The sequence below is a fragment of the Lotus japonicus genome, chromosome 1 (genome assembly GCF_012489685.1).
Source record: "Lotus japonicus ecotype B-129 chromosome 1, LjGifu_v1.2".
NCBI lineage: Eukaryota > Viridiplantae > Streptophyta > Magnoliopsida > Fabales > Fabaceae > Lotus > Lotus japonicus.
The window spans coordinates 121,943,823-122,011,000 of record NC_080041.1 but is presented as its reverse complement, the minus strand read 5'-3'; the positions used below and the strand labels follow the sequence as shown (position 1 = coordinate 122,011,000).

General features: G+C 36.6%; 5 protein-coding genes across 8 annotated transcripts; 4 read left to right on the top strand and 1 right to left on the bottom strand.

Moving 5' to 3' along the window:
• The first annotated feature begins 16,957 nt into the window (after positions 1-16,957).
• Positions 16,958-26,523, top strand: LOC130730046 (stomatal closure-related actin-binding protein 3-like). Of its 3 annotated transcripts, none has more exons than XM_057581925.1 (13): positions 16,958-17,207; positions 18,689-18,991; positions 19,225-19,353; positions 19,585-19,677; positions 20,216-20,356; positions 20,682-20,750; positions 21,339-21,422; positions 22,437-22,617; positions 24,722-24,835; positions 24,954-25,012; positions 25,189-25,323; positions 25,714-25,863; positions 26,265-26,523. In XM_057581925.1, the coding sequence occupies exons 2-13, from the start codon at positions 18,707-18,709 to the stop codon at positions 26,295-26,297; spliced, it is 1,473 nt and encodes a 490-aa protein (XP_057437908.1). In that variant the 5' UTR covers positions 16,958-17,207; positions 18,689-18,706; the 3' UTR covers positions 26,298-26,523. The 3 variants fall into 3 exon arrangements, with proteins under 3 accessions (XP_057437908.1, XP_057437909.1, XP_057437907.1); XM_057581926.1 differs by lacking the exon at positions 16,958-17,207 and adding an exon at positions 17,721-17,859; XM_057581924.1 differs by lacking the exon at positions 16,958-17,207 and adding an exon at positions 17,929-18,182.
• A 3,742-nt stretch (positions 26,524-30,265) lies between these two features.
• On the top strand, positions 30,266-33,093 carry LOC130730045 (G2/mitotic-specific cyclin S13-7-like). Of its 2 annotated transcripts, XM_057581922.1 has the most exons (8): positions 30,266-30,422; positions 30,803-30,944; positions 31,024-31,084; positions 31,227-31,466; positions 31,557-31,682; positions 31,804-32,052; positions 32,233-32,570; positions 32,693-33,093. In XM_057581922.1, exons 1-8 carry the CDS (start codon positions 30,386-30,388, stop codon positions 32,841-32,843), a joined length of 1,344 nt encoding a protein of 447 aa, XP_057437905.1. In that variant the 5' UTR covers positions 30,266-30,385; the 3' UTR covers positions 32,844-33,093. The 2 variants fall into 2 exon arrangements, with proteins under 2 accessions (XP_057437905.1, XP_057437906.1); XM_057581923.1 differs by lacking the exon at positions 32,693-33,093 and having other exon boundaries at positions 32,137-32,250.
• A 1,030-nt stretch (positions 33,094-34,123) lies between these two features.
• Positions 34,124-41,369, top strand: LOC130730044 (calmodulin-interacting protein 111). Its single transcript, XM_057581920.1, has 11 exons — positions 34,124-34,512; positions 34,596-34,760; positions 35,629-36,509; positions 36,741-36,945; positions 37,572-37,779; positions 38,438-38,892; positions 39,491-39,917; positions 40,059-40,139; positions 40,265-40,455; positions 40,538-40,785; positions 40,957-41,369. The coding sequence occupies exons 1-11, from the start codon at positions 34,231-34,233 to the stop codon at positions 40,985-40,987; spliced, it is 3,174 nt and encodes a 1,057-aa protein (XP_057437903.1). The 5' UTR covers positions 34,124-34,230; the 3' UTR covers positions 40,988-41,369.
• A 5,377-nt stretch (positions 41,370-46,746) lies between these two features.
• On the top strand, positions 46,747-49,063 carry LOC130730043 (transcription factor MYBC1-like). The gene has a single exon (XM_057581919.1). The coding sequence runs from the start codon at positions 47,146-47,148 to the stop codon at positions 48,076-48,078; it is 933 nt and encodes a 310-aa protein (XP_057437902.1). The 5' UTR covers positions 46,747-47,145; the 3' UTR covers positions 48,079-49,063.
• Positions 49,064-56,184: 7,121 nt separating this feature from the next.
• Positions 56,185-60,614, bottom strand: LOC130730042 (uncharacterized). Its single transcript, XM_057581918.1, has 4 exons — positions 60,099-60,614; positions 58,459-59,080; positions 57,803-58,085; positions 56,185-56,501 (listed from the first exon to the last, which is right to left on the bottom strand). The coding sequence occupies exons 1-4, from the start codon at positions 60,235-60,237 to the stop codon at positions 56,451-56,453; spliced, it is 1,095 nt and encodes a 364-aa protein (XP_057437901.1). The 5' UTR covers positions 60,238-60,614; the 3' UTR covers positions 56,185-56,450.
• Positions 60,615-67,178: the final 6,564 nt, after the last annotated feature.

Sequence of the window (67,178 nt, the reverse complement as noted above, 5' to 3'; positions counted from 1 at the left end):
GGTCAATGAGCCCCGTAAGCTCTTCAGCCAAAGGAAGGAAAGAGTGCAACTCCCAGAATAAGTCTTGATCAAAAGCCAAGTTCCGGATCTGGTTGAGAACACGACGGCTAACCATGGCTGAAGGGATTTATGAAAGCAGGAAAAGAGTTCTGGAAAAGAAACAAGGGAGAGTTTGGAGAAGTTACTGAAAAGAAGTAACAAAAAACGCTTTATTTATAGGGTAACAACCAAGGAATGCATTAATTAATGGCAATCAGTTGCCAACTCTTCATCTTATGGTTATAGGCCATGCAGATTACCACCCCCATCGTGAATAGCTTTGGCTTTTAATGAACAAAGACTTGCATTGAATCAAGAAAACGTGGTATAAGATTGCAATAAATTGGTTCATTCCCCAGAAACAAAGCGACGACTATGTAAGGGGGTGCAAGGAAGTTTGAACGGTGCAACAGTAAATGAATAGCCGTTAAAATAAATGCGTAGTGGAAACTGAAAAGACTTGGCAAATTAAACGTCAAATTATATGGCTTAGGTGCCAAAACCATTGTCGAAATATTACACGCAAATTGGCATCGAAAGCCATGGTTAGAATAGTGCCATCATTACATATTAATAAAAGAAAGTCCTACAACAGGGTTTTAAAAGAGTTCAAACAATCAGCAAAGGTGGCAATCTTGGCATCGAGATCCTTCTTCACAGCCTGATCAATCTCCAATTCCTTGATAACCTCTTTTGTCGAGATGATCAGAGCCTTGGAGTCCTTAGTAAGCACATCCAACTGATCCTTCACAGCAGGGCCTTCCTCGACCAAATCAGCTCGCTTTTTCTCCAGTTTGGTAATCTCTCGATGCAGCTCTTCAAGTTTGATGTCGACTTCAGAGATTTCATCTGCGATCAAAACCTTCCTAGCAGTGAACTTCTTGAAGTCCTCTTTCATTGCTGCAACTTGAGCTTTACCAGCAGAGACTTTTGCTTCCTTAAAGCTGACAGCTTGACCAACGTCCTTGACTTGATGAAAGGTGGCTGAAGCATCCACTAAAAAAGATTGAAGGTTGGCCAAAGCAGCAGCCTGTTGAGAATCGAGTTTTTGGCCAAGAAGGAAGACAAGCAATTCCTTAGCAGCATGGCTCGCTTGAGGATCAGCTTGGATCTGGTCGAGAAACCCACTGGCGAAGACAATAGCCTTCAGCCGACCCATACTCTCCTCGATCTGCTGAGAATTGGCTACCCCACTAGATTGAGCAGTCTCAGCAGTGGCATCAGCTTGACGGGGTGGAGAGTCCCATTCCAAGGTGCCATCGAGAAAGCCATCCAAAGCTTCCAGCGGGTCCTCCTCAAATAAAGTGTCGAGCTTTTCACTAGACACATGAGATGAAGAGCCACCCTTGGTTTGAGGCGAAGGTTGCACAGTGGCAGTCGATTTTGGAGGAGGCATAGGGTTGTCATCCTTGCCTGGAAGAGGCTCTGTTTCGCGGATGGGAGAAGTTGCACCCTGAGTTTCCTGCAAGAAAAACCTCTTTAATGCCCTTTCGATAAAGTAAAACGCATATTAGAGGAGTCAACAAAACATGAAAAGTATAAAGATACCTGGCAAGCAGATTCCTTAGAAGGGCTCGAGTTGGTGGAGCTTCTGGAACGGCGAGGAGACTTATGACTAGATTTGCTCCTGACCTTCCTCCTTCCCTCAGATGTGGAGGTCTTTTTAGCTGAGGATGCGGCCTTGGGAGGTTTCTCGACACCTTCAGCTTTGGATTTTGCAGGAATGGGAGCTGGGGAATTCTCACGGGATGGAGGATTGGAAGTAGAGTGCTCATGAATATCAGTCTAAAGGAAACAAAACAAACAAGAGATGACTCAGATTAGGAAACCACGGGTTAAAAATGTCACAAGGTACCCTCGAGAATGGAGAACATACCTGAATGGCGGCGCCGCCACCACCCTCTTTGTCATCGACTTCTGTTTGAGCATCAGATGCCAACTTAGAAGCCCCACTAGGGGTGGAAACACCAACCCCCTTGGCCCTCTTCTGACTGGCCGAAGCAACAGGCTTAGGTTTCCGTTTTCGACTCTGTCGAAAAATACGTCAGCCCATAATCCAAGGAAATCGAAAAGGAAAAGGTAAAAGCATGAGGAAAGTACCTTGAGCTTGTCAGCAAGACTGACATCATCATCCTCATCATCATCATCATCATCCTCAATCACGACTGGCTTGCCCTTGGAGGAATGAGCCACTGGGGAAATAACTTGAGGAGCTGGTCGAATAATGACTTCAGCTGCAAACAAAAGAAAAATTAAGAAGTAAAACAGGAAAACCAAGGCCAAGTCGAAGTATTACCTTGACCAATACGCATGTTCAGCGATATGTGGTTGAAGATTTCGACGGGCACATGATACGGAAAGTTCCATAGGTGGTACTTAGTCCAAGTCACTCGCTTTCGAGGAGGTAGAGCTTGATTGGCCAACACATTTATGTTTACATGGTCAACCCATTTAGGCAAGACCGGTGGAAAAGCCAATGCAAACTTACTCGTAGGCAAAGACGGGAACCTAAAGCCAGTTTTTCGAATAACAAAAGATAGACCTTCCTCACCAGGAGGAACCACTAACTTGGATTTCTTGGCTTTAAGTTCCCATTTTTGCCTTAATACTTGGGCTACTTTCGCAACTGTATCTCGAAGGCGAAGAGTTGGGTAATATACCACACCAAAGAACTCTTGAAAAGATCGAATTTCTGCCAGGTGCATACCTTTGGTCTTCTTCGGATCCTGCTTCTGCAAAAGAAAAGCATCTGTCATGCATTGCAGACAATCGACGAGGGGCTTCGAAATTTGAGCCCAATACTCAGACCACCAGGCTTTGAAAGCATTAGTGGCATAATATGAAGGAGCGTAAGTGAAGGGGCTCAGGTTGAGGAGTCTCTTGTTATAAAACTGAACAGTCGTGTCGAAAACAGAAGCCCTCTTAATAGCTCCGGGGTACAGGACTAGACTCTTGTCAAATAAAGTGTTGGGTAGAACTTGGCTAAGCCCAAACTGTCGAGAAACCAATTGAGGGTTGTAGCCACATAGAGTGTAGTCACTGCTAGCAAAGCCCACAGTTAAAACCCTAGGAGATAAGAGGGTCCTCCAAAGTGTGATGTGGTGCTCCTTGGGCAATGAAGAATCAGAAGCATTAGGATAAGAATTCCTCAGCCAGAAAGGGCCACGAACATCCTTGCTGTAAGGAGAGAAACTGGAACGGTAGTGCTTCAGCTCGAGAAACATGGTAAAGTACTTCCTGAAATCAGCTTCGAAACTCGACGCATCATAAGCAGGGGTAAGGGTCTCGAGCCTATGAGCATCAATCCTGGTGTTAGAAACAGTTGGAGGATTATCTTGTACCGGCAGAAGAGATTCGAGGACTGCATTCAACCAAAGTTGAAACAGCCAAAGTGGTCCAGCCGCATTCAGAGAGACGGTCTTAGTATTCCGGATATCCTCGACAGCTTCATTCAGCATTTGATACAGGTTGCCAAGGACGAGCCTAGCCATAGCAAGTTGTCGACCCTCGTGAAGCAGATTGGCTAAAGGCAAAAGCTTGGCAGGTATGCGCAAAGATTTGGTGCAAAAGACATAAGCAGACAGCCAATACAGCAAGAAAGCGACATGTTCAGCATCAGACACCTCACCACTCTCGACATAATGGTCCTTAATGAATCGACTAAAAGAAATGTTGTCAGTAGGAATCGAGATGGGTTTAACAGGAGCAGGTGCAGAGTGATAATCATCACCAATGGGCCACAATCCGGTGATAGCAGCAACATCCAAGAGGGTGGGGGTGATCATACCAAAGGGAACATGAAGGCAATTAGTGGACCTCTCCCAGAAATAAAGTGCACTCAACAGCATAGCAGGGTTATACGAGATTGGAGATCTCGACAGCTGAATCAAGTCGAGAATCCCTACATCCTTCCAGTGTTGTCTCTTATCTTCCTCAACCCTATCTAACCATTTCAGGTAGGCCTTGTCGTTAGCAGAAGGGTTAGGAGGGGCTGAACGAAAGGCTCGTTTTGGGTCAGAAAGAAATGGCATACGGTAAGAGGGTTGAAATGCCAAAATGAGCTCCTCTCCCCTAACGCTAGGGTGAAATGATTCATGTTCTTCAGGGAGACTATTGGGCCTATCATGCTTCACTACTTTCAAAGGACCCAAAATGGCGCGTAAAGTACCATTAACAGAGAAAGGAATAAGTACCTGGGATTTCCAGATAGCTCTCTTCTCTGCTTCGTTGGGAGGCTCTGGGATTGCCACGCGCTTGGACTCATCCAGCTTAAGCTCAGTGGCCAACGGAATGGTTTGCTCAGGATTGGAAGCCATTGAAAGACGCAGTAAGTATTTCAGAGAAGACGGAAGAAGATGAAGTGATGAAGTCTGGAAGAATAAGTTGAAGGTTGGAGGAAAGAGTAAAGCTTGAACAAGGAATACCAAGAGGGTATTTATAAACAGAAGGGAAAACGGAACCCAAGCCGCATTGAGCAGCAATTTATAAAAATTTGGGGTCCAAGCGATTATTTTATTAGTTAATTCATGTCACCTCTCAGCTTTTTGGCATAGGTGAAATCATGGCCCTAAAAAGGCTATAACTGTCAGCTAGTGGAGAAGTCATCAGACGTTATGGCTGCTGATTGGACTTGAAGATCGAATGGTCGAGAGCACAAAGCATTTGAATCGTTGGAATCGAACGGCTGCGATAAAAAATGCTTGGTGTCTTCGAGCTAAAGCAGTCGACAACCAACATTCTTGGGGGGCAACTGTTAAGCCAAAATTACAAGTACTACAATTCTCGACACCATGGTGTAAAAGTGGTTTCTCGACAGAAAGGGTTTGGCGAAGCCGGAAACTCAGCACACGATGTCCCTCAAAGACAAGTTAGTAAAAGCCATAACTCGACACACTCAGAAGATGAAGAAATCTCGATCATCTTAATGGAAGAGGCAGTTACCGAGTAACAAGCAACTACAAGCACGTGCGTACACCCACGATGCCACGAATAGCAACGGTTGCCCACGACTCAGAACCATCCACGTGGCAATAGAGTCACGTGCGCGAAGACCATCGGCTAAACGTGGGGTATGGCGCCAAAATTCAAAGACCACGAAGCCATCGTGCATCCAAGAAAAACCGCCAAGAACATGGGCAGAAAGAACACTATAAATAGAGGAAGCAGCAGCAGAAGAAGTGGTTCCCAACTAAAAACTCTGAAAATTCACCAAAAGCTCTAAACGTCCGCATCAATGAGACTTCGAGAGCAAAACGTGATGATGGAGGAGTATGTTGCAGAACCAACGCTTTAGTTTCCCTGCATTTCAGTTTGTTGATTTCCAGTTCTTGTGTGTAGCTTGTTTTGTCGAAATTTGCTTTCATGTTATTTTAGTTTGCTTGACTGTTTTGTAATCGACTCATATTCAATAAAGTCCAGTTTCGTTTGAGTTGTTTATTGTTGTCGAGAATACATTCGTTCACACACTACACTTTGGCAAAGCGTTTTCTCAAAAGGACCCCGAATCTAAACTTCCTTTAGTCGAACTAAGAGGATATTTGTTTACCAAAAATCCGTGTAAACACATACGTGTTTAGCTAGCGTGATATTTTAGTTAGCTATTTCCAAACGCACTTTTTTAATGGTATAAAATTCCTAGTGAAGGTGTGTTATATGTTTTTTTTTTTGTATATTTTGATTGTATGTCCATATTTTTGTATGTTCAATAATTAATATTGTTTATACAAAGCAACGAACTTAAGGGCCCGTTTGGTGCGAAGTATAGTATAAGGCCTGATAGTATAAGACCTGATAGTATAAGTCATGATAACTTTCTTATACTATCCAGCGTTTGGTCATACTCTGTATAATTTACCGTATCGTTTAAATTAATGCAATTTTATGTTTAGTGAAGTATTGCATAATGGTTTATAATAAAAATCAAATATGGAGGTGATTATAACGGTGGTGGCGGTGGTGATGGAAGTGGTGGTAGGTTGGTAGTGGTGGTGGAAATGGTGGTAGGTTGGTGTTGGTGGCGGTGGTGGTGACAGTGGAGATAGGTTGGTGGTGGTGGTGGCAGCGATGGTGGTTGTTGTGGTGGCGATGATAGGGTGGTGGTGGTGGTGGTAAGGCAGTGGTGGTGGCGGCTGCGGTAGGGTGGCGGCTACGGTGGAGGGTGGAGGCAATGGTGGTGGTGGTGGCGATAGGGTGGTGGTTGTGGTGGCGGTGGTGGCGATAGGGTGGTGGTTGTAGGGTCGGTGGTGACGGTAGGGCGGCGGTGGTGGTGGTGGCGATAACATCGGTGGTGGTGGCGGTGACGGTGGTGGTGATCGGGTGGTGACGGTGGTGGCAGCAATGATGGTTGTGGTGTTGGCGACGATAGGGTGGTTGTGGTAAGGCGGTGGCAGCTGCAGTAGAGTGGCAGCGACGGTGGAGGGTGGAGGCAATGGTGGTGGTGGTGGTTGTGGTGTTGGTGGTGGCAATAGAGTGGTGGCGACGATTATGGTGGTGGTGGCGATAAGGTGGTGGTTGTGGTGTCGGTTGTGGCGGTAGGGTGGTGGTGGTGGTGGTGGCGGCAACACCAATGGTGACGGTAGGGCGGTGGTGATCGGGTGGTGGCGGTGGTGGTGCCAATGGTGGTGTAAGTTGGCAGCAATGGAGGGTGGTGGTGATGGTGACTTATACATAACAACCTTATCATGTCTTATCCATCACTCACATGATGGATTAAATAATACATCATTTTAACGTATAAGGAGACTTTGATGGATAAGCTTATACAATACAATGTCATCACCAAACAATGGATAAACTCAAAATGTATTGTATAAGCTTATACTATCATGCCTAATACGGCGTGTCAAACGAGCCCTAAGGGAATTGTTATTCAGACCCCTATAGCTATTTAAACCCGTGAAAAAGTGTAAAAATACTAAAATACCATTAATAAAAAAAAAACCCACCCACCCCATCCTCACATTCTCTCTCCTCACTCCTAACCTCTTTCCTCTTTCTTCAACCCACCACCACTGCCGCACCCACGGCGCCGCCGCCATCACCACAACCTACATCTTCTGTCGTTTTTTGAAAATTTTCAACTGTAGGGAGTTGTTTCTATCGCTTTTAATTTTTTTATGCAAATAAACGCACTTCTAAAGTGAGTCATTCACACACTTTAAAAGTGCACGCACTTAAAGCGTGCGTCGTTAACGCACTTATAAAGTGCGAAAGAAACGCACTTTTAAAGGGCAAATTGCTGCAAATTTGTACATAACTGATGTCAGATGATTTTTAAAAATTATGAGACTCCAAAATAAATCAAGTTAGAATATTTGGAGATTTATGGTGGAATAAAAAAACTTCAAAATTCAAAATAAAATACCAGATGAAGGAATTTGGCTAAATTACACAAATCTTAGAAGCTTCAAAGAAGGTGCTAAGTTACAGTCGTTTGATTTTTCTCTTCAACTTTGCAGTTAGTCGCCTGAGCATCTGATACAAAAAACTGTCAACTTTTCCAAACCGCACCCCTCCTGATTGTGAAGCGACTACTAGAAGGTGTAGGAATTTGGAGATTCTGACTGCATATTTGAGCTCAGAATGGTCCTGTTACCTTAACGAAAAAAGTGTTAATCCCAAATTCCTTCCAAAAACTAAACAGGAAAAAAAGGAAATTTGTGCGTTCCGCTCGCACTGTGAAAGTGCGACCAAGACGCATGTTGAAAGTGCGTAATGGACGCACTTTGCAAGCGCGTTTGGTTGCACATTCAAAGTGCGAGCGATTTTTTTTATAAAGGGCTTTTTCGGATTTTACGAATTTAACAGGGTCTAAATAACTGTCGGGGGGTCTGAGTAACAATCCCCTGAACTTAATTTGTACTTTTAATCCCTATATAATATATCACATGATTGTGTGATTTGATCACAAATATTTAATACAAGGTATTTTTGTCTATGAAATTTTAGTTTGTGGAAATTAGGTATGACCTACAATTTGTCATCTAATTTTTAACGAAACGTCTTCTATGTGGACCTCGTTAATTATTGACATGTTTCTAACGAACTCACTTGAGTTTAATTTCAGACGAAAATTAAAATCAAATATTTCTCTAATCGCATGGAATAAAATGAGTGATTGTTGTTGTGCACCAGGACCATTGGTGGACCACATATAACTTTTTTTTACAATTTTTTTATCCAACATTGGATTTAATATTAAATAAAATTGAGTGATTCACATAATCTCAAATTATATTATAGATTCCAAAAGGAAAAAGATTAAATTAGATAAAAACTTGATATTAGTGTAATAGCTTTTACAATTACTTTGTGTTAGACTTGACCTTCCACTTTATCTGCCCCCTCTCCTTTGTCATGGTGTTGTCATCATCATCACCACCATGACCAACCACTATTTCATCACTCAGTCTATCTATGACATTGCCACTTCATTCGTCTCCCTTCCCCAACAAAACATTCCCCACATAAAGGAATCCCCTAATTTTGTCAATTGTTTGTGTGTTCTTATGCATTTAATCATCCTCTATTGTCGAAGAATCCACCTCTTTCTTCCTCGCTTCTTAAAAAAAGTCTCCTTGCCGCCATAACCACCGTCTTCAGTCATCAGCCTCTACCAAAGCTACCACCTTCATAAGTACAATGAAGCTATCCAGCCTCTAATTGCCAAAAAACACAAACCCCAACTAAATTTCAGAATCCTCATTCTATTCTCTCTCACTGACTCTCACTCTCTTCTTAGAAATTCCCAAATCAATTTTGCATTGCCTGAAAGTTGAAACTGAAAAAGGAAAACCGAAGCAACCTTAAGAGCAAGAACGAATTGAAGATAAAAAAAAAGAGGAAGCACGGAGAATCTGATGAACCGGATCATGGAATTAGAATTCACGTCAAAGCCACTACAGGAAAAACCGAGGAAGTGTGAGAAGCAAGAGAAATTAGAGAAGCTGAAGGTGAAAAGCACCACCGAGAAGGGAAACATGGGCAACATTCACATCTACGACGAGAACACCATCCGCAAGCACACCGAGCAGATGAACTACCTCCACCCCTCCTTGTACCTCGACGACGTTGGGGGGGGGGGGGTGCACTAGAGAAGGAATGAAGGAGGAAAGATTGAAGGAAGTGGTGGACAAACATTTTCTCTGGTGCAATTGTGAGGTTCGGTGGTGGTGTCAACTACATGACGACATGATGCATGGTTCCGATGAAATTATAAAAGAGTGGAAGGGGGATACTTCTATATTTGAGATAATTTTTACTTTAACCAACTTAATTAAGTGGTCCTTGGGTGGACCATTATTTCAGCTGGTCCATCCTAGATTGCGCCCCGTAAAAGGCAACTATACTCTAACAAGAAAACAAAATCAATACTCGCTACATTTATTTAGAGCATATCCATCCCTAGAACTTTAGGTTTGAGTTCTTAACATTGTTCATGTGTGCTCAAAGTGTCACAAAGGATCTAAGCAACTTATAAGTAATTAATGTAGATTTCGCTCCAATGACAAGTTCTTATTTAAGAATTCAAAAAGCAAAACACCTTGTGGAAGGGGCTGGATCTTAACTTAAGATCTAAGATCTCCTCATTAGCCTGCTCCAATGGGTGAAAACCCTAAGATCTAGTTCTTAGCTTAAGAACCTGGAATGGGCGGCCCCTCCATAAATTTAGGGTTCCTGCCCAGGAGGCGATCTGGTCCATAAGCCCGGGATGGTAAGCTTAGGTGGGGCAATAATTCTCAAAGTGGCTATGGCTACAACGAAGAAGAAGTCTTGAAAAGGCAGACTAGAGGGTGTGATTACACTCATTTAGGCGTGATTGAGAGTCATTTGAAGAACGAAAAACACCTCTTCATTTTAACCAGCGAGGGTACTTGAATGTCAGACTGAAGGAACATTGTAAGGACACTAGTGTTGAGCGTTATAAGGCCCAAAGTCCATTAGGCCATAGAATATATGGTTAAAATCTACCCACTATAAAAGGGAGATCTTGTAAAAGGGGCTGGTTGATTTTTATCTAAAAAACGGCTCGATTATTAAAAGATTTTACTTCCGTTAGAGTTTTAGATCTAGATGTTCTTATCGCTCACCATGCTTGAACTGGTATATTTTTCCCTGCGATGTCAGCAATTTGCCTATATTATTCACGGATTGCTTAATTACCTAACTACTAGGCGGAAATTTGGTGGAGGATCAAAGATTCCAGGCCCACGGCGTGTTTAAAGTGGTTTCGGCAGAAAGAAGATAATAAATTATCTCAACTGAGCAAATGAAATAAATAAAATTAGTTCATTTATTTTTATGAATTAGAAAGTTTCAGATCCTGTTAGTATATATGGGCATTTTTTTTTTAAATATGGACATTGTTAAATACTTAAATACTTTTATATAGATCTTCAAATGATAGCTTAAGGGGTAAGAGTTAAGCGACATATTGACTAGAGAAAAAAATATCCAAAGATCAATCCTTAAAATGTGTAATTTATCTTTCCAATTTACCAAAAAAATACATTTATATAAACATCTAATCACATTACATACATCACTACATTATCGTTTCAGTTTTTCTTTTTTACGAGAGGAAGGCTTTTAAAGTTTAGTTTAATTATGATGCAACAAAATAATAAAACCGGCTAATTAAGTATTTATGTAAAATTTATCAGCGGCAGTTCGCGCGCGCCATTTTGTGGCAGTTTGCAGCGATTTCTGTCTATTTATAATTTGCGGCGCTAAAAAACCATTACAAATACAAGTGTTGCTGGTGTTGTTAAAAATAGTCTACGCAAATTATTTTTAAAAATTTATTTACAATTCGAATGTCTAATTATTAAACTCAATTTACCGGCTATTAAATTAGTAGGAGGAGAACTATATATGTTAATTGAATTTGCTGGGGCAACTTAAAGTACAAGGTTAAGTGTGCCTTAGCTAGTGCCATTAGTTGTGGGTTGCAAAAGGCCCTAATAACAATAATTAAGGACAATAACTAAGTTAATTGTTGCCTACCAAATCCTCCCCCACCATAAACAAAAGCAAATGAAAGAAAGTGGGACAGAAATCCCAGCAAACACATAGAATTAGTAAAGGTATGGGGGCATTTTGGAAAAAGCCTAAGTCCAAAATGGCTGTTATGATTATAACCAGTGTATTATATGTCTAACACTACCATCATTTCAATGATTCCTTCCTCTAGACGCGGATATAGATTATGTTAAAAGTGTATACATTAAATGGATATATTTAAGAAGTGCACATATATTATAATGTATATAAAAGATGATCAATTTGATGTGTGTTGAGATCTATATCTTTGATGGAACGAACGACCAGATCAATCATCATCACTTCCAAGGCTGTTGGTGAGTTTGATGCCAAAACGGCATGTGGGGTATGCCAGATAGAATAGTTGACACCATAAGCCATATTTTGAGTCTTCTTGTTACTCCACTAAACTATATTATTAGTTTGGGGTAATTGCTTCCAGAACACTACCCTCCATCTTGTGCATTATACGATCGAGGAGTACCTAAGCTTTTCAGTGAAGAAACTTCCTTAACATATATTTTAATTGAATGGCAACGTCAGCCATGGACGCCCATGGCATAAAAACGAAAACGGGCAGAGAAAAACATTTTTCATAAACTTAAGTACATAGGGCGGTTTCGAAGAGTTTATTTATCACATAACATTTTTTTTATAGGCAAATGTTAGTGGTTAGTTGTTAGTAAGTTAGAAAATTCATTCAAAGTTCCCTTCCAGAATTCGAACCCTGGACCTTTCCCTCCCCACCCTTATGTCTCATAGCTCTTACCATTTGAGCTAACCCTCGGGGACAAGAAAGACTCACTACAAGAAAGGGTGATTTCAGAATTAAAAAATGAGTTTAATTTTGATGCACCGACGGTGTAAAGTTTTTTTACACCGTCAACCAATCAGATTTTAAGGATGTGACATGTCAATTAAAGAAATTAAATGAAAAGAGAGATTTTCTCACATTCTTGAAATCTGATTGGTTGACGGTGTAAAAAAACTTTACACCGTTACACCGTCGGTGCATCAAACTTTTTCTCTTAAAAAATTAGTGTCATCCTTGACATATATTGATATTAATTTTCGCCCTTATGCGTGGGCTAAACTTATGCGTGGGCTAAACTGATGCGATGCATCAATTTTAAATTTTAACTCAGTTAACTACAATGTTCGCTAATTGTCAATTATTGTCAACTTCAAGTGACTACGCTAATACCATAGGCCAATGTGGCGTACGTCCGCGTTTATTAGCTGGGTTCATCACTAACATTAATTTCACGGCCAACCTAGCATGACTAACGCTAATATGAAGTAGATCTGCTTCATCTCTTAGGCGGTGGCAAAAGCATAAATTTGAGAATAAGTGGGTCAAGATCAAAGAGGTGAGCAAATGACATAATGTGACATATATATATGCCTACAATAATTTCTACAACTCATATACATATGTATGATATGTAAAAAAGTAAAATTGAAAAGTTTGGGGACGGGGCATGACAACATCATGTCCCCCACCCTCCGCCCCTGCTCTTAGGCCCATAGGTTAGCTTCAGCTACCTTCAGCGGTTACTCCGTTTGGTCATCCTTATAAGCATCACACTCTCCCTCCTCAAACCATCACACTCCCACATCTTCACAGCCGCCCCATCTCATTGACGCTCTTCCACTACCCAACCTCTCCTCATGTCGCCGCCCCAACCTTCAACTCCCCACCTCTCCCCGCCCCTACCCCTCCTCCCCTCAAACCCTCACTCCCACATCTGCACTGCCACCCTCACCGCTCTACCACCCCACCGTTGTCGTTGCTACTACCATCGTCGTCGCTGGGACGACCCTTGTTGGTTCTGTCACCTACGCTCCCAAATCCTAACGAACTATATGTTAGGCAGCTAGTTGATAAAGTTAGATTTTCAATTCTTCTAATTGCATATACTGAAATAAAAATTCAGATTCTTCTAACATTCATTTTAGGACCCCATACGGAATACACAATCATCTTGTACATCATCGTTGAACTTCATAATCGAAAAATGTGCATAGGAAGTTTTCTAGTAGCTAGAAAGACCATCAATACTCTAGGAAGATGCATGAGGGGAGATAGTTTTCTCGAAATTACGTTCTTGATTTGTTTATCTTATACTTCACTTGAATTGTTGTAGTGAAATGCCTATTTAAAGGTATTGTGATTTGAATTGTTATTTTAGGACACGATAACGGATGGCGTCTGATGACATGTGAGACAAGCAACACAACTACTACTGGAGAAGCTTTTAATTACTTATGTTTGTCAATTTGAAAGACCTATAATTATAATTGCTTCTGTCAACATATAATTCTTTATAGTGTCAAGTTGCAGTTATTTGTAATATTTGAACTTTGAACTTGTGGTGATTAATTTGTTTGAGATTGAAATCTTCTGTTGGCTCAATATATTGATATGACGCTTTATTATGACAGGTGCAATATGTTCTTATATGCTTGATGCTATGTGCATTACCTTTAGCTTGCAAACTTTGTGATGGTTACTTACATTATTTGCTAGTATTTAATTTGAAGGTCTATAAATTGGCTCTCTCGTGTAGGCCGAATTGTATGCCTAACTTGAAGGTACTAAGCACATTTACTTTACTCTTAACTTGGAGTTACTATGTAAAATACTTTCAAGTTAGAGGTATAGTTTGGTCTAGTTGAGAGCGACCTCTTTATGAGCCTGCAAAATGTGAGCTCATCATCAATTTGGCATTGACAGTGTTTATTAATGTTGGTTGGCCATAGCCCACACAAACTTTTTTGTATTTTCACACCAGCAATAGTGGGATTGGTGACGGTAGCGAGAGTTTTCTATATATACGATTGACACTAATTGGCATGAATTTGTGAGGGGCATTGTTCCCAGAAAGTTGTGTCGAAAGTCGGCCAAACCGACGCTAGCCAACCGACATGAAGTGTTAGCTTCAAGCCGTTTAACGTAAGTCCCGACGTTAACATTGAGCCGATGCTAAATCGGTTATAGCGTTGCTTTTGGCTTTTTAGCGTTGGCCATGAGCGTTTTTCTTGTAGTGACTTATCTAAATGTTTGACAGAACTTATATATAAATAACTTGTGATATATTTATAAGCCGTTTTAAACTTATTTTCATAAACTGTTCTAATTAACTGATGAATAAATACTTTACACCTACCTATAATATGCCTTATTGCTACAAAGGCGTAACTAAAATATTTACTCAATCACATCTTAAGTCATTGTTTGCAAATTTTACCACATATAAGCTTACGGCTTTCCTATTTGCCTTCCCTTGGATAATTGATTCATTCACATGATTTTATATATCCAATTACTTTTAACATATGTTTTCAAGAAGTGTACTAGCTAGTTTTTAACCTATGATTAGGATACTAAGTCTATATTTTAAAAAAAAGTATTATTAAAAGTATAAATAAAAAATGCATTTTAGCTCTGCATTATATATAAAATTTATTTTGGCCAAATCTCTCTTCTTGGTTAAGTAGACTATTATTGAGTCCACATGATCCCTTTTTCCCATAACTTGATATACATTACGTAATGGTCATCAATCTATTATTAATTCACACCTATAAACTACAGCCTTTAGACACAGCCGTTGAGCTTTCAACATCAAAACAAGTCACAAAGAAAGAAAACTTTGGATCATTTTATAATACAACAACAACCTATTATAATCGAATCCCAGTACTAATTAATCACAGAATTTAAAGGCTATAAAATGTTGAAAAGCAGACAAATCAACCATGCGCAGCTATAGACCCGTGATAGTGATCGCACTTTTTCAAAAACTACTTCAATGAATATATAGAGCTCTCATCATCTTAACACTAGGATGGTGTTAATTAATGCACTAAATTCACGATTTATTGTATACTTAACTATTTTATATATAGAGACACAATCAAAGACGGTGCACGTGATCCTACATGATTTCATGACATCTCTTAGTACCGTTTAATTTTCATGTCAATCACCCTTTAATTTTTATCTAGTTACTTGTATATTGGTTATAAAAGCTAATCATATTAGAGTTCTGAACATTCATATTAGTGCATTGTTAACTTTCAAAATTAAGGCATTAGTGAAGAACATTCACAGCTTATTTCGTTGGGCTTGCACTTGCAGTTTGTCCACTGGATATGATCTCTACCCCTTGTCGAGCTTGGTCATCTTTTTATTTTTGATCGGCGGCGTTGTCCTTGTTTTTTTTTTTTGTAATATGTTTTTTTTCACTTTCATTGTGTAAAAAATGTTAGTATACATTGCAAATAGGTGAGCTAAAATTCCTTTTCATACCAACATTTGCTTGTTTACCAGAAAAATGACCCCATGTTTGAGGTTCAACTATAAATTTTACCACCTCGAAAAAAAATAATATACATTCTACAATAAGAACTTGCGCTCATTTACTTTTGAATTTTTTTGATTTAGACTAGAGTATCTCTTAGCTTGTTCCCCCTCTTTTATTGTAATTTTCTTGGCCTATACATAATTATTTTTGATAAGGTCTTAAACTATCTCAATTTCATGGTTGGCTAACTAGAAAAAACCCAAACGAACTCTTTGTCTTTGTTCCCCTTTTGTATTTTTCCCTTTCCCAACAATAATTCCACGTCCATCGTCTACAGTTGTCTATTCATACGCATGTTTATGTATCTATCACATAATTTTTAGAGGAAACTAAGTTGTTTACGTCTTACTTCAAAATCGAATAGATCAATTCCAAATAGAAATAGAAAGGAGACAAAAGGAAAAAAAATATAATAGACAATGTAGCAAGAAAATAGTTGATGAAAACTAGATCAAACAAAAAGCAACAAAGAATTATACACCTCATGAGTATAAATGATTAGAGATACATAAAAAAGGAGAGATACATAACATAGTTATACGTAGTTTGTGATGTGGTGTGATTAAAAAAATAGAGAAAAAAATATCTAAAGGTGTATATGCAGATGATTTTCTTTTTTTTTAGCTAACCTAATTGTTTTTGAAAAAGATTAGTGAACACATGTACAGTGCAGCTAATTTTCCGATGTAAAAAAAAAACATAAACAGTGCAGCTAGCGCACTACTAGACACTCATATCTTGTGATGATTTTTTACTGTTTTGAAGTGTTTTGACTGTCAGAAACCATCACAAAAGTGAATATCTAAAATTGGTTTACTTTATGTATTAGGATTCAATTGTTTTAATATCTGAGAAATCCGAACTCTTTATTTAATCCAACCGTCGGAACCCATCGTTGAAGATTTTTTTGTGTGAAAAAAAATAGCTTACATGGTGATTTAAGGGAAATGAATGAATTTACAGGGTGAAGGGTCAAAATTTAAACCATGACGATTAAACTAATTTACTAACAATGAATAACTAATATTTTGCCTATAAAAAAAATCAGGACAAACAATAATAAAAATCAAGTAAAGTTATTTCTATACACCATATTTTTATGTCTAAAGTAATTTTAGCCTGTACAGCCAAACATGTATCAACATCATAATCTAGTTAGTGATGATGGTGGCATTTTTGTAATTAAAGCAAAACCGAGGGCCATTGTGGGGAAAAGGACAGGTCAAAAGAAAGACACCCCGCCAAACACAGTCCTCGCTGTAATAGAATCATGACAAGGAAAAAAAACTACCTCGGTACGTTACGATGATTTACCAACCGCACGCTCGCGTCTGCGTGTCACGTAAGCACAGTTAGCCGTAGATTACATGGGCCCCATGACAAACAATGTGGGGACAGCGCGTGAGTACTGGCGAGTGGGCCCTAGAGGGTTTAACAAATTGGTAGCAAATTAGCAATGATGTGGTTAAGGGAAAAAAACCAATTGATTTTCAAGTCGTTGAGTGAGGAGACAAATGAGTCAGGTTTACATACAAGCTTTTTTTCTTTTTCTTTTTCTTTTTTCTTAACCTTTTCAAAAAGCAACTCTAATGGCCACCCTTTAGATTCTTCTTCTTATTCATCTTCTTCTTCTTCAACTTCAATCCTGTCTTGTTCCTTTTTGTACCTGGAACCAGCTTAAGCTGTGGTGGTGGTTCTATCTCTATGTTTTGATTAATCATCACCCCATTGTGCTCTGCTCACTCTCTTTGTTTTTCTGTAAGTTTTTTCATCTCTTTCTCTACTACATTTCCCATTTTGATTGCAGTTTGCATGCAAGTATCTCTCTCACTAACTTTACTCTTTAGCTCTCTGATTAGTGTTTTTTTTATTTTTTTATTTTTTATCCCCTACCCTTTTGCTACTTTGGCCTCAAGTAGAAGTGTTGATAGGGAAGTAAGTGTTTGCAATTTTGTCCCCAAATTTCTTTCTTTTTTTGGTTAATAATTGAAGTAGAGTAAAAATTGGATTTTGACATGGACCAAATTTTGGAATGTGGTAGATTTTGGTAATCTTTAGTAATGCATTTGAGAAGTTGATAATCCTCTTGCTTGATCTCAATTTATGATTTTTTTTAATTTGTGTATTTGGAGCCTGCAACATTGTCTGCAATTTTTTGGATTTTTGTTTGTGTAGATCTATGTAGTAGTTACACGTTTGTTAGGCAGGAGAAGCTATGCCCTCTTAATCTGATTTGTGTCTTTCTTTTGTCTTGTTAGGAACAGCTGTGCTGACTTGAAAATTAGTTTGATAATGTAGTTTGGTAGTGCGAATGCTTGTTGACATGGTGATTGGCCTGATCCCTCTTTTTCATTAAAAATAGGGGGGAAATCACTTTTTGTTTCTGATTGAAATCAAACACAGCATAGGGGTGAGATTGTGTTTATGTTTTTTCATTCAATCTTTCCCTTTTAACTATTACTACTTATGGTAATTGGTTCTGCTATACCTTTTTCTTCTGTTAAGATGGCAGTTAAATGAAATGGGCAAATGGCTGTTTTAGTCTAAACCCATCTGCGACTATTTTGTTTCCAACTCTGAGATTTTATTCTTTGGTGATAACACTTGATGATGTTTTCCTCCTTCAAACTCTAGTCTTCTGTAGCAGCACTTCAAGTTTTCATCCTTTTATACAGAACTTTGATGGTCTAATTTACATCATCAGACATGATTGATTGGAAAAGACATTTTGTGGTATGGATCTTTATACAGTTTTATCACACACCTAATTGATTGGACATGAATTTGGAATTTCCTCTAACTCTTCCTGTTGACTATTATGCTTGGACTTGAATTTGGAATGTCCTCTTCCTGTTGACTGTTATGCTTGGCACGGAACAGTGATGCATCTTAAAATGCAGATGCATTTTGTATGCATAGCTCAAAAGGATGGAAATCTAGAGCTTTAACAACTATCCAATCTAGTTCAGCTAAATGACGACATATTTATTTAGTATTGAATATTGATCTTAGAAGTAACAGCCATCCCTAGACCAACATATTTTCCAAATTTTTAACGATTCTTTCATGTTCACCTTCATTGCATTACAGGGCCATGTGCCCTCCATCTTACTTTACTAAGATGGGTTTGACAGTAGTTACTCATGAAGAGATAGAGTCTTCTGTAACTTTGTTTACTTTTGACTCATTGATGAATTTTCTTAACTGACGATCTCATACTGTATTGCATTTTTTACCAGGCCACATCCATTTTCACCATGACAAAGATTAGTCCTGAAATTGAAATCAAGATGCCAATGGAAGCAGTTCCGCCAGTTTCAGCTGATGTGAGCTTTATTTCTGATAGGTTTCCAAAGTATAAACTTGGAGCTGATAGCCAAATTCTGGAAGAGACTGTAGAAGATAACCAGGGTCCTTCATTGAAGGATGTTATTGAACAAGAAGCTACCAATTTGTCAGACCAGCACAAGCGCATCTCAGTTCGTGACCTTGCCTGTAAATTTGATAAGAACTTGGCTGCAGCTGCTAAGTTGTCTAATGAGGTTCCTATCATTTATATTTTCTTATGTTCACTATATTGGTTTTTTTCCTTTCCTTAATAGAGAAAGCCAATTTCGATTCAACAGCCCAAGTTCTATTCACATTGATCTCTTTGCAGTTGAAATAAAGTTTGTTAATGACTTTGATTTGCAGTTCCTTAGCTTCTTTTTTTGCACATTTAGGACATTAGTTCTTCTCAACTTCTGGTGATATATTGCTTTTTCATGGTATTCAGGCAAAGATAAGAGAGGTGGCATCTTTGGAGGGACATGTTCTTTTGAAGAAGCTAAGAGATGCTTTAGAATATTTAAGAGTCCGTTTTGCAGGAAGAAATAAAGAGGATGTGGAGAAAGCTATCTCTATGGTTTGTTATTTAAAATTACTCCATTGTTGAGTGCCTGACTTCATTCAAAGTTTAAAATGGCATTTTATTTTCAGATATTTGAGCTTTTGGGCCAACAGCCACTTTTATGGAGCATACCTACTATTTTTTTTCTTTCTTTTTTCATATATTTCTTGGAGACTGCATAAGGAAATTCTTTGTTTCTTCTTCTTCAATTCATGTTGCATCAACTAAACAATGTATTTCTCACAGGTTGAAGCTTTAGCAGTAAAGTTGACTCAAAATGAAGGAGAATTGATTCAAGAGAAATTTGAAGTGAAGAAGCTTTTGAACTTTCTCAAACAGGTCTTCTTTGACATCTTTACTTTTTGTAAATGGTTATATAATCTCCATCAAAACTTTCTGCTAACTATTATGATTTACTGGAACAGTTTCTAAATTTTCAATACTAATGCTTTGTTCAAATTCTAATATTTTATTTGAATATTTTTTTATGATTATAAAACAATGATTAGACAGTTCATACTATTCAAATTGTATTGTGTAACTTGGTGAAGGCATCAAAATCTCATAGGAAGTTTTTCCCATTCACTGTCACCTTCAATAAAATCATCACTCGTTCCTTTTAGAACAGGTTTTTGCCTTCACATTTTATCTATTGAAATTGGTCATTCTGAAAACTATTTTCTCTAATTTTTATGCTCTTTTATAATATATTACAACAACAATGATATATTCACTAGAAGTACTAGTATTTTGTTCAGATGCTGCTTCCCATCATAATTTTATTCCTTCTCCAGGGCTTTCTGAATTAGTGTGGAATTTCTAGTTCTTCCATTTGTTTTCTAAAATAATCAAATCTGAATCCATCTTTGTTCTATAGGCTTCTGAAGATGCTAAAAAGTTGGTTAATCAAGAGAAGTCTTTTGCTTGTGCTGAAATTGAGAGTGCTAGGTCAGTTGTGCTGAGAATTGGGGAGGCACTCGAGGAACAAGAACAAGATTCCCAAGCTTCTAAACCGCAGGTTCTAATTTGCAGTTTGATTACACAGTTATTTGTGTGGGTGTGTATAACTTTGCATTTTACAGTTTCATAACTAAATGCTATACATTTAAACAATCTTTCATGTGTATGAGGGAATCATATGTATGAGTTACAAGAAAAATTGCTAAACATAATTTTGGGACAGATAATAGGGCTTCATTCTCTGTCTGGGGCGGCACTGCTACAAGATTACATATGTTGGAAATTCATATGAATTTAATGTCATCATTAATTAGGAAAATTCAAAGTATAATATATGTGGAATACCTAATGCATATACCTTTTTGGTTGTTCCTCGCTGTCAGGATGTGGATGGACTAGTAGAAGAGGTTCAAGAGGCTAGAAGAATCAAACTGTTGCATCAGCCAAGCAAGGTGCATTGCATTTTGCTTCCTCAATACTGTAGTCGGCTTGTAGCTAATAATTTTAGCATAACTTCACTGCACTCCATTTTATGATGATGATGATGATTTCCAGATTTTTAGTAAAAGAATTAACACTTCTATTCTTCCAAAATATCTGTGTTGTATCTGTATCTGAATCTGAATTGGGTAGTTACTCCCTTACTAAAAAGTTAACCATTGCTAGGGTACCACTTTTTCTGCTGAACTGTGCTAAATGGGTTATTTTGATTTCGAAACATTTGACTTGCAAGCAACACATGTTTTGAAATGCATATGAATGTTATTAAATGCTGACATTTGGTTTGTATTGTGCAAAATGGGCTTAACATATCTACAAATATATTTCATTTTATATCAATTTTTATGTGTGTAAATATATTAGTATTCATAGCTAATACATTCTTCTATACCTGTATTTCTAAACCTATGAAAGTTTTCATATCTATACATCATAATTTAAACAATTTTGTTCTTCGATTCTAATTTCCCATATATCACAATTTGAATTTTGTTCATAATGGTGAAATAATTGGCTTTTATGATTTACAATGATTTCAGGTTAGGGCAATGGAGTATGAACTTCGTGCTCTAAGGGATCAAATTCGAGAAAAATCTATATTTTCAATTAAGCTTCAGAAAGAGGTTTGTTGATATATTATCAATTTGACTAGATTTGACTGTGCAGTTTTATATTTAACTTTCGTCATAGGATACAATATTAGTTTATTTTTCTACCTCTCTTCCTACTGCACAAAGGTAAATCTAAAACATGCCAATGAGGGTTGTCCCAACTGGTAAATTGAACTCTAAAAAAAAAACTAACAAGTTTTGTGTTTTATTCTTGATGATCTGTCCTTGACAGACACAGATCATCTATAAGTAGTGCTGTAAGCTCTTACCAAGACTGGTGGCATGCCCCTAACCATGGAATGACCCTCTCCCTAAAATTTTCTTGTACTGACAAATTAATAGATTTTTACATAACTCTTAAGTTGACACTAGAAGAACAATTAAAAATCATTTTGTTTATAAGTAACTTTTAAAACAGTCAACTTAAAATATAAATTAAAAAGTTTAAACCTGAAATTATTAGTTCTGCTCACCACATTTCATCTGCGAATATTGCTCTTTCCTCAGTTCATCCTTGGGCACAAAAGATGTTTATACGAATAAATGTTGTTAAGATGAGTAGTGGGAGAAGCTAATGTTGACTGTACAATGATATATGGATGATCAAGATTAATTCCTGTCATTGTACATTTATGTGCTTTGTACACATGCACACCAACGCAAATTGCACACATTTGCACATGCATGCACTTATGCACGGGCACAGACACACACAACATAGGTGTACAGTGTCCGGTATCCTTTATTAAAGACATTTCCCGTGTTGGTGTATCCATGTCCTTGTCGTGTTTGGTGTCAGTGCTTAGATTATAGCTAACATGTTTCACAAAACCTGGTTTGGTTTTTGAACATGACTCTGAGTCTCAAATGATAGTTTGAGTAGAGGTGAAAAAGTTGCTTATCGATTAGGTCAAACCATGATGTGTGAACTTTAACTAAAAAATGTTATAAAGATTAACTTTTAAGTGCCAGTATGCTATGCACAACCGTCTTTTTCTTGCAATAACTTTGTCTCCCCCATGCCAGCTAACAATGAGCAAGAGGGATGAGGAGAATAAATCTCATCCGTATATGTTACATGGTTCTGAAGCTTTGGGTTCATATCTGAAAGTCCAGCCTCGCTCGGGTGAAGTGCCACAGGTTTCAAAATGTTCATTTCAGTGGTACCGCTTGTCATCTGAAGGAAGCTGGAGGGAAGTTATTTCAGGTACCTCTATATTCAAGCATGTTACAATTCAAGATTAAGTCAAATAGTCAGGATTTGGTTTAGGTAACTTTCATTCTTCCACTATCTATTTAAATCAACACACAATGTATTACAGAATAATGCATTGTCGCCCAAATTGCACTCGTATGAGTGTGTTAGAATATGAAGTCATTCCTGGGCCTCCACACATTAGTTTAACTTTTTGGGTTCATTTGGTTTTTGACATGGTGCCAAACCCTATTTGGCCAAATAGTTAGAAATTCAATCCTTGATAAGTCCTTTGTTTGATGTCCGTGCTTCAAAGTCCATATGGATGAAATGGTTAAATTTTAGAAATGAAACTATTCTTGAACCTCGACCTAAAAATTTAAATTTTTAAGGGAGTTGGATTATTTGTTTAATTAGATGTGATGCAGGGTCTCAAAATATTGGTTAATATGGGTTAACAAGTTCATATGGACTATCAGGTTTTTTATTCAACAGCTTTACGGTTAGGTAGTGCTGAAATGCTGAAATGCTGTTATCAGATGTGGTTATTTCTGGAAAAAAAATTTGACATGGGAATAAGGCTAAAATCTGAAACCTGAATTCACATCACACTGAAGCTTACTTGATTCTTAATTGTGTCCTTCTAAAATCAACCTGGAAAAGATGTGCACCTCATCTTTCTTGATCCATACAATTAGCAAGGGTTTAGTTATCTGAGTAAAGTTGGCATCTTAAAATATGAATTACTGGCATGCAATGTAAAAACTCATTAATGAATCCTACTCCCAACCAAAACTTCAGAGAAGGTAAGTGCATAAATAAGCTACACATAAATAAAAAGAGGAGGGCTCCATTTACTCCAAGAGTAACTTTAAAAAGCTACTCCACATCCTCACCCATGAGTATATTAAAAATTTAATGGCTGAGATTAATTACTAATCTCCAATCACGTGACCTTCTTTTCTTCTTGCCAAGAACTTTTTCAAGCTTCTGGTACATCATCTCTCTCTTTGATTCGCCTATTCATTGAGATGGGTTACTTCTAAAAACTAGAAATAGACCACATCTTTTTCTCCACTCTATTCTCATTGCCTTGAACCAGAGCTTCTTTCTTTTTCAATAGCCTCAATTTAATAGCAGCGACACCAATATTGAGGTCATACCCTTGATGACTGCGAGGAAACTCAAAAGTTGTGTTAGACCTGATATTGAATTGCTTTATTATCAATTTTTGCACTTTGGGAACTATTTGTAAAACTTAATTTTATTATGCTTCCAATGGAAGCCTTTCATTGTAGCCACAATTTTAAGTTCATGTAAGTGTCAAATTGCTAGTTACAAAACCCTAATTAAATAATTGATACTTAAAGAGGGTAAAACAAGATAATTGATACCTACGCAGGTTCTCAATGGTGTTGACACTTGACGCTGCTATGGGATTGGTGGCGGTGACAAAGAAAGGATTGGTGGTGATGATAAAAGAAAGTAATTGTGGATCAAGTTATGAGAATGGAGAGGGAGAGACAGAGGTAGAGAGTTGAGGTGCTGGAAGCTTAGAAAAAAGATCACGTGAGAAGTGATTAACAATTAATCTGAACCAATAAATTTTAATACAATCAAGGGTGAGGATGTGGAGTAGCTTTTTAAAGTTACTCTTGGAGTAAATGGAGCCCTCCTCAAATAAAAATTATAAAATTTAAATATACCTGGTAGTACTATCCAGAGCTTCATAGCAGGACAAACTTATATGATCATGAGGCTTTGTTTCATCATAGTTTGTTACAGTAACCTATAATTTTTTTTTTGTACTTTTTTTTCTTTTATAGGCACTTGCTAAATTTTGTCCTCTACCTGCCACATTTGGCTCCTATTAATTCATTGACTCAAAAAAAATGTAATGAACCTTCAGTAACGATTTCACTAATGTGTGGCTCCAATCTGGAATACTGAAATTATATTTATACCTGTACCATTCATAATGAATATTGCCTTCTTTATATTATTTAAATTTGTTTATCCTGCTCTTTGCTTGGCCGGGCTTCAATAGCTAACTAATTGTCTTGATCACTATCATTATTGTTATATTGTTTGAAGTTGGTTTGTCTTTATTTATCAGGTGCCGACAAATCAATATATGCTCCTGACCCCTTTGACGTTGGGAGAATCTTACAAGTGGACATTGTCTCTAATGGCAAAAAACTCACACTAACTACTAATCCCATTCAAACTGGTTAGCTTTTGTTATGGTCCATTATTTCTGATTTTGGCTTGGATAATTGGATTTACCTATTGATGCATCCAGTTGTTTAAAAAGAAAGGCTAACAGCTACCTATCTTGTGTGTATCAGCTTCAGGACTTGGAAGCCATGTGGAGGCACTTCTACGAAAATCTAATACTGATTTTCATGTATGTTATCTACACTCCATTTAGATTCAGTTATATTTGAGCCGGCTTATGTGATTAAAGTTCAAAATGTTAATTTTAAATAATGGGTGCTTACTGAAGAGAAAGTTTTGCTTGAGGTAATGTAATGGACATTTGGCACAATAATTCTTACAAAGTTTGCACATGGTGTTATGTAGGTGGTTATCTCTCAGATGAATGGAAAAGATCACTCATCACGTTCTACTCATTCATTTAATGTGGGGAGAATGAGGATAAAGCTATGTAGAGGTTGGATTACAAAAGCTAGAGAGATTTACTCCCCATCAATGCAGGTAACATTTTGACAATTGACCTTCATTCTTGTGTCCTAAACATGTTAAACATCAAGGATAAAAGGCTCTCTGCCCTAAACACGCTAGTGTGTTTGGATCAACTTATCTTTTCTCAGAATCAATTTTGAAACCCAAAAGATACTCATAGAAGCTTCTCCCCAGAATTGACTATTGCTTTAGAATCTATTGTAGAAGGATTTCCAAACATGCACTAACACACTGGTACTAACAGTTTTGTTGTCAAGTTCTTACTCCTTTAGATTCTATATTCTACAAAGAATAACAACTTTTAATTAAAGTGCACCCTTGAGTACTTTACTTTTTTTTTTCTATCTTTAAAGTTCTCTATTTGACTATGTCCATTACACTAACATTTTTATTTAACTAAAGCTATGTGGAGTTAGAGGGGATGCCAGCAATGCAGCGAAGGCACTGTTTTGGCAAGCTCGAAAGGGCCTATCATTTGTGTTAACCTTTGAATCAGAGAAAGAAAGAAATGTAGCCATCATGATTGCCAGAAAATATGCTCTTGATTGCAATGTATGCATCTCTCTCTTCCCTAATTATATATATACTGATTTATATACTGGCTTTCTTGTCTAATTTATCGGATCAAGATCCTCTCATGTGAAAACTTTACGTTTTTTTTATCAGCATGAAAACTTTACATGATACTCTCATGTTAAAATTGTGTTTATCTCTCTTTATAAGTATTAAATAGGTGGGATCCTGTGAATAATTATGAAGAGGGATAAAAATAATATTTCACTTGACATTGTCATGTAACATGAGATGATCCTAATCCCTTGTTTACCACTTTGCTAAGGTGCTTAGCATGCTTTTTCTTGGTTAAATGGATCCTTGGCATCCTTACTCTTTCATTTTGAAATTTCATGCAATTTTTACATGTAGTTTTTTTTTAAAAAAAAACTTTTTGACAGGTGGTGCTTGCTGGACCAGATGATCTAGTGTAGGAGTGAAATTAACTGACTAAGTTTCCCAACAAAAGTGAGTTTTATCATATTCTTGTTGTGAGTGAGTGTATACGTGTGTGCTTGTTTTGTTTAAAGAAAGATGTGATTTTCATCTTTGTAATTGGGTTTCTACTAATTGGGTTGCATTGCTTTAGGCATGTTTTTTTTATTTGCCTAATCATGTTGTAACAAACTCAGTTTTTATAATTATTAGTTCATTTGTTCATTGTGGCTAATTTGCATATGCAAATGCTAGTTATGTTGTAATATGAACCCCACCTTAAACTTAGTGTGATGACTGATGACCAAATTTCTCAGTGATTGTGCTCTCATAAATTGGGAAGCATGACCGATTAAGGATAGGCAAGTGAAGTGAATATTGCTTACATAATAAACTAGAAAGCAAAAATCTTTGGTTTTATTCTTTTCTTATTGCTAAAATCCATTGAGTTTATGAATTTCATTGTTGTTAAAACACTCCATCTTTAAAAAAAATAAAACACACCATTTCTTTTCTTTTTTTTTTTGCACTTAAAGGAAGACGCATATTCATATACGGAAGAGATCAATTTACACCAGTTTGTACTTTAGTAATATTCACCGTTAATATAACTATAGAAATTATATTTTTATTATCAATCCAACTAGGGATGGCAACGGGTAGGATCGGGCACGGGTTTTACAATTACCAAACCCAAATCCCAGAACCCAAACCCAAACCCAACCACAAACCTTATGGGCGATAAAATGGAATCCATGCCCAAATCCATTGGGTTTCGGATTTACCCGAAACCCAAACCCAAACTCATTAGTTACGTAGCAACTCAATCCAGAACTTACTTTCATATATAAAAAAAAAAGTGAAATTCATAGAAAGAAAAAAAAAACAAATACTATTCATCATCCTCATCCATCACTAAAGTGAGACAACAATAGTTTAGAGTTTACTTTCTCAAACATACAAAAGTACAATTAATCATCAAACACTAAGAACAAAGTTTATAAATATATATATGTATGAGAGTTTTTTTGTAATTTTATGTTTCGGGTATCTTTGGGTTCGGGTTTGGGCGGGTATGGGCATGGATTTAACTAATACCAAACCCAAACCCATAAATGGCTACAGTAACGGGTAAAACCCAAACTCAAATCCAGTCAACTCGGATTTTGCCCGTCAAATCGGATCGGGTTCGGGCGGGTACCCATGGGTTTGGGCAAAATTGCCATCCCTAAATCCAACCGTTAAATTATGACTATTTACCCTGTTGATTATTTGTGCTAAATCTTGGAAGATTAGGTAAAATGGTTATATTTTCATATATTTTGAAATATCTAGTCCAAACATACTAATTTTAAATATTAAACTAATTAAGTTATTTTGATTGCTTTGTATTTAAAAATTAATTTTAACAGTGAAAATTAAATTAATTATAAGCTAAGTTAGATAATTATCTTTAGATTCAATTATTATTATTATTATTATTATTATGAGAGATTTTTTTAATAAAACTAACCGTTAAAACATTATTATCAAGTTTAATCCCACCGCCCAGGATATATTTAAAAATAAAATGAGAAAAATACATGTGCTGACGGTGTAAATTTTTTTAACATAGTTAATTAATTAGATTTTAAGAATGTATCATATCAACTAATCAAATTAAATGAAAATATAAAATTGTTTTTTAACACATTTGATGGATTGTATATAAAACATTTACACACATAACAAATTATTCTCAATCAGAAAATCTTTGTGGGTGAAAAACTATTTTAATGAAATGAATAAACTTATAGTATAATAAAGAATGTTAAGACTAAAGAGATCCTAGCGCATCCGCTAGGAGCCAGCCAATACATAAAAGTTGAAATCTTTCAAGTTAATTATGAGTGAGAAGACACTAAAACCACACGATTTTAAATGACTCGCTTGTAATTTAAGACCTGGGTTATTGCTTATAGGTCTCAACAACGGTTATAACTAGTCGAACTCTCTCTATAAATTGGAAAATTGTTATTTGTACAAAAGACAATTCGATCATCAATCAAACATACAAATTTCCATAATTTATCGGGTTTTTTTTCTTCACGTTCTTTACTTATTTCAACCTTTTTTATTTGTTCCCTCGTCTTTTATTTTATGTCTCTACTTGTTTATTTACATTTTTTCACTTATTTAGTAGTTATTTTTCTCCATTATCTTTGTTACATTCAATTACATCGTCTTTCAGCTCCCAATAACAATAACTAAGAGTTTTTTTGGAGCATCTTAAAAAATACCCTAACGAACAAAGTTCATTTCTCGAGTAATCACTTGATTATGAAACCATTGCATTGGTTTTTCAGCCGGCTCTCACAGAAGTTCCTAAATCCAAAATTATTTGAACCAAAATAATCAACATAAAAATTATAATTATCTTATATTAAAATTAAATTAGTTTTATTTTTCTATGCTGATAAGTTATTTAAACTACCCAATGAGTGTCAATTGCAGTGGTTAAAAGTGGTTGTTTGAACCCCTAAGGTCAAAAGTTCAATTCTTAGGAGACGCACTCTTAAAGAAATCTTTGACTTTTACCACACCGAGGTTGAATATGATTGTCTCAATAGAAAACACATTTGGTTAAATGGAAAAAGTGGACTGGGTGAGGCCCTCGCCCCATAAAAAGGCTCGCACAGGGACGGTCGAGGGCGTTGGAGCACGCATGCCAGAGGCAAGGGAGAAGACTTTGTAAAATAGGGAAACTGTGTTTTAGACCAATCGTCATAAGGCGTTCACATTATGTAAGGGAGTTGGGTCGAGTGTAGCAAGACTCAACTAGCCTAGTTAACGTAGGAATTAGTGTTTCTTGTACTTACATTATAAAAGGGAGCTTGGGCATCAAGGAAATGGACTTTTGCATTTATCTAAAAACGGATAAGTTATTACCAGACCATGTCTCTACTAGGGTTTGGGGCCTATACTCGTTCTAAGTGTTCATTCCATAACAAAAAGTAAGTTATAAAAAAGGTTACTGGTGAAATTAGTCACTGAGTTTGGAAGCAAGTTTGATTTTAGTCTCTCTGAGGAAAAATGACGTTTGGTGGTAGTCATTTTTACAATTACTCACGGTTTTTTACCGCCACTAAACGTCATTTTTACTCATAATGACTAAAATCAAACTCGCTTACAAACTAAAAGACTTATTTGATCATTTTAACCCTTATAAAAACTAGTTAGAGCATGTTTATTTAAAAGTTATCATAATTTTTCATCCACATTTTGTTAATGTGACAAATTTGTTCCTTGAGGAAAAATCATATTCATGTAAGAAATAAAGTTAATACAAACACACCCTTAGTTAGAGCTCTATTCCTTTTACATATAGCATGATAGATAAACTATTTTAATTTTAATTTTATTTTTTTCATTAAATTTGTTTGAAAAATATTTTTTTTAATTAAAATGATTAAATTTAATTATAGAATGATGGATAATCATTTTAGAGTTAATTATTATGAAATAGTTTTTAGATAAAACTCGTTAAATCATTACCAAGTGAAACCTTCAAAATTAAATTAGTGTTCTTCATCTCCTTCATCTTACATTATCAAATTTGACTACAGTCACTCTCGAAGATATAATAATATTTTTTTTTTCAGAAAGTCCAAGATATAATGATAAAATTACTACTCATTATTTTTTTGTTATATTATTCATTTATTCCTCATTATTGGTATATAAAACTAAAAAGGAATTTAATGAATATATTTATATAATAAATATTTTATTTTTGAAGTATATCTAATAATTATTTCCAAGAAATTGTAAGAGGTCGCATCCCCCTGTATTTAAATTTCTAACGGCTATAATATTGTCCATAGCCGTCAGATTAAGATGAAAAGATCCAACGGTTAACAAGCGAAGAAAATTCGACCGTTGTGTGTGAGAATCGTCGCTTCCTTCAGCTTCAAAAGACAAGTGCTTTTCACTCTCCCTTCCCATCTCATTCGCATTCATTCTGTCAGAGAGAAAGAGAGAGAGAGCACTGGTTCTCTTCCACCCAGAACGAGAAGAACGATTTTCCAACCAAGAAGAGTTCGTAGTAATGGCTTCAAGACCCGTCGTTCCTCAACAACCCAGAGGTATTGTTACTCTCTTCCTGAATGATTGATGCGTTTTCGTTTTTCTCTGCGTTGAATCTTTCTGCAATGATCCTTTCTTGCTTTCAAATTCTGTTCTAAGATTGGGATTTGGGGTGCGTTACTTGAATCTATCTTGTTGATGAATGAATTGTTAGATAACAAGATGTCCAGAATGAAAAATCTTTTGGGGTTTTGAGAATCTGTTCAAATCACATGAAACTTTCAATGTTTCTGGGTTTTGTCACCAATCTTTGAAGGATCCAATGACCCATCTGAATGTTTCAATTTTCTTCGATTTATGATACTATGTGTGCTTGTGAACCAGTGTTTAGATTGAAAGCTATGGTGGATTCTTCTAACTGTTGTAATGTTATGTATAGGTGATGCAGTCGTTGGGGGAGGGAAGCAACAGCCGAAGAAGAACGGTGCAGCAGCGGGGAGGAACCGTAGAGCACTTGGTGATATTGGAAATTTGGATCCTGTTAGAGGAATTGAGGTCAAGCCTAATCGCCCAATCACAAGGTAGTCTCTCTTCCTCTGTTTCTGTTCTGTTTCTTTATCTTTGTCATTCTCCCTATTGATGTATGAATGATTCTTGTAGGAGTTTCTGTGCTCAACTACTTGCCAATGCACAAGCTGCAGTAGCTGCTGAAAACAACAAGGTAAACAAACCACTCTCTATGTTGCTTGTTTTATTTTCCTTTACTTGTATTTTGATTTTGATTTTGATTTTGATTTTGATTTTGATTTTGATTGGCAAGTTGTTGTAGTTTTCTGATCTTTTTTCATTCTTTGAAATTTCAGAAACAGGCTTGTCCTAATGTGGCTGGACCTCCTGCTCCTGTTGCTGCTCCTGGAGTTGCAGTGGCTAAAAGAGAGGCCCCAAAACCAGTTACTAAGAGGGTCACTGGAAAACCAAAGCCTGTTGTGGAAGTCATTGAAATAAGCCCAGATGAACAGATCAAGAAAGAGAAATCTGTGCAGAAGAAGAAGGAAGATTCCAAGAAGAAAACTCTCACTTCTGTGCTCACTGCTCGAAGCAAGGTAGATTATTAAGACCAGAACCTCTATGTGTCTGAATCATGTTTATGATCTTTTATGTATTTACAAGTTCTTTTGATTTTCTATCCTCAGGCTGCATGTGGTTTAACTAACAAACCGAAGGAGGAGATTGTTGACATTGATGCTAGTGATGTTGACAATGAACTTGCTGCTGTGGAGTACATTGAAGATATCTACAAGTTCTATAAGATGGTTGAGGTAACCTTCATGATTCCATTGATGTTACTTTTTTTTTTCATTCTTTTATGTTTGTGAGTTGTTTGATGTATTCCAATTCTAACTCTTAATATGTTGTTGATGTGCATGATGAACCTTGAAGAATGAGAGCCGTCCCCATTGCTACATGGCCTCACAACCTGAGATTAATGAGAAGATGAGAGCAATACTTGTTGATTGGCTGATAGATGTTCACACCAAGTTTGAGCTTTCACTTGAGACCCTTTACCTGACAATCAACATAGTTGATCGGTTCCTAGCTGTGAAGACTGTTCCAAGGAGGGAACTGCAATTGGTTGGCATCAGTTCTATGCTGATGGCCGCCAAGTATGAAGAAATCTGGCCCCCTGAGGTAAATTTTTGCAACCTTGATGTTCACTACAAATTGGACTATTGAGTACTGAGAAATGATGACTAACACTTGTTTTTGTAATAGGTGAATGACTTTGTGTGCCTCTCAGACCTTGATGTTCACTACAAATTGGACTATTGAGTACTGAGAAATGATGACTAACACTTGTTTTTGTAATAGGTGAATGACTTTGTGTGCCTCTCAGACAGAGCTTATTCTCATGAGCAGATACTTGTGATGGAGAAAATCATTCTGGGGAGGTTGGAATGGACCTTGACTGTGCCTACACCCTTTGTTTTCCTAACTCGCTTCATCAAGGCTTCAGTTCCAGATGAGGGAGTGACAAACATGGCTCACTTTCTTTCTGAGTTGGGAATGATGCACTATGACACCTTGATGTATTGTCCATCAATGATTGCTGCCTCAGCAGTCTATGCAGCTAGGTGCACTCTGAACAAGAGTCCTGCTTGGAATGAAACACTGAAGCTGCACACTGATTACTCAGAAGAACAACTCATGTAAGTATAAATTGCCCTGCTATGATTGTTTAGTGTTTACAACTCATTGTTCAATTGTTGATTAGCCCTGCTAAGATTTGTTTATTGTTGATTAATTATTGATATTTGTTGGGACTGAACAGGGATTGTGCTAGATTGCTGGTGAGTTTCCATTGCACTGTTGGGAATGGAAAGCTGAAGGTTGTGTTTAGAAAGTACTCTGATCCTGAGAGAGGAGCTGTTGCAGTGCTTCCACCAGCTAAGAATCTTATGCCCCAAGAGGCTAGTAGCTAGAGTATGATGACAAGTTTGAAGATAAAGAAAGGAAGCTGCTGCCAAATGCTGCAATAACCATTTGTTATTGTAATTTTTTCCTTTTTGATTTTTCAAGTCTTGTAGCAGATTAACAATATTTGATCTATATTTTTTTTTCCCTTCTCAATTCCCAATTGAAATCTTGTGTTCAAATTGATGCTAATGCTAAGCACAAATTTTACAGTGTTTTTTCCATGACACATTATTTTACAGTGTTTCTTCAAGAAAATCTCCTACTTGTCCAGACCCTTAGCAATTTCGCAATTCGTATTCTCATTTTTTTGGGGGCACACATCGGAAAATAATTAGTAGTCCTCTTTTTTTGGTACATTTAGTAGTCCTCTTTGACTCTTGAAGCATGATATTGAAAATACAGTACTTGTTTCGTATTTGGAACTTAATGGGTCTGAGCAGGCCCAACACTGCTGTAGAAAAAAGATTCACTTCATAGGCCAAAAATAAATAGGCTGTACAAGTTCACAACTGACAGAACCCAAAATTTGCTTCTCTACCTCAAGAGCATCTGCACAACAAATAAATAGATAGTAATCAAATGAACCACTTTATAACAAAAATAATAAATTAATGTTTTATAACAAAAATATTAAGAAGTGTTTTTTTTAATGAAAAATATTGAACGCCCCTAGTTTGTTCAAGTGATTGTTAAGCAGGGTCTCATGATCGAAGACTAAGAATTTCTACGAAGGAAAACTCATGATCGAAGACTATTCAAATGTTCTCTTGTCTAAGAATAAGAGAATCCTAAGAGAAAACTCTAGCATAGATAGGTGAGAGAAATAATAAAAAGAATCCCATTTTCAATGAATGACCTCTCTTTTTATAGTAGGATGATCCAAAACTTTAATGTTAGCCTAATTGAGCTCTAAGTTCTCAGTCCAAGAGTCTTTACTAGAGAAAACACGAAATTATATGGACTAAGTCTTTACTAGAGAAAACACTAAGTTATATAGACTAAGTCTTTACTAGAGAAAACACTAAGTTATATGGACTAACAAGAGATATTACCAATCACCCTAAGAAGGCCTCACCTAACCCTCCCGGTAGTCATGCCAAAATCTGACTCTGGGCATATCCTATCATGAGTCGCGCCCATGACAAATACTTTTAAAAAAATTGAACCAACAATCGAATATTTTTACTATTCTTATAGTAATTAGTTCAATTACTAATTACAATTATTTCTTATAATTTATCTGGGAAAAAAAACTTAAAACAGTTAAAACCTGAGAGAAGAAAAAAAAGAAAAAAAAAAGCAATTGGAAAAACCCTACCAGGGTTTTGCTTCACCATCAACACTCTCCCTCAAATTTGCAGTTGGAGTTTCACTGTGAGAAACAACGCAAACATGCCTTCATCTTCGAATTCAAAGCAGAAGAAGCAATCAAAGTCGCACTCACGGTTACCACCGCCGTCAACCCCCGAACCCGCCGCCACACCTTCCGACACGCATCAACTCGCCGCTCTCTGCCAAGAAGCTTCTCGAACCTTCCCATCTTTCATCGCCGAATCCTCCTTCATCGGAGAAATCACCGACGTCGATACCGCCACCATTTCCAAGGGCTCCAAAATCTGGCTCTCTGAGCCTTCCATGGTTTCCTCTTCTATTGCCCCAGGCTCCATTGTCTCCGTAATGCTTCTTCCTTCCTTCTTCTATCTCTGATTTTGCACTCATCAATTTCACTATTCTTCTTCATTTTTGCACTTTTGCAGGTGTCTATTCCGTCTTCAAGTAAAGGGAGTGAGCAATTGCGTGGCTTTCCTCTCGCGTCGTTGGGTGATGAATGTGTCAAATGCTTCGGATTGGAAGCTTGTAAGACTTTGGATGATTTCCCGGGAAACTACTTTGCGCTCGCGACCGTGTTTCCTTCTAGTAAGGTTTGTCTTGCCATTGTTCCATTGCTAGCATTTGTTCATTTCATACTATGGAACACAACTTGGAAGAAAAACAATGACATTGTGCATTCTTTGTCTAGTAGTCCTAGTTGGGTGGAGCTTGTTGCTCGGATGTTGTTTACCAAATAAAAGAGACAAGCAGGAAACACCTGCTACAGTTTGCCCCGTAGTTTCAAATTGCTTCGAAGCAACTATCTAAATAAATATAAGATTCTTCGTTTTATATAGATATCTAACTCGGGACTCTTTTTATGTCGGTTAATCATATCATATTATTTCTTAACCAAGAGACGAAGTAGCATAGGAATTCCTGCTACACAGGATGCCATGTTAGCTAAACTTGCTGAACAACAAACAACAGAAGGAAATTTCTATTAAAACTTGTAATTGACATAAGCCTATATATCCCATTATAACTAATCTTGAAGAACACAAACAGCTTGCTGAAACTGCTGTTATTCTGCTCACTTCAAATGTGATAGATAGTGTCTCACAAGATGGAAATGACTTTCCAACATATTTGGTGGGGTTCTTTTAAGCTAATTTCCAATTCAGTTCACTTGCCTAGTTTTCTTTCTCTAATTTTGGGTGGATTTCGTTGATGGATATGGGTTGATGATTTCTTTCTCCTATTTGTTTTTGTTTTGTTTTTTCTTTCTTGTAAGATGTATTTGAAGGATTATTAACATTTCTTTTTGTTTTTTCTCATTTTTTGATGACATATTCTACTATCATGTTTCTAGTCCGATTTAATGAACAGAGAAGCAAAATGTGTATGTTCTTTTTATCCCATTTATAGTTATCTATAACAGTATATCTATCTTAACCAAATTTTATGACATATATGTAGGTTTTGAAGAATGGAGTACGCCTGTCTTCAAACCTTTCTTATACCCTGGGATGTCCTCCTCTGGGCAAAAGTGTTTTTGTACACCCTTTACAGAGACAGCACTTATCTGGTCTTTCAAATGGGGGCAATGAACTGCATTCAGTAGAAAATAATAGTTTATTAATATATAATTGCGATGAATTGTATCTTGAGTTGGCTCCTTGTAATGATGGACTGCCGCTGAGAGTTAATAACTCCCCCTTGTTGAACTTGTCTAAAGTGAAATCCCGTCTCCAATCTGAGAACCACATTGTTGCATCTCCTAAAACACCGTCTTATGGATCAAAATTTTCTAATGGTAGTGGGATGACTTCTCCAATATTTGAAGATTCAGCGTCAAGTGTAGCCAATCAGAATAGTCAGTCAGTGGTTTCATTTGATGTTAGAGAGGCATTAGGGGATGAAAGTTCCAAAAAGCTACTGCAGACATCTGCAACTTCATGCTTAAGTTCTCGTTGTTTACTTCTAGGGAATCTTGTCAATGTCCCTATGTTTTCAGAGTTGTGCATTTTTCAAGTGATAGGAGCTAAAAAGGTGCCAGTTTCCACACCTGATCATTATCCATCGAGTGGAAATGATAGTTTATACCTTGAAGATTCTGACATAGCTGAGAATGTTAATGTGGTTTTCACAACCAACTTTGAAACGAAGGTGTTTCTATCTCTGCCATCAAGTGCAGCATCAGAAGAGCCAATTCAAAGAGATTTATCTTCCGCTAAACTCAAACACAAGGTTGCTAATGCTACAATACAAGATAATATTTCTAAATTGGGTGGTCTATCTGAAGAGTACACACTTTTAAAGGATATAATTTCTTCATTGCTCATAGATGCTATATCGAGGTATGTCTTGTCTAATTGCGTATGTTCACTTGTAGGGCATTCTGCAAATTCTGATTTATTGTCAAAATAAATAGCATGTTAGGCCTTTCAGTTCATTATAGGTTCGGATGTTGATGTTGCATGCATTGTATATCAGTTTATGCCAATCAATGATTGAACTTATTGCTATTATCATAGTTCATGTGCACACAAAGATTGCATGCTTATGCTTCTTGTTTTTGCAATATGTAGGTTCGGTTTACGAAGTACAAGAGGAGTCCTTCTTCATGGTCCACCTGGTACAGGAAAGACTTCCCTGGCTCAGTTATGTGCTCGTGATGTTGGGGTAAATTTTTTCCCAATAAATGGTCCTGAGATTGTTACCCAGTATTATGGAGAAAGTGAGCAAGCATTGCTTGAAGTTTTTGATTCAGCCATTCAAGCTGCACCTTCTGTGGTTAGTTATTTTGACAAAATAATGTGTTCTAGTAATTTCACATTTTGTGTTTGAATGAAATAATCTATGCTCTTGTATTGATAGATATACTATATATTTGTTGATGTTATTCATTGAAGTTTTTGACTTGAGTATATATCTTGGCATATGTCTGTTGCCTTGTTGGTACCTATTATTGTTTGAGCGTTGAAGAAATTAGAGAGAGAGAGAGAGAGAGAGAGAGAGAGAGAACTGGTAGAGAGAAAGTGGGCGAATAGAGAGAATATTGAGAGTTTGTGATAGGAGCAACCCCCCATTAAGGAGGTTTATGTTAGAAGGGGAGTCAAAGGAGGAAGGGGACACAAAATTGAGTTAGGAATTAGGAGAGGTTTTGGCCCCTCCATTCCCCTCCCCTCCTACTATTTCTGAAGCTTTCCGTACGTAATGTGGACCTATAAGACACCTTCATTTTATTATTGTTTTCACAATATAGACATTTTTCTTCAAGCTTGAAATCCTCTGGTTTTGTATGGTTAATTATTATCAAGGTTTTGGACTTGATTTGCTGAGAATAATCTGGCATATTTTAAACATGATATTTTTTTATTTTCAAAGTGGTTCAATGATAGGACTTATGTTATGTACAGGTATTTATTGATGAATTAGATGCTATTGCCCCTGCAAGGAAAGATGGAGGTGAAGAGCTATCTCAAAGATTGGTTACAACCTTATTGAATCTCATGGATGGAATTAGTAGAACAAAAGGGTTACTTGTAATTGCTGCCACTAATAGGCCTGACCATATTGAGCCAGCTCTTAGACGACCTGGAAGATTTGACAAGGAAATTGAAATCGGTGAGAAAATTCCTCCCTGTGACTAGTGTGTTATTATCTTAAAATACATATCAATTTGAGTAACTAAGAATCTTACCCATAACTTATGGCATCCACATGTTACTACTATGTAAGTATCATCTAGTTTCATGTGAACAGAGTACCTCGAGATTTAAAGGAATACCTTGGAATTAAATATCTTGTTTGATCTTTCTCAGTAAAAAAATTCCCGCAAACTGTGTCGATTGATTTTAGGAATATCTTCCATGCATTATATATTCTAAGTTGACTCTTGAGTCTTGACTGAGATTTGGTATGTTTTGAATGAATAGAAATCTGCAAGGTAGCATATTGTTGTCTTTTCATTTAGTAATAAAGATAAATGCAGCGGGTGGTCTTTTTTTTAGAGTACTAACATTATCTGCTTTGATATACATTTTTGACTTCTGTGAATTGTGAAAAATTAGAACATTAATTTGATCCTTAAAGCTGAAACAATATTAATGCCACAAGTATGTAGTTGTTGATTGGCATGTTTATGAGTGATTTATGCCTGTATGATATTGTTAGTTTGAAATATACATTTCATAGCAATAGATCTCTTGATCTGTTTTAAATGCTATAATGGATTCACAGAATTCGTTAACCATACAACTTCACCTTAAAAGCCTATATGCAGGTGTGCCATCCCCTGTACAACGAAAAGAGATTTTGCATACTCTTCTCAATGAAATCGATCACTCTCTCAAAGACGAAGAAATTAATGACCTTGCCACAGTCACTCATGGTTTTGTGGGTGCTGATTTAGCTGCCCTTTGCAATGAGGCAGCCTTGATTTGTTTACGGCGTTATGCTAATTTTAAGAAGACTTATGATCCTTATTCTGATAACATAACGGAGCAACCTGGTCTGATGAATGGCGAAACACACTTGAGAGATCATTCAGGTGTTGTAACTTCATCTGTTTTAGATGAGACAGTGTCCTCCAGTCATGTATTACCTACCAGCACGATGGGAACAACTGAAATTATGGAAATGATGTCTGATAACTGTGATGAAAAACTAATGTTGAGAGTAATTTCTGAAGATTTTCAGAAAGCTAGGATGAAAATAAGACCCAGTGCCATGAGAGAGGTATGCATAATGATGTGAGTAGTATTCGGGAGTTAGTTTTTGATAAATTATATGCTCTGTGAGCCAAGATCTGCTTGCCTTGCTAAATTGGGCTTATTTTTAGTGTTCCAAATTTTTTTTGTTTATCCCCTTGAGAAAATACCTAATTTTTGATAACCTGGCTCATTGAAATTACTTGTACAGGTGAATTCGGCTCTAATCACTGCCGCCATTAATTGTTATTAGTTATAATCTGAATAATTAACTATTTTGAAATATAGGTTCATGTCTAGGGAATTTTCGCCAAAGGAAAATATAATATCTTTGTAATTGTATTATCATGATCTACTATTTATTTGATACAAACTATCAAATTTAAAGAACTTATGATCATAAAGCATTCTACTATAGTGAGATGGATAATATTACACAACGGAAAGTATGTTTGAAGTCTGCTGAGTTAATTTTGTTATCATTATATGATTTTCCTTCCGATGAATATTCTGTTCAAGGTTATAGTTTCTAACATGTTTACAGACCAGGATTTTCTTACATCAAAGTTTTATCAGAATATAAAGTGAAGCATAATACTCTGGTTGTCAATTTTGTGTCTACCTAGGTAATCCTTGAGGTTCCTAAGGTGAAGTGGGAAGATGTTGGAGGCCAAGATGAGGTCAAAACTCAATTGAGGGAAGCAGTGATATGGCCCCAGGAACACCATGATGCATTCACCCGTATTAGAGTTCGCCCTCCAACTGGTATATTATTGTTTGGGCCTCCAGGTTGTAGCAAAACCCTCATGGCACGTGCAGTTGCTACTGAAGCTAGACTGAATTTTCTAGCAGTCAAGGGACCTGAACTCTTCAGCAAATGGGTTGGTGAATCTGAGAAGGCTGTCAGATCTTTGTTTGCAAAAGCAAGGGCCAATGCCCCTTCAATTGTATTTTTTGATGAAATAGATGGTCTTGCTGTAACTCGTGGGAAGGAAAGTGATGGGGTTTCAGTGTCGGATAGGGTCATGAGCCAACTTCTTGTTGAAATGGATGGTTAGTGTTGCTTAGAATGTTATAAAACTAATAAACTGTTCTGTCTTTATATCCATGGGCCAGAAAATGACATTTTGTGAAATCAGATGTTTTTCGAACTTTAGACACACATTTTCATTACAAAAACTTCATTTGTACCAGGTCTGCATGAAAGAGTTCATGTTACTGTCATAGCTGCTACAAATAGGCCAGACAAGATCGACCCTGCCCTTTTAAGACCAGGTAATATCTGTTATGTTTTTCTGTGTACCTTCTTCACATGCACACACGAGGCACGGAGGAGGATGAGTTGTTTGAAGCAGAACAGCTTAAGTATGCATCACCTGACAGATGTAAGTCTTTTACAGGACGCTTTGACCGGCTGCTATACGTTGGACCTCCAAATGAGATGGACAGAGAAAAGATATTTCACATTCATTTGCGTAAAATTCCACATGATTCGGACATTAGCCTTAACGAGCTGGCTCGGCTCACAAATGGCTGTACTGGGGCTGACATATCACTAATATGTCGGGAAGCCGCTGTTGCAGCTTTTGAGGTTTGTCTTTCAGCATGATTTCTGATGGATGTGTTGTCACAAAAATAATATTAATTTGGAATTTCTTTTGTGATGTTATTAGGAGAGTTTTGATGCTTCAGTTATAACAATGAAGCACTTAAAGATGGCAATCAAACAGGTTCAGCCTTCAGGAGTTCAGTCCTACCAAACACTGTCAGCAAAATTTCAAAGGGCTGTTCCCTCTTGTGATATAAAAGATGAATCCGATCACTGTTCTGATGTAAAAGATGAATCCAATCACTGTTCTAATGTAAAAGATGAATCCAATCATATGCAGTGCAAAAGTGGATCCACTTGGTTCAACATTTGGTATTTCTTATTCCAGCTATTGTGATATTTGGATTCTTTTACTTTGTTTCTTTAGGGGTCTGCGAGGTGGAAATAAGAAATGAGTGTTTATTGATTTCAGTTGAAACATAAATTCTGGTTTTATTTTTCACCTTAAGCTGTGACTAATTATCTTTTTCCTTCATTGAGCAGGAAGTTCATAAAATCTTTCACGTTCTTCTGACAGATTCTAGCCGTATATTTTATTGGAGGACTGCTCGAAGATGTTAACCACAATCCACAGAGACTTATTGTGTTCATAATATTCCACTGATTTGGTTCATGTGCATGATTATGAAGCTTAATCATGGGGATCGTCTGCACTGCAAACTGACTAGATTGAGCCTTTATTCAAAGTAGAGTGCAGTAGCAATGCTTGTCATTGGGTTCATTTTCTATGTAGCATAAATTAGTTTATACTTTGTGATTGCTATTTGTTTATATTTTAAAACCTGTACTTAGCATTAGAATCTTATGAAGCATCAATTAATTTATATATGGTATGAAATTTTGTATACACTGGTTCAATTAATGAGATTAAATTATAAAGTTATTTAGTGGATTAAGTTTGGAAAACTTCAGATAATGCATGATTCTTATCATATTCACTGTATTTGCATACATTTTTAGATTGTTTGTAAAGTAAGCAGAAAGTAGGGGGGGGGGGGAATGAAATAGGACTCATTAAAAAGATTATTCCCTTACAAATTCAGGAAAGGTAAAGTTATAAAACGCCAAGATAGTGGGAAAATATTGATAGCAAAAGTAATAATTAAATAGCAATGACAATAAAATAGGATAATATAATTAAATAGTAAGTTAAAAGAGTGGTTTAATCTTCCTTTCTGTGTGCCTTATTTACTGATAGTGCATTGCTTTTAGCCTTTTTCACACAAGTAAAACATTTTATTTTCTTGGTTTGGCATGGTGGTGTCAACTTTTAACTTTTAAGCTTTCAAATTGAAACAAGTGGCAATTAAAGGCTACGAATTTGCTTGACTCTGCTTCAGGATATGTCTAGCCAGTGGAAGCAACACATTAAAGCATCCACCTGCATTTGTCATTATATATGTGGAAAAAAGATAGAGATGAACTTGAAAATGCACACAAAACTTCAAATGGTGAGAGTGATTGGAGATAATAGTGGGTGATAAGGACACAAAAAATAGAGAGACTGGAAGGATATAAAATAACTACAGATAGGAAAGTGAAGCCACAAAAGAAGTGTATGATGAGGGTAGAAGAAAACAATATACAAAAATTTCTTTCCTCACTCTTTTTAATTGTTGTTCCAAATGAATGAGAACTCCCTACCTATTACTTTTGTTTCTTCTATTCCAAAATTTATTGATTCAAACAATGCATTACCCAAGCCAATTTTTTCATAATTTTCTATATTTTACCATTTTATAGTTAGACTGCCATGGTTTATACTTTTTAAAATAAATATGACGGTCAAATTTTTCATATTTCGATTTTTTTTTTGATAGGCAAATGTTAGTGGTCATATTTCATCTTATTGGTTTACATCTTTGAAGTCATGAAAACTGAAAAGTGATAATAGTTCCAATGAAGAGGAATTATGCCTAAGTTTTGTAAGAGATTTCAACTCTTTTAAAGCTTATTTGGCTAACGTACAATATATTTGACTAGTTTATAGTCTTTCTAGAGATGTTTAGTAATCAAGTATTTATAGTGTTTTTTTTAAAACAACTTCTTCTGGCTTATCTTATGTCCATTTTAATTTTTATTTTTATTATTTCAGTAAAATTTATTTCTACTGTTTCATACTTACTCTTTCATAATGACTAATGAGCCAAGTCCAACATGATATGTCTGAAGACAGGGAATTCTAGATTTCTAAAATTAATAAGGTACATATAAATTTAGTATTTTTCATGAATATTCCTGCTAGGTGAAGAGGGGAAATTTAAAAAGAAAATAAAGTAGTAGTACCATTACCATAGAACACAAGGGGGTATAATATATAGTCTGTCATAAATGCCAAGACATTAATGATAGAAGGGATATACCACCTGTCATGATATTAGTAATTTGAAGTTGAAACATGGGTATCACATGGGAGGTACCTTATCATATTACTTTGATTCAATTGGTCGATTAGTAATTTAGTACTCACTGTTAGCAATGAAATGCTGCACGAGGAAACATGCGACTTTATAGGGACAATAATTGTGCCTTTCTTTCTTTGTTTGCTAATAATAGCTAGACAAACCCTCTACGTTTCATGCCTTTTGTGTTTCAATCTGCAGTTTATTTAGTGCAATATGTGATTGGGGTATAAAATCCCATTTCTGCAACCAACAGGTATCCCACTTGCCACACTTCCCTTCTAGGCATGCTTTTCATGGTTTCTGTTCCACCCTCAAACAAAACATATAGTACTTCTTTATTTCTCTATTATTTGCTCTGGGGCCTGGTAACTTTTTCTTATTAATTTGCAACTCTCTTTTCTATTGGTCCTTTTTTAATTTTTGGCTCGTATTCTTGTGTGCAATTCTTAAATTCCATCTAATTAATTAGTGTCAAAATAAAAACATTATACCCTTTAAGTTTTCCTTGTGCATTCTTTCAAAAACAAAAGTTTTCCCTGTGCATATATCCTATTCTCCATTTACTTTAATCTTACACTAATGTTATCTTTACAAACTACATATATCTCCTCTCTCACTCAGAGCGAGAAGAAAAATGAAAAAGAAAAAGAAAATCAGAGATTCTTGATGCATTGTCATCATAGTCTTGCATGGTGGTATTTATGCTATTTCCTCAGTTGTTCTAGTGTTTTTTCAAATTACAATCCTCTCATGTCATCATCAAATAATGTTAGGTGAAAACAGGGACTGATGCACTTGAGGCTAAGGGGTAATAAAATTTTCAGCTTTCGTCAATAGTCAATACTATACTATAAAATTATAATATAAAGTATTTAATTGTCCAGGAAAATATGCTCGTAGTTTTACAATGTTACTTTCCATGCTTAACTTTGTTTACTTTTGATCTGATTTCTTAATCCAACTTTTTGTTTACTCCTTATGCCAAAATCAATACCTACTGAATTATTGTATCAACCCCAATACTTTTTGTATTTAATGGTTACACTCCCTTAACCTTCTTTTATTTCTTCAAAAATCTTCAGACTTTAGCGAGAAATTAAGAGGTATTGTTTAAAAAAAATCATTTTCCACCAAAAAGAGATTAATTTTCCTCAAAGACAATTGAAATGAGTTTTCTCTGTTATGAATACTATCAAGAATTAAATGCAAAATCGTATGGGAAATGAATTGTTGAACTGCTGCTTAGTTACTTATATATATAGAAGTATTTTAATAGTGTTGAGAATGAAAATATTGTGAAATGTTTTTAAAATATGGAAACTAGAGTTGTCAATCCTGGATAGCGAAGCGTAGAGGCCGACCCAAAAAATGATATAGCGATATGGCACATAGTGGGATTTCCGCTACACTTACGAAGAAGGAGGAGGAGTCTCCAAAAGCGTCCTAGACCTCGTCGGAGGTCACACAGTGATGGCTGGAAAAGGGGCACTACGGGGGCTAGAAGAGAGTCGCAAAGATGAAAATTAAGTTTCATTTCTATGTTGATGCTAAAACCCAAGGAGGGCGAATGAGGAGGCTGGATGATGTTGGAGAAGTTTCTTGCAACGTGCTAGTCCTCGTCGGAGCTCACAGGGTGGGTAGAGCTCTAGATGACGGTGGCTAGATGATGTCACCGCCCAGTCTTCTCTGCGGAAGAAAAGTCGTAGAAGAGAGGCGCAAAGATGAAAATAAAGTTTCATTTCTACTTTGATGTGAAGGAGGAGGCTAGAGAAGTTGTCAAAAGCGTGCTAGTCCTCGTCGGAGGTTACACAGTGGTTAGAACTCTGGACAACAATGATTTGAGGATGTGTCACCACTCAATATTATCTACGGAGAAAGTCATAGAAGAGGGCATACAGATAAAAATTAAGTTTCATTTCTACTTTGATGCAAAAACCCAAAACTACCCTTAAATTACATTTTAGCAGTAAAATTTTGAAGGTACTTTTATATTTTCACCTCTTCTTCCTAGGGTTTTCGATCTCTCGTTCTTGTAGCGTTACAAAGGTACTGAGAGATTTGATATTTTAGCCGCGAAGCCCGACCTCAAAACACAATGGGGTGACCTGTAGCTGCTATGGGTTGCTCTGCCCTCCTCTGCGTGCGTTGTGATCACTTCCATGCAGGGGCATATCCAAGATTTTCTTGTTGGGGGGAGGGGGCGAGATATAAGACTAAAAAAAATCTTAATTGAATATTATATAAAGTTTAAATAATAAAAAATTATTTAAATACAACTCTTCGTTCTTAAAATTTAGAAGAAAATGTAAATTTAATCAATCATTAATTACTTCAGATTTTGAATTTATTTTGTTTTAAATAATGAAGTTTTGTGATAATTAAGAGACTCGACTAAAATTCTACAACAACAACATTTTTTTTGGGGAGGTGCGGGACTACGACTACAAAAAATACCTATAGTCGGTGAAATTTTCAAATTTGTTGGGGGCGATGATCCTTGTCAGCCCCTCCCTAGATACGCCCCTACTTCTATAATAAAAACTCATATAAAACAACTAAGATTTGTATTCAAACTTTTAAAAATAATGTTATTTTTTAATATTGGAAATTTGTATGTGTATATTGTTTCACAAAATAAAATTTATGGATCCAGGTGATGCAATTTTTTTATTTCTCGCCATAAGCATTTAGAGGAATTATTCAATTTAAGGATTATGATTTTTGGTATTAGCAATGAGAAATAACTGAATTTAAAAAGGGGAAAATTAAGAAGAAAAATATTTTGATGACTAGCTCAAAGTTACCATCATGATGCAAGCAAGGCAAAAAAGCAGGTCAAGTTATTATTCCCTATCTACAAAACAAGAAAGAAATTCCACAAAGCTAAGAATCTTTACTTCTCTCTCCTCATTTTTCCTGATCTCAACTCTTTCCCATGCCCGTACACTTCATCCTTATTGTACCCAAATTCAAACACAACATGCAATTGCATTGCACGCGCCACTGTATCTGCCGGCCCAATCACCCAATCAAATCATCAATACACCAACACAATAATCACAATGTGCATTTGTTGTCATGTATGAAGGTACCTTGGGAATACCGTAATAAATTAAATTAATTTAAAACAAAATATCTACTCCAACTCTGACATAACTAATAAAGAAATTAAAACAAACAAGAGAATATCTAGGTATGTAATAAATTTTAAACCAAAATTTAAGCCATATTATTATTCGTACTACTACTTCATAATTTCACAATCATTCATGCATCACGGTAGGTAAAGTGTAAGAGAGAACATCCGAGGGTGAACCAGGAGGCGCGTGGAACACACGCGCCACCTAAAAGGGGAAAATAAAAACCGTGGATTATTATCTTTGAACACTTACCGTCAAGTATAAATGTTTACGTGTGTTATTTCATATATCTCAAATCATCAATAGAGAATTTGTTATGTTAAGTTTGATCTAACTGAAAAAACATAATTATAACACATTGGCATAATTATATTAAGTTCAATCAGTTTGGATTTTCATTGAATTAAATGTGAATCCACATTAAAACTAACGTGTTAAAATATTGTTTTTTTCGATTCATATAAAACTCACAATGACAAATTATCGTTTCTCAAGTGGTATTTTGAAAGACGTGAAATCATATTTGTGTTCCCTCTTATTTTTTTGAGTCGAAAACATTCACATCATCGTGGGACTTGCTTTTCCAGCAAGAGTTTTTTTAGATCACAAGACTCAAACCAGAGACTTTGCTTAAGGGTAATCTAGCATGTAAAACTTCGCCCAAATCCCAAAAAAGAAAATAAAAAATAAATAAATAACCCATAAAAATCAGAAGGGAAAGCATCAGCAACAGTACGCACAATAAAAAGCTGAAAAGAAAGAAATACAAGATCCACCTCGAACCTCTCTCCACTCCTCTCCACCACACTCCCACCACCACTCTCCGCCTCTCTTCTCCCTAAACCACCACCACCACCACCACTCTCTCACACACACTCTCTATCCCTCAATCAAATTCTAGACACACAGATTTCCCTCTCAAACAATCAAATCCCCATCTTCTCCTCCACCACCACCACCACCAACACTTCTCTTTCACTATCTGAAGAAAATTCAAACGACCCATTTGTTCAATTCAACACCCAAATCCAAAAACCTTGTTATTCCTGAAGAACAATCAAAATCAGTGAGGTTGGAAGAGGAACTAGCTGGTGGGTCTGTGTGTGTGGGAGATTTGGAGAACAACAATGAGGGAAGACGATTCAAATTGGTTCGTTAGATGGGAAGAAGAGCTTCCTTCACCGGAGGAACTCATGCCGTTATCCCAAACCCTAATCACCCCTGATCTAGCCATGGCGTTTGACATCAGAAATTCTCTCACCGCCACCATCAACAACAACCCACAACAACAACACCAACAGCAGCAGCAGCTTCAGCTTCAGCAGCAGCAGCAGCAGCAACAGCAACCGCCGCTTTCTTCTAACCCTTCTTCTCTTCCTTCATCCGCCGATTTTGCTGATTCCGGCGAGCTGGGCTCCGGCAACGGCGGCGAGGAACCGGCCAGAACTCTCAAGAGGCCGCGCCTGGTTTGGACCCCGCAGCTCCACAAGCGGTTTGTTGACGCCGTGGCGCACCTTGGGATCAAGAACGCGGTTCCGAAGACCATAATGCAGCTCATGAGCGTTGATGGGTTGACCAGGGAAAACGTCGCTAGCCACCTGCAGAAGTATCGTCTTTACCTCAAGCGCATGCAGGGGATTTCCGCCGGTGGTCCCGGCGGCGGCGGTGCAGGACCGGCAGGCTCTGCTGACCCTACTGACCACCTCTTTGCTAGCTCCCCTGTGCCGGCTCATTTCTTGCATCCTACTGCCCGGCCTAATTCCGATCACTTCCTGCCGTTTGTGCCTGTGCCGGCTGCCCTCCACCACCACCATCAGCAGCAGCAACAGCAGCATCACTTGGCTGCGGCGGCGCAGTATCACCGGCCGGTGGGGCATTTCGGGTCGCCCCCGAATGGTCACTTTGAGAATCCCTTCCTGTCCAGGCAGCAGCAGCTTCATAGGATGGGGGCACCAGTGCACAACAACCCTGCTTTGTCTAGTTATGTGGAGGACATGGAATCTGCCAATGCATCAGGAGGGAGGAAGGTTCTTACTTTGTTTCCAACAGGAGATGATTGAATTTGTGTTATAATTGTATACAGTTGACATGTCATCTTGTTGTCTTGTGAAATTGATGTTTGGAGGTGTACTTAGAGTTTGGTCAGGGTCTTAGTTGTTAATTGGTGTTAGGGTTGTTGTCTTATTGATCATATGGTGTTACTAGCTGGTATTGGAGTCTAGATTGTTGAGTCTGCAGATCCAAATGCTCATGTCATTCTTATTTGGCTTGATCTGTGGTGGTACTAATTGGTATTCATAATGAGTATTGATAGGGATTCTACTGTGGTGTCCTTCCTGTAAGAAACATACCTTGTTGGTGGTAGTCTATATTCTCTGTCAGCTTCTGGTGGCTGAGATTCATCATGATGTCACCTTTTGGCGGCAATGGTAGTGTCTGTAAGCCTGTCGGTGAATCCGTGGCTGTATGTCGTTAGGGCTTCCTCTATGTTGATTTATTCGGTGGTTGTCCGGGAATTCGGCTGCAGCTCCAAATAATCCGGAACGTTACTGCTTAGGAAGTTCATTGATGGCAGGAGAGGCAAAAGGAATAAGTTTGGCATTTATCTCTGCAGGTGGTAATAAATATGCATTACACTCGCTCAGTAGAAACTAATGGAAGCAGATCTGATTGGCATATTTGGTTGTGAATTCTTCAACTAAATCCGGGAGCCTCTATTGTGAAAGACTTGTCTCGTCCTTGTCAAGTTTTTTTGTCCCGTAGAGGTGAGTTGTACATTGTTCGATTCTATAGAAGACTTTAATGCCTGATGTAAGGCAATCGTTTGAAATTCTAATCTTACTCCAGTGTGGGGTTAATTTCTGTATGCTAGATGAACTCAAGTAAACTAGTTCCACAATTTCAGGGTTCACCCTGCTTAAAAGAAAACAATAAGTTCATGTTACTTAATTGTGTATTTCTTCTTTGACTAGAATTCCTGATTCCCTTATGTACTAAGTACTGAGACTCTTAATGAGTCATATTATTTGATGATGAATTTGCTCATGATCAGTGTTTTAGCCATTCTCTGTTGGAATGCATTAACCAATGTTGTATGCTATGATCTGTCATAGATAACGTGTTTGTGCTTCAGAAAATAGGTTTTAGACACACAGATGCGCATGGATTGTATCAGATGAGAGGATGTTCATGTAGATGAGTTAATCCTGATCATACAGTTGTGATTAGAATTAAGCAAAACAATCTTGATTATTTGTGAATGATTGTATAGGCAAGGTTAAATCCTGATCACTTTCACTTGATATGCCTTATAGTTTGTTTTGACACACACACACAATGTACTTGGAGTTGCAGAGTCATGACTCAGTTGAAATATAACCTGCTCTTGAAAAAATGAATTGTTAAACCAATTGGATTGTTATAGAATTTTAATAATATGCTTTCATTCTAGTTAATCCAATTGTTTTTATTTTTGTAGTTTTAATTTTTACCTACATTAGCTCCAAAAAGTATGAACATTTGAACTCCAATCAATTTTCTAATACTCCAATGCATTTTAAGTCCGTTTTCTTCTTTCATAGTTATCCTCAGTCTCTATGATTAGCTTTTATGTGCTTGAAACTAATTCTTAGTTCCTCAAATAATGTGTTCATTGTATGTGAAGCTCCATGAGTTTGATTTTTAAGCCGTTTCACTTCTCTAGTTCTTTGTTTAAAATTCCACAATTTCTTCATGTGTTGTTGTCGCCTAATTTCTTGAATGTGTGAAAGAAGAAACATGGTTTCTGGCTTCAGCAAGACAGGATCATTTTCACCAAAGCTTATAAACAATTTAGTTACTACTTATCAAAATATTTTCTTCCATTGTGCTAAAAAGCTTTTTTGCTCTGTTCCCGGTTGGAAATGAAAATGTCATGAGAGTGTTGGCATGGTGCAAGTTAAAATCTGCTTTTATCTTAACTAAGGTTTGTGATTGTCTCATGTTATCTTGTGCCATGTTTGCTTGCGCGTAAGGAACTCCAGAATCGCTTAAATTCCTGAGAAGCTACACCTAGAATTCCCACACCTTTTAATCCTTTTTTCGTAATGGGAATGTTTGGATACCCTTTGATGTAAGTGCTAATAGGCGTCAGCACTTCTAAGCAGAACTCTTCTGATGAATTAAGATGAATGTGTTTTCACGTTAATTCAGCTGGTATCCAAACACATACTATCACATTTTCAATCAACTAGTGCAGCAACACTTGGGTCTCATGTCTTGTGAAAGTAATTTCTCAAAGATATTTTCATTCTTTTGAGATTCTGTACTACACAACCGATTTTTTTTGTCTCCAAAGACGAAAGTTTAAAAGTCTTTATTCGAAGACAAAAGTCGTTTTCTGCAAGCAACTTGAACCACCTTCTGAGTTTGATGATCTAGTCATCAACTTTGTGCGCTGAGCATTTGTCAAAACTTGGATTGAAACTTGTCCACTCACGACAAATAAATTCTCTCTTGGTGCATTAGGTACTAATCAAATCTCTAATTGTATGACAAGACTCGAAATTATGTACATTTTCTCACGACATGTTAAATCACCAAATCATGATCATGTCCTAGTTTAAAAGGTTATTTCATAGGAGGGTTTTTTATGGAATTAGAGGGGAGGATTTTATGTTTATTTTAAAATAGAGAGAAATAATAGTTAGTATGTTAATATGATATATTTATGCTAATTTGTCATTCTATAGGCTTTATTTAAAAATTTGGTAAATTAGAAGCTATTTATTTAAACATTTAAAATATTTCAACTCTCTCTTTTCCCCCAAACCACCTCTAAGTAAATAATAAAATATTGACAAAAGATAAAGCAATTTTGGTTTCACACTTATTTTCTCTTTTATCTTCTTTCTACTCATTTTTTTGTTCTCTTATTTTTTCATCATATTAACCATCACATTTTTTCACTTCTCTCTATTTTATTCATTTATCTCTTTAGGTGTTAGGTTGAAATGAGGTGAATAAATTATTTTTCGCGAGAAAGTAACTATCCTGCTATGCTATCCTAAGGAGAAGTACAACATCAAGGACTGAGTGGATGTAGGTAAATGTCAGTTTCGCTGCCCTAAACTTGGGAGTATAATGCCATGTGACAAGCATTCAATAAGGAATGGATTAGGAGAATCTTACATAGACAGAAACAAAAATCTAGTTGTAACTTGCTTCCTTTGCTTGATGGATGATTGATACAGAATCAACAAATTTTATATTCATATAGCACAATTCACATGTGAGTGGGCCAACCAAATCCCACCTTTACTTATTATTCAATTACTAGGCCAGTCTATCAGATTTGGGCTACTTGATACAAAACATGAATGAGGTTCAGGATTCCAGCACAATGGAGAAACATGGTGGAAGACACCCTGGGTCAATCTCTCAAACAATAATTTGGTCACAAAGGGATGGATGGAATAATGTACAGATCATCCTCTGCATCCTTTTCTCCTTGTGCAAGATCTACATTATAATAATAAATAAATGAAAACTCATCAGGATCTTTTAACATTGTTTGATTTTATTATTTAAGTCAACTTTATTTATTGTGTGAGTATTAGTTTGTGACTTTGTGTAACTATTGTTGCTTTAACTCAAGCCAACGATTGTTGAACTAACTACAAGTTAGGGGGTTGGTTTAAGTTCGAACTCTTCTGCATGAAAAATAGGTGTGATAAGACCATTCTACAAGCTTCAAATTAACTAAGTTCTAAAGTGGTGTTTGGAATTAAGTCTTAGGGAAAATGCCGCAATGAACATCATTAAAAAAATTGGGTGATAAGAAAATAAAAATGACTGTGAGCATAAGATTAAAATTTTTGAATTTTTTTTAATAGTATAGCACATGTTGAGGTAAGTTTTATCAAAGTCAGGTACAAGCTTAAAAGTCTTGTTGTGGGGATATATAAAATCGATGAATACTCGGGTATTTACAGGGGAATACCTCCTTCAACTTCATCACCCACAAACAATTTCCAGTTTTCCACCACAAACATACAAGAGTGACTTTTCACAAAAAATGTTTTACCAAAAGCTGAGATTATCACCGCTTGTTTTAGTGGCTTTCAATAAAGTCTCTTAACTCAACCCACTATGTGTTGGCAGGTTAACTTGCGGGTTTTTAGAAGAAAACAAAAGTGTAAAAAAATTAGAAAAGTAATTATTGAAAGTATTAATGAACCAAGTCAATCTAACATGCCCTTAGGCGATTGGATTTGGACCAGCCCAACCTACCAACGAGTTGGATTGGGTTGGGTTTGATCGCGAGTTGTGAGTCAAATTGACAGTTCTATTGCCAATTTCACGCTGCTTATGTGTAAGTCAACATCTCATCACATTATGCTCTCACTCAATTTTTACATTCACTTTGATTATCTACACCAATAATCATAATTCAAAAGAATTATCATACTTCACCATAAAGAGTATATATCACTTGGAACTAAAACATTCTAAAAAATTCTAACATGTAGAAACCAAGTCAAGCTAAAAATCTAAGGTACAACTTCCATATTAACTTTCTTTCTTTAGCCATAAAGGCAACTCACCACACACCTTGCGTTGTCAAAATTTTATAATAATTAAAAAGCATGTAAATTGTATAATAGAAAGGCTAATAGAAAATTAAATCATAATTATAATAAAATGTTCATTTTATATAAAAAAAAGTGATATATAATAAGTAATAAAAAAATCCTAATCTTGGTGCGTTTATGTTTTAAAATACAATTTAAAATATTGTTTCATCCCTTCACTATTTAAAAATAAAGTTAATTATACTTCATTATCTTAAGATTTTGTTATATTATATTAAACTCCAAACTTACTCAAATATACACTTTACTCCATTTTTTATGATCTAGCACCACTAAAAAACATAATTTTATGACGGTTATTAACACATAGTTGATACTTATAAATTTAAATTTAGCTGCAAAAAATAATTTTTAATGTTGAACATAGGATTTAGTGACAAAATTTTCGTCACTAAATCATCCAACGTTAATTTCCTCACCAATATTTTTGCTACTAATTTCTCTCACTAGATATGTCTATTATTGAACCCACCCAAAACATGGCAGGTCTAAACACAGAACAACTTATTAGTTTTTACTAAGCAGTCTCTTGATGTGCAACGCCACTCTCCTCTGCTCTTCCCAGTTCCAGCTACGGTGGTAACTCGTGCAATGGTCATCCGTCCTTTACCGCCATCTTCGCCACCCCTTTCCATCAATGGTATTGGATGCCTCTGCTTGCGTACTTACTTGCAGCTGAGGTGTGTATGGAATCTACAGAAGCTTCTCTCTTACTCTTATTCTAGAAATGTTCATTTGACCCCATAAGTGTTGTTGAGTCCGTAATGGACTTCCTTGGTGGGTGCATAATTTACTTCTTCGACAGAGCCGTTTGAGTTCTTTTAAGTGAGAGTCTTGTTCAAAAGGATTTGATATTTTTTGCTCAGAAATAATTTTAGTTTATGTGATCTTTGGGTTTTAGTGGGCTACTGTTTGCCCTTTAGGGTTTAGCATCATGTTCTTTATGCTGGATTTGTCAATTTGAGTGTGCATGCTTGCCTTTCATTTTCTCATGTGCATGCGCATTGTAGTAGCAACACTCAAAAAGAGTTATTCTCACATGTTGTAAGTGTCGTTTTGCAACCCTTTCGGGGTTTAATTCCATACTCCTTTGACCAATAAAAATTAGGCAGTCTCTTTGAAACCATTCACCAAAATATGAATTTACTCTTTTATTCCATAATTAAATAAAAGAGCAAATTACGCTCCATTACCTTAAACAAATGAATGAGGTAGCAAAAGATAGACAATGAAGATTTAGTGAGAGTTTAAAATCAAAGCGAGAAATCGTTAGTAGAAACTAGAAACCATTTTTCAAAACCCCACAAAAATTAGCAAATCAACATATATAGTGAGAATGTGCAACTTTACATTATATGTTGCTTTGGACGCTTAGATGAAATCAGTAGAGAGAAGATCAGAATGAGGCAATTGATTGTCTCGCGAAGCATGCTTCTACTTCACATTCGTTGGGGGTTTCTGCTGTTGATATCCCCTTCCCGGAGCTAGAAGTCATCTTGTTGAGTGACTCTCTAGCAATCCCTTAGCCCTTTTTTTGTCTTGTTAATTTTTCGATGCACCAAAAAAAAAATAGAAAATAAAATAATCAAAATTCGATGAGAATAAACAAAGATTGAATATATTTAGGAATTAGGAGTATTGTTATGATAGAAATAAGTTCGAAAGATTTTATTTTTATCAAATTTAAATCATTTTGTTAATTAAAATAGAAAATATTTTGTGAAAAGTACAAAGAAAATATTCGCGCAGAAAATTAATAGGAAAGTTGCAATTTTCTAGTAGTAAAAAAATGTCTCGCTTGGAAAAACAACTTACATAAGCTATTTTTCATAAGCTATCTGAAAATAAGCTCTCATAAGCTCTCACAAACACTGACATAAGCGTTTATGCTATCATATAAGCTCAAATAAACTCTTTCAAACGGGGAATTCAGAAGCATGTTAATGACAGGTACATGCGCGTCACAATTTATAACGAAATCTATAACGAAATCCATCTGTAACTAGAATGTTAGGCCAAATTATTATTCATATTTTTCATGGTTGAATGGTAGCAAAATCCGTAACTAGAGTGGTAGCTAAAATATTGGTGAGGAAATGAATGGATATTTTAGTAATGGAAAAATCCATCACTAGATTTGACATGTTAAGTATTAAAAAGATATTTCAGAATATTTTCAAGAGAATTTACAGCTAAATTTGTAAGTATTAGGTACAGATTTAAATCTGCCACAAAATTATGTTTTTTTAGTGGTGGAGTGTAATATTTGAGTAAATTTGGAGTTTATTGTCGTATAGGAAAAACTCAAAGTAGTGAAGTGTAATTTACACTTAAAATAATGTAATTTTTTTTGTGCAGTATTGAGAAACTAAAAACAAGAAGCAAACAAACAAAGACTAGACTAGACTTCTTCTATCTGAAGCATGCAACGACAACGAATCTTGAGGAAGGAAAGACTACTTAAGGAAACAGCATTGCCTACGCAAACTCAAAGCAGCTAAGCGATCCGCACAAGAGTTTGCCTCACGACGGACATGCTTGAAAGGGACGTTCTAGGGATGAATAACAATGGAAATAGCCTCATCCAAGACATAATACGAGGGAGAAGACATGTAGAAGTCTCAAGAAAACGAATGACAATGAAAGAACTACTCTAACAAATCACCAGGCGATATCCTAAGTCTCAAGCCAACAATAAACCACTCTTTAGAGACAAAAGCTCTGCAGGTAGATGACAACTACCATGAAAGCAAGCTAAAAACCTGCCACCCACTCAGAAGAGGAGTTACAAGTGATGTCACCAGCACCCATCAACTTGTTACTTGGACAACAGAAATCATCCACATTCAGCTTAACAAAAGAGACCAGAAGAGGGGATCAAACAAGACAAGCAAGCTGATCATGAGAAGGAACATAAGTGCTATTCAGAAGAGTGTCATAATCCTTCAGAGGGAGTGATATGGTGCAAAATGACATCCTCACTTGCACTTGGTGGTGGCACAGGCAAATGATAAAGTAATTAACTCCGAACGTTTATAAAAAATTAGAAGTTGTAACTGCCAATTTTGTTAATGTAATCATCCTTAATTGATCTTTTCAACAATATTTGCAAAAATAATAATAATTAATGAATTGAAGTCCAACCTGGAATGTCGAGGGAAATAATAAAATTCCACTATAATTCTTTATTATAACTCTTATCCCTTTTCATCAATCATGCTTAGTAGTTTAGATGAGATATTACAAAATGATTTTAAGAGCTAATAATTCACCATTTGAACCAGTTCAAGTCACCATCGCAAAAGAAACAATCTTGCTTCTGACCAAGAATTCTCAATACTTTTTTATTTTTAAAGATCCAAATTGTAAGATGGGTTGATCAATATTAAATTGATCTACCAATTTTTTAATTGCCACCAGCTGGTATGCTTATCCTTTCAGCTTAAGATTCCTACAAAGGAATATTATAAACGCTACTTAGCATAGACGTAAAACAAGCACTTATGTGCCCCCCTAACATTATACATAGCCATATTTAAAAAACCAACAGAGACATTATCATATTATATGTTCCTAAATTCAGAGTCATCCACTACAATTCACTAGTTTATAAATTGTCATATTGAAAGTACCCAATAATTTTCTATAACACCATCAAAACTGAACCAAGGTTCACTACAATAACAGAAACAAGGGTCTATGAAGAAGTACTGAAAATGAATCTAAAGAAACATCTAAAAAGCTAACATAGATCTGCATCCAAATCCAATCTTCCTCCTCCCTCCCCTAAATGCCATCATCTAGTAGTTCTGTGAATAGTCAAAGCTCAAGGGCTGTTGACCAAATGGAGCCTGAAAAGAAGCAAAAAGTATATGAGAATCATGATAATGGGACAAGGAAAAAATTAGATATAGTGGAAACACAAAGGTAAAGATTCCTCAATCCTTGTCTGGGAGTAGAATTCAAACAAAGTAAAGTAGGACAAATTCATGAACCTACTCAACACACATCACATATCAGGAAAATCTATTGAAGCAAAATACACTTTGAGGGGGGGAAATCTGTAAAAGCTGACAATTCAGAATTCAACCATTCACAATCCAAATCGTACATTTCAAGACTAGTCACAAATCTGACAATTCATATCATGCCAATCATAGATGATTTTGAAACACGTGATACATGTATGAATCGATGAGATTCGTATCACCAATATGAATAACAAGAATCAACAAAAAAATTATTTCACTTATTTCTTACTTTCCTTTCACCAATTCTCATTATATAAATTGAAAGTCAACAACAATGACAATCAAAGTCTTCTCCATTAGATGGAATCAGCTACATAGATTGAACAATATCAAATAAGTTTAAATTGATAAATGAAGAGAAGCACTATTGATTCCACATTTAGTTACTTCATTTGCTTTGTTTTCATTCTTAGGCTTCACATGATTGAGTGGAGCTTCACACAGCCCCACTCAATCACTTGCTCCCATTGGGGCTGGGCTTCACATGATTACTTGCTCACTCTAATTTGGCTGTACTTTTTGCTCTATTTAAATTGACTTTTGACATGTAAGTTAGAATTTGTTTTTTGAAACTTATGGTCAAGCTATTCAGCAATTCCCAAGTTCTACATGCATGTTTGGGAATAGTGTGTTGACCTTATAATCATGTAAGACCCAGACGCTACTATAAGTAGTGTTAAACAAACTTCGCGATTTTGGTGTGTTCTATGGTTCACAAGCAAACACACTATACATCAAGCACTTAACATCAATTATACAATTTTAACTATCTTATAATGTGCTTATGGATTTTACAATTTCCAATTCACGATTCAAATTCCAAATTTAACTTGGCAATTCAAATTGTGACTGAATAACTACGCTCCCCAAACAATCTGAGTACTACAAGTTTGGGGGGGGGGGAGTGGCCAAACAATCCAAATCTCTGCACATTGTGTGGCAAGAGGCAAATCAATACCAAAAGCCATTTTAAATAATCAAGAGGCATCACCCATGAAACCTAGTACATTATTTATTTATATAATTAAATTAAGCCGAACTTGGAATTTTGAAGCAAGTACAGAAGTCACTCATCAAATTGAACAGGGAAACAAAGTTAAAGTAAATAAAATGAGGTTTACCTGGTAAACAGCATGTCTAAATTGGTCATATGAATGTGCATACATTATAGTAGGACTTGGCCACTGTAGGTAAGCAGGATCCCTAGGTGTCTGATTCAATCCCCCATTACAGAAAGGGCTCATGATCGGACTTGAAGGAGGTATATAGCCAAGTGAAGCCTGAGTTGGTGGCATCTGAACCAACTGATTGAAAGTAGTGTCATATTGAGCAAATGAAGGTTGGGTAATTTGCACATTAAAAGGCACCAAGTTAACGGCAGGCATTGACATACTCCTAGCATACCTGCATTAAAAAACATAATACAACTTCATAAGTAAGCCGACTATTATGTTAATAGTTAATGCAGTGCAAAAACGCAAAAAGTAAAAAATAACCAAAACAAAAATTGGAGGATAAAAAGTGGAAGAAACCTCTAAATGTCACATCACAAGTTAAATAAATTCTAGAATCCAGAGTTTCATTGAATGTGCCAGCCAAATAACAGAAATGCCATTCTTAGCTCACCCCCTCTCTGTGTCTGTCTCTATCACATAGATAGCTTTTATATTTACTAATGCAAACATAACAGTTTTCTAAGTGTAGCCCAGCAAAATGGCAAAATAATAGAGTATTTGTAGTTATGGCATTAAATTCAGAGTACAGTGATAGAACTCACCTTCCATAGCTGCGGTCATAATCTGGATCACTTCGGTCCTTTTCCCTGTCTCTGAAAATGGCAACTCGAGTAGCATTAGCATCCTTGACACTCATGATTCTTTCTGAATCAGCCATGGGGTTTTTTCTAGTCTCATACTCATCCCTGCTCATAAAAGAACTTTGCCCATCCATGGGGACCACAGATAAGGTATCACCTGAATCGGAGCTTCTAGAGCCACTAAAGATACGTGCTCGTGCCCGATCATATTCTTCCTTCCTCTCTTCCACACTCCTCAGATGGTTTCCTTTCACCCCAGAACCATTGCCATCATTCAAACCAGCTTTACCAGGCCTAGGTCTAATTACAATTTTTTTCTGGAAACATTTATCATTTTCCACCTGTTTGGCAGGTATTTCAGATAAACAAACTGCAGGATATTTGCTTTCCGGTAACTTCCTCACCAGAATTTTACTTCCCTGGCCATCTAAGCCACAATCCTGAACCATTGTTTGCATACCATAGTGTTGAGCAACACGATGTGCAGCCAGTCGGAGATAGGAAGAAGGGAAATGCTGGAACTCAAAATGCTGCTGATCAGCATTATTCATAAAGCTCTGAATATCCAGCTCCATCCGCAAAACTAAAGATAAAAGCAAAGTTAAAAACAATTAACAAAAACATCAAGATTTCCACCAACATACTAGTAAAAAAATAGAAGAAAAACAAACCAAAGTTCAGTCAAAAAGGACACTGATGGGGGAATATCACATGTAGAACATAATGATCAAAGAATAGCTCATTAATTTGATTATAAACTCCTAATCCACCTTCCTGCATTGCTAGGACGACTCGTTTAAGTTTGCTTCTTATCTCTTACACAAAGTGGGAACTTGAAAGTTTAAAATTATCACCAATATGGTTATGACAGCAGAGGGTGGCTTAAATCTTAATTCCAGGCAACGTATTGCCGGAAGAAGTGCAACGGGATCGGCAAAATATCTTTCAAGACACAGGCAACCCTAATTTTTAAGCCATTAAAAATACCCCCAATTCCATGTTTTCAAGAATTCAAAGCATAACAAAGGGTACACACTCACACAGAATTCAATTTTTGAAATCATGGCGCTTCCTTTTGTCATACCAATTCAATCCTTTGAAATTTTACATGGCAGAAACATTCATAGCCTATTGGCCTACTTTTATCCTTTAAAAGACGATGTTGTTAGATTCAGCAAGTCAAATGAACAGAAATTTTGCCAAATTGGAACCCAGCACCCCCAAATTCCCAATTACCATCTAGCTTAGGTTATTTCATTCCCAATCCCACAGAACAGCACCAACATTACACATCAAATTCAGAGTCTCAATCCCAAATTCACCACAATAACACAGGACATAACCACAACAATTCCAGATCTGACATAATTTAACCTTATCTGGAAAAAAAATCCCTTTTATATCCAAACCATGCACACAAAATCCATGCAACAAAAATCAATCATTGAAAAAATGCCCAAATCTAAACCTAGCTCAAGCAGCAATTTTGAAGCATACCCATGAAGCAGAAACATGAAATTAGCAAAATCACCCCCACCCCACAAACAAAGAGTTCAAAATCCAACACAGAAACACACAGAGAGAGTTGATAAGAGACTAACTGGTGAGACGATGACGAGGGTTCTGGAGAGCCTCGACCAAGAAAGGGTCAACCATTGACTCCTTGTCTTTGAACCCAGAAGCTGCAGCATCGTTGGGGACACAGGTTGATGATGATGATGATGATGATGAAGAATCCATGGGGTTGTGTTGTTTCACTCAGAAAGGGTAAGAATTAATAACAAAAAATACAAAAACTAATTTATATAATAATTAAAAATAATAATAATAAAATTCTTGTTCCTTCTTCCCTCAATCGGAAGAGGAAGAAGAAGAACAAGAGGAGGAAGAGAAGAAGGAAAAGGAATTGTGTTGTCTTCTTATAAGCATAGAGATAGAGAGAGAGGGAAGGTAGAAAAACCCAACCCAAATCAACACAACACAACACAACACTTTTTTGAAGAAAAATTGGAGACAATAATAAATAAATATTATTGTCTCCAATTCTTAATTTCTTCGTTGTTCAATGTGAACAGGTAATAAAGAGAAAGAACAAACAGCGCAAGGGTCACCGCATTATCTTCTCTGTACGGTTCGGTTTTTCTACAATTTATCTCATCACCATCAATTTCCACGAGTCTTATCTTTTTCTTTGTTTTTTAATATAAGAAAATCTCAATAAGATATTTATGTTTTTATAAAAAATTGAAAATATATTAGTCTGGATTTGTTAGTTTAGTATAATCTTGTTGGTTCAAGTGATTTATGTTTGATTTCTCTTCTGTAAGTTCAGGTTTTGAGGATAAAAAAACTCCATCATGATATAGGTATTTTCGGCTCAAACAAGATACATATAAGGACAAAAAAAAAGTTAGTTCAGTAGATTATCGTTGTTCCAACAGGATTGTTCTGGATTAAGTAGAGGTTTTGTGTTCAAGCCCTCGTGGATTGGATGCAGTTGCGTTAAATACTTGATAAGGAGAGATTTACTGCTCATAGTCGTCCTACCCGACTCAAAATTACGAGAACAATTCAACAAACTAAAAAAAAAGTTGAATATTGTTGTTAGATTTATTAGTTGGTTTGATTATACTTTTCTCCCTATAATTTTAGATTTATCAGTTGGCAATGACGATCAAGAAAAGGACCCTAGTGGAGGTGTACGATGGCATGCAGTTGAGATTAGTTTACATGAGATGTAGACCTGGTGGGTTAGGGTTTTACCTCCCTTGGAGCTTCACGGCTCGGATGGTGGCGAACTCGATTAGGTCGAGTGGTTGTTGTGGCTGCACGTCACAATGGAAAAACGATGATTGAGAGCGTGTGATGGGTGACCAGGGCTCAACGTTGGTAGCGAAGTTCAGAGCGTTGGGGGCTCCGTGAGTCTGCATTGGGGTTTAGCGGTTGCACCATTTGGTGGTTTGGATGTGTGTGGCGACTATAGTGACCACAGGGGTTGGTTTATTGGTTGGTAGTGGTTGAAGAGGGGAGGGGATCTAGATGGGTTTGTGTCCGACTTAAGAACGCCTTCTTAGGATGAGTGTTCTATTGTGGTAGGGGTCCAGTTTTTTAGCATATGAAGATTTTGAAGGCAAGGCACACTATATTTTTTAGAGAATTTGGGATGAAGGTATTGTTACTTGAAAAACTTTTGCAAAAAAATGGGTGCGAGGAAGGGGTAAGATGAGAAAGAGGAAGAGTGTTGTGGGGGTGAGTGTAATGCGGGTGTGGTGGGAGAAGAAATAGGAAGAAAAAATGGAGAGAGTAAGGGTGACAAATAAAAAAATAACATATAGGATTAATGAAATGACACGTTGGGAGGTGACACAACAAGATTCAGCAACACTACATGGATTAATTTCAAATTTTTTTTAGAAATTCAAAGTTATGATTTTTTGAATATGTATCAATTTAGATTTCTCTTTATTTGTCAAGAGTCAAGACCAATAACATATTTAAGGCTTTACGGTCAGCCCCATGAGAAATTGTATTTCATGCCATAAGTGGTCTACAACTGAATACCTAGTTGAATTAGGCAAATTTGTTTGTGGCCATTGCTATTAATTTTAATGTTAAAATGATTTTTGGTTTATCAAAGAACCAGATCAATCAATCGACTTATCAGTATTTATCAATGCTTGAAAACTTGGACCAGACCGATCGATTTTAACTAGGAACTTATTGGGAAGTGTTTGGTCACGTGACCTACGACCTAGCCTACATCAGACCTAGGTCAAGACAAATTAATAATTAGACAAGATCAAAGCTTTTCAAAAAGTTTTTTTAGTTAAAAAGGTAAGGTGTCGACCTATTTAAATAAACATAAATTTATTTTATTATTTTTACATTGATTTTTACTATAATATCTAAAAATTATAAACTTATTGACTTATTTATATGTTTAAGCATGTTAAACTATATAATTATTTAACCATATAAACCTCTCTAATATAGACTAGTGACTTATTTACTTTGACTATATGATATAATGGTATTATTTTTCTTGTTAGATATAAGTTTATTGACATGTTTATAAATAGATTTGTTGGTGTATTTGTATATCATATAATAAAACAGGTCTTTAAATTAAATAGGCTATCAAGCCAGACCAAACTTTCAATAGATTAAGGCTCAGGTCGGAAAAAAAATCTATCACAAATAACAAGTCAGGTTTTGAAAAAATCCGGACCTATTTAAGCAAAGCCTAGCCTATTCCTGCTCCAATTACGTGAAAAACAGACTAATTTCAAAACCGGTTAATCAGTTTAAAACCATCAAAAGTCGATGTTAAAAATTAAGTTGAATAGGCCAGTATTTTTTACTTTATTTCGTTTTTAATTTAAAAAAATGTTTTTAAGCATTTATTATTTATTTTTATCATATAAATTATTCAAGATGAGCAATCTATAATAATTAACAATTTAATTAGTGTAAATTTCTTAATATCTTTTGTAAGTATATTGCATATTATAATAAATAATAATAAAAATATAATATTTAATTATTATTAGTTAACCATGATTGTACTAAATTAGTTTTCCGATGGAAAAAAAAAAGGATTGTACTAAATTGAACCTTGAATTAGTGCCTTGACCAACTCAGTTTTCCAAAAATTTGTCATTATGGAAAATCGACCGAGTTAAATCAGTTTTTACTGATTCCCATCCTAATTCCTAACTGATGACTGATCCAACTCATGACAATAGTGGTCAAAAGACAATCAATTTATAATTTTTAAATTGTAGTGTTCAAAATTTTACTTTAGATATTGAACAATCGATGAAAAACAGGACTAATATGGACTTTTCTTCGTATTTAATTCTATAAAAAATTACTTTTAGAGAAAATAAAAAAACTAATGTCGATTTACAATTGTTTGCGTAAATAAATCATATTTTTGGTGCCCACTAGGGTGGACAATTTATTTTTTGGTTCACCCATGGACCATGGGTGTTAAAGTAATTTACTATAAATAATTGTAAAATTCATCCCTCCAGAGATCCAACCCAGATCTAGAACCTTCTCCACCATATCAGATCCCTTCCTCAGCCACCTCTTGCACCAGCAAGATCCCCAAACCTATCCACCTCCACGCAGGAACCTCCACTTTCCTCAAACCTGAACCACCCCAAAGTGCTACCCTCACTCACCCAACTCTTCACTGACCTTAACATCACCCACACCTTCTCCCTCCGGATATTTCCGACACCGACGTTCACGTGTTTCAGGCTCTCCTGAGGATGGATGAGATGCACGAGGATTGTGCCAAGAAGCTGAGGTTGCGTAAGGGTCGTGCGTGACGACGCAATCGGTGAAAGGAGGGGATGATTAGATTGAGGAGGTGAACGAAGAGGTTGTTAGAGTGTTGAGGAAAGCAGAGAGTGAGGATGTGGAGAGGGTTGATCTTTCTGGGCTTCAGTTGAGGATTCTTACTGAGGCTTTTGGGAAGATCCATGGCTTGGTATTCTCAGATCTACCCAGACGGTGAGAAGCTCAGATCTGCAATGAAGACGAACCTGGATGGCTGGATCTCATCATCTAGAGTTGATTGTTCTTGTTTTGATGATGAGCATATTAAATTTGAATCTGTCATCTAGAGTTTTCAAGTTTGAAACTTTGAATAATCTTCTCTTTTGGGTATTCCACAATCTAGCATTTTTTATTTTATTTTACTGATTCAAGCTGGGGAAGTGGCAAGATCAATCAATATTTTGATGTTTCTTGATTAAAGGTGGCCAGATTAACATTTTGATTTTGTTCTTCAATTTTGAGATTGAAGGAATTGCTTGATGCGTGTCAGGGGTTGAGTCACTTGCTTGTATTTACTGGGGTTTTGTCTTTCAGAATGTTAATTTTCTTAATTTTATTGTGCTCATGTGCCGGAAATCATCATTGATACTGAGAAACTCTAGAGTCTAAATTGATTTGTGAATCTCTTTTGAAATGTAAAATTCATTGGTTTGTAATGACTAATGAGTATGATTTTCAGAGGTTTTTTGTTTTATCTTTTAATTAATAAAAGAAATAATCTTACATTTTTACCCTTTTATCATCATTTCAATCCTAACCATTCATTTAAGGAATATTCTTAGATTCTAAGATCTAACGGTAATTAAACTTATGTATAATTTAATCCTTTTCGTTTTTTAAATTTTTGAAATTCTTTTCATTTTTAATCTATATAATTTAATCTGAGGTAATATGAAATATTGAAATTATTAAATATTAAATCCAATAATTGATAGAAGTTTTGTGAAAAAAAAATTATATGTGAAAAATTTTGGGCCATCATGGACCACTTAGGACCATAGTCATCCGGGTCTATAGTAGATGTTGCCTCAGTTAGGATGAAAGTTTTGATAAAAAAGAAAGTAACACTGAACAATAATGTATTAATCCATAACTTTAAGTATTCCAGTTGACCACGCTTATAAAAAAAAAAATCCAGTTGACCACAAAAAAGCATTCTACTTACAATTAAGCCAACTCATAAACTATAGGTGTTTTTTTGGTACATTGTCTAAAAGAAAGAAAAAACTACGGTCTTACATAGGAGACACCCCACGCATCAGCTTGTAAAAGAGCACCTAAACCCGCCAACGGGAACTCACACAGAACTAGATCCTGATCTTGCTCCGCCCCATGCTTAGCCAATAGATCCGCACAAGCATTACCCTCTCGCAGCGTATGCCGAAAGTTGACAACCCAATCTCTACTCAAGAGGTCTTTAATATCCCATACCAATGATGCATAGAGATGACCCGAAGGAGGCACCGAGTTGATAAGCTTCACAGCCAGTTGGGAGTCCGATTGACACTCCACTCGACGATATCCCCCATTCCAAGCTAGAGAAAGACCATGGAATAACCCAAGAAGCTCTAACTGCAGAATGCAGCTGTCATTAAAAAACCCATAGAAACCCCCAATCCACATACCGTCACTACAGCGAAGGCAACCTCCAAAACCACCACGCTGTGGAGTCCCACGAACGCTGCCATCCACGTTCAAAACCACACAATTTGGCAATTCTACTGTCCATTGAACCATCCTCGTCGACGACCTGGTTGAATCCGTAGGAGCATCAAAGGCACGCTTAATGTCGTGTACCATAGCAGCCACGTTAGTCCCCAAGACCTGCGACGGAATTACCGTCCCTTCAAAGCACCTAACATTCCGAGCCCTCCAAACCCACCACAAAGTCGCCATGACAACAGGATTATCCTCCTTCAACAACTTCCGGAGCCACCCTTTCACATCACCACTCCCAAACATGGCACCCTGATTGTCAAAACCCATGGCATTCCAAATTCCCTTCGCCTGAATGCAATCTCGAAGACAATGGAGAGAGGACTCCACACTGGCATTACAAATCACACACTCCGCACTTAAAGCCATTCCTCTCCTGTGCCTGCAATCATTAGTTGGAAGAGCCTCCTGGGAAGCCAACCAAACAAACATGATGCACTTGAAAGGAGCTTTCAGCCGCCAAATCCAGTTCCAAGAATCCTCAACAAGAGCCATCCCAGCGTCTTCTTCCCTAGTCTGTTGCATAATCCAGTAGTACCCCGATGCAGTAGAGTAGATCCCTGAAATATGGCCCTTCCAACGAACCCCATCCCCAACATGAGAATTAAGGCGCACTGTTAAATTCTTGATACAATCAGCAATCGACTCCGGGATCATGGTCCACAACCGCTCCAAACGCCAGGCCCCATTCTCCCAAACATCTCGCACACGGAGCTCGGAATCATGAATATCGACGTATGGGACTTCCTGGCACAGAGGAAGCGTTGTACACCAAGGCTCATACCAAAACGACGACGCCCCATTCCCAACCTTGAACTCGAACCCATGAAGCAACACATTCCGCGCCTTAAGAAACGCTTTCCAAACCGGAGAGCCAACACTGTCCTGAGCAGCAAGAAAAGAACCATTCGGAAAATAATTAGCTTGAAGAATAGTCACCCACGGCTTCTCCTGAAGAGAGACCATCTGCCAAACATGCTTCCCCAATAATGCAACATTATGATCTCTAGCCTTCCTCAAGCCCAAACCTCCCATACGTTTCGGTCTGGCAACCCGGTCCCAACCAACTAAGTGCAGCCCACGCCCATGCCTGTCTTTCCAAATAAAATTCTTGATCACCGAATCCAATCTATCACACACACCCTGCGGCAGCCACACCTGACTCATGCAGTACGCCGGCATGGCGGAAATAACAGATTGAGCAAGAGTAAATCGCCCTGCCCTATTAAGCAGCTTGCACTTCCAGTCAGCCAACCTGGAATTAATCCTATCGAAGATATAATCAAAATCCCTAGCAGTCACACGACGTTGGAAAATAGGGAACCCCAGGTATTTACCAATATCTGCCGTGAATTGGAAGCCTGCAATCCCAGCAATCCTAGCTTTCTTATGATTCGTAAGCCCATTGCAACCCAGAATTTTGGACTTAGCCTCACTCACCTTTAGACCCGAAGCTGTACAGAAAGAATCCAAAAGCTCCTTTAACAAACGCACCTGATTATTCCTAGCTTTGACAAACAAGAGGACGTCGTCGGCAAAGAAGAGGTGGGACAACCCTGGACCATTACGCACCGTACAAACGGGGTCCCATCTACCCTCTAGCACTGCTGTGGAGA

Excerpts from the sequence above, each read along its gene's own strand:
- LOC130730046 (XM_057581924.1), top strand. The coding sequence starts at position 18,156 with ATGATTGATTGGAAAAGACATTTTGTG. Across the intron at positions 25,013-25,188 it reads AATCTAATACTGATTTTCAT|GTGGTTATCTCTCAGATGAA; the intron begins GTATGTTATCTA and ends GGTGTTATGTAG. Across the intron at positions 25,324-25,713 it reads TTTACTCCCCATCAATGCAG|CTATGTGGAGTTAGAGGGGA; the intron begins GTAACATTTTGA and ends ATTTAACTAAAG.
- LOC130730045 (XM_057581922.1), top strand. The coding sequence starts at position 30,386 with ATGGCTTCAAGACCCGTCGTTCCTCAACAACCCAGAG. Across the intron at positions 31,467-31,556 it reads TGCTCACTGCTCGAAGCAAG|GCTGCATGTGGTTTAACTAA; the intron begins GTAGATTATTAA and ends TTCTATCCTCAG. Across the intron at positions 32,571-32,692 it reads TACTCAGAAGAACAACTCAT|GGATTGTGCTAGATTGCTGG; the intron begins GTAAGTATAAAT and ends GGGACTGAACAG.
- LOC130730044 (XM_057581920.1), top strand. The coding sequence starts at position 34,231 with ATGCCTTCATCTTCGAATTCAAAGCAGAAGAAGCAATCAAAGTCGCAC. Across the intron at positions 34,761-35,628 it reads CCGTGTTTCCTTCTAGTAAG|GTTTTGAAGAATGGAGTACG; the intron begins GTTTGTCTTGCC and ends ACATATATGTAG. Across the intron at positions 40,456-40,537 it reads CCGCTGTTGCAGCTTTTGAG|GAGAGTTTTGATGCTTCAGT; the intron begins GTTTGTCTTTCA and ends TGATGTTATTAG.
- LOC130730043 (XM_057581919.1), top strand. The coding sequence starts at position 47,146 with ATGAGGGAAGACGATTCAAATTGGTTCGTTAGATGGGAAGAAGAGCTT.
- LOC130730042 (XM_057581918.1), bottom strand. The coding sequence starts at position 60,237 with ATGGATTCTTCATCATCATCATCATCATCATCAACCTGTGTCCCCAAC. Across the intron at positions 59,081-60,098 it reads CCCTCGTCATCGTCTCACCA|TTTTGCGGATGGAGCTGGAT; the intron begins GTTAGTCTCTTA and ends TTTTATCTTTAG. Across the intron at positions 58,086-58,458 it reads TATGACCGCAGCTATGGAAG|GTATGCTAGGAGTATGTCAA; the intron begins GTGAGTTCTATC and ends TTTTTAATGCAG.